Raw genomic sequence first — 67,952 nt, forward strand, 5'->3', positions numbered from 1 at the left:
TGCCTGTTCTGCCTCCAGCTGTCTGTGCTTTTGTTCTTTCTCTGACAAATAAATAAAATCTTAAAGGAAAAAAAGTACAAAATTTTGGTCAGTGTGTAGAAAAAACAGTGATTCTCATTAGTTTTTCTTGTGAATACAAATTGGGCCACTGTTCCTATGGGATAATTTACTCATATTATCTTTTTTTTCTTTTTTAAAAGATTTTATTCACTTATTTGACTCAGAGAGAGATTAGTGAGAGAGCACAAGCATAGGGAGCAGCAGAAGGAGAAGGAGAAGCAGGCTCCCCGCTGAGCAAGGAGCCCGATGAGGGGGCTCAATCCCAGGACCCCGGCATCATGGCCTGAGCCAAAGGCAGACACTTAACTGACTGAACCCACCTAGGCACCCCTCATAATCTTTAAAATATATCTTTTGGGGGGGCGCCTGGGTGGCTCAGTGGATTAAAGCCTCTGCCTTCAGCTCAGGTCATGATCTCAGGGTGCTGGGATCGAGTCCCACATCGGGCTCTCTGCTCAGCAGGGAGCCTGCTTCCTCCTCTCTCTCTGCCTGCTTCTCTGTGATCTCCATCTGTCAAATAAGTAAATAAAATTAAAAATATATATATATCTTTTGGTTCATTGCTTTCCCCGTTCATGCTCTCTCTCTCTGACAAATAAATAAATAAACATCTTAAAAAAAAAAAAAGACAAATGATCAAAGATATAGGTGTTTATATGGGGATTGGTTGAATGAAGGTGTATCCAAATACTGGAAGATTATGAAGCTTTATAACCTAGAAGAATGGAGTATCAGTAGGTTCTTGGATGGTAGTTAGCAGGAAAAGTCAGAGATATCTGTAATTGATACTCCAGCTTCCCCCAAGAACATTCTAGTATCCAGCTTTCTTCCTAAGAAGAAAGCAAACAGTCCTTTGGCAGGTATTTTTAGGCAATAGGAAATGGAAGTTTTGACAGTTACTATGGAAATCTTCATAACAAGAAATGTTCTCAATTAATAGGAATAGCCCATTGGAAATTGGGCTATCATAAGGCAGTCACTGGGGCCTGGACATGTCTCTGGTGACAAAGTTCCTGAATGATTTTTGACTAGTGGCTTTGATTTTGATTGAAATAATTTTATTTTGCAGGTACTAACCTTTATTCATAATTTTTAATTGAATAGCCTTTCCATTTCCTAGGGTTGGGGCTTTGCTAATTGTTAAATGCCCCTGCTATCTGTAGGTGCTTTAGTCCCTAGGTCTTCTCTGAAACTTCGGAAAGGTATTAAAGGTAATTTGCATCTCACAGTTCTAGGCGTATTATTTTCCTTTAAACTGTAGATGGTTCTGTTTCATTACTCAATTACATGATTTCACAGTGGAAGAATTATAAAATATCATGATGTTCTAGAGGGACACAACTGTGCACAGTATTTGATAGCTAAACTTTTTATCCTTTAGGTCTTATTTGACTGGATGATGAAAATTGGGTACCACACATCCCAATACAGCCTGTCTACTTCCTTTCCCAGATGCCCTCTGGAAGTGGGGGGAGGCTGGTCCCTGCAGGACATAGGAATAACTGTGGATACTGTACTCAATGTGGAAGAGAACGAGCAGACAACTAATGAAGAAAGGAGAACTACCTGTTCTCCATAAAATCAGCGATGCCATGGCCTTACAGGACAATAAAGGATTCACATTAAAATTATGCCATCCCTTCATTGAGCTCAAGGAGGGAAACACTTAAATGTTGATGTCCTTGGGAACATGTGGACATAAAGGATTAGAAAAGGATTACTCTCTGCATATAATAGTTTTTGGAATGTGCCATCTTATAATGTACCAAATGAAGACTAGATAAAAATGTCTACAGTAAGATAGTCAATGATCTGTATTTTTCCTAGCTGACATCATTTATCACTATGTTGAAAAACAAAGTCATACGAGTCTGTTTTCTGCCTCTACAGTCCACCTTGCCACTCTGACTATCTCACAATTCAGACTCTCTAAAGTCTATTAAGTAGGAGTGTGTGTGTGTGTGTGTGTGTGTGTTTGAATGACAATATATTTATATATATTGTTATTTCATCTTCCTGCAGTGTTATATTCATGTTTTAGTAATACCAAGTTCAACTCACAAGTGTGGTATAAAAAGATCTTTGTTATGGTCACTCCCTTTTTCTTTTCCTATGTGTGTTGAGTCAATTGACTCCTGTGTGTATCGGCCTCTCTTTAATGCTCCTTTTACCTCTTGTGTAGAATTTATTACACTGTATTATTGCTGTGTTTTTGTTTCCCCAAATACATAATTCCTTAAAAGCAAGGATTGTATCTTTTTTTTCCTCCAGAAGTACCTAGTATATAGTAGATGCTTAATACATGTTTGAAAATAATAAGCTGTCTCAACCTCTTTTTTTTTTTTGTCTCTGGAATATCCCACATTGAAAAAAATGAAAAAGATTCATATTTTAAATTAATCATAAAAGGATTTCAAAACTTCACAAAGTTGTAAAAACAAAATTAAAATCACCCATAATCTCTGGGTGCCTGGGTGGCTCAGTGGGTTGAGCCACTGCCTTCGGCTCAGGTCATGATCTCAGGGTCCTGGGATCGAGTCCCACATTGGGCTCTCTGCTCAGCAGTGAGCCTGCTTCCCTCTCTCTCTATCTGCCTGCCTCTCCTTCTACTTGTGATCTCTTTCTGTCAAATAAATAAATAAAATCTTAAAAAAAAATAAAATAAAATCACCCATAATCTCAATATCCAGAAGTAAGTGTGACTAAAATTACAGTTTTCTGTGTGTCCTGCTGGACTTCATACTTATGTACAATTGATTAAAAAAGCAAAAAAAGGACCCCCAATTTTTAGACCCCTTGGAAAAACTGATTATTGTGAAAGTTACCAAGAAGTTTTGCTACTTAGGAATTGTGGTAGCTGGCTCCGACAAGGGGATATTTTTTATGTGGCAAGAGAAACTAGTACAAGAAACATTAAGGCTATTTCCCCCAACAGTATAAAGATGTCTTCAGGATGAATGACTTTTACTGTTGTAGGTAGATTCTTTGGTTTCTGTGGCTGGTAATTTGTCTTAATTAGGGTTCCTTTTGAAGAGTCAGTAAGTGTCCAGTATTTTTTGAAATAGACTTAAATGCAGATAGAAATACAAAAGAAAATGAACAGACGCTTCCATATTCACCTGTTCTGATCGCAGACTTTCATAGGTTCTATCTTCAGTTGTCTGTCCACATCCACGTCCAAGGATACAGACTACAGAAAATGATTATCAATTAAAAAAAAATATGGGGCGCCTGGGTGGCTCAGTCAATTAAGTGTCAGAATCTTGATTTCAGCTTGGGTTATGATCTCAGGGTTGTGAGATCGAGCCCTGTATTGGGCTCCATGCTCAGCAGGGAGTCTGTTTGAGCTTCTCTCTCCCTCTGCCCCTCCCCAACTAAAATAAATAAATCTCTCTTTTTTTTTTTTTTTGTAAAGATTTTATTTATTTGACAGAGAAAGCACAAGCAGGGGGAGAGGGAGAAGCAGGCCCCCGGCTAAGCAGGGAGCCGGATGTGGGGCTTGATCCCAGGATTCTGGGATCATGTCCTGAGCCGAAGGCAGATGCTTAACCATCTGAGCCATCCAGGTGCCCCTAAAATAAATAACTCTTTTAAAAAAACTTTGTTCTTGTTTAAAAAGACAAAATTTTAGTAATTATCAGATGGTCCTTAAAATTTGTGGAATAGTTGCCTCCTGTCCCCATAGTTTCTAACACATAAATCATTAAGGCCATTTCTTTGCATAGCGATACATTTTTCTTTAAACAAAGACAAAACACTGTTGCGTGGATAGCTAAAGGGCTAATGATAGATGTTAATTGTTTCCTTGGTTACAAAAGCTAATTCTTCTGGATGTAGGGAAAGGAATTAGAGATGCCTTAAATCTTTAGATTCTTAGTTAATAATAATACTCTTTTATACCAGTCCTCTTGCAATGAGTTGGAAAAATTAGAAACATAATTAAGGAATTATTATTTTTAGGTGTGATGATGGCATTGTGGTTAGGTGAGAAAGAAAAAGAGTATCTCTAAAGATATATGCTATAATAGGAATTCTGGTAAAATTTTGCTTCAAAATAATGGGGAGAGGACAGTAGGTGGGGATATAGCTGAATAAGTATTAAAGGTAAATGAAAGATACATTGGGTTACCATATACTCTTCCTCCTAATTTTGTATAGTTTCCCATGATATCAACAGGCTTATGATTTTAAAAAAGGACAGAGATGTAAGTTTGTCAACTGATATATGAGAAAGCTGTGACTTAAAATAGCTTTAGATTAAAAAAAAAATAGTCCCAAGGAAAAGTAACTTGAATGCTATTTCTACTTGGCCTGCTTATTGTTTTTAATAATATACTTCAGTGGACGAATAAAATTGAAAAACTTAAAAGACCTGGATCTTACATACAGAATATTCTGAGTCTTGAAACATGGCAGGCAGTCAGAATGACAGAGTGCACTATAACCTGTTTCTCTCTAGCACACCAGCCACATATCTTTATTTAGAGAATTCTCCCTAATTATATTATTCTTCATCTCTATTCATGCTTTACTAGTTTTTCTTTTTTAAAGATTTATCATTTTCTAATCCTGCAGTGGATGAAGACTTGGGGGAGAAGGAGCCCAGCGAGCCACCCAGGTGTCTCGAAGATTGATTTATTTGAGAGAGAGAGAGGGAGAGTGCGTCAGAGGGGCAGAGGGAGAGAATCTCCAGCTGACTGCCCGCTGAGTGTGGAGCCGGACTGGGGTCTCCGTTGCCTGACCCCGAGATCATGCCCTGAGCAGAAACCAATGCAGACGCTCAGCCAACTGAGCCACCCAGGTGTCCCATGCTTCACTTTGTAAACTTCACTGTAATGGCCCGATGTGGCAGATAACTCATTTGAGTTTAATAAATACAGTAGTTACCTGTTATTGAAACAACGTAAATCTCACTTTAGGTTGCCCCATTAATATGCCTGTGATACTAAGGGGTATTTTGTCACGGGAGAAAATAAAAAACATAAAGCCGTCTTTTTCTAAAGAGGGAGGGAACTTTTTCTAAAGGGAATTTTTTTTTTTTTCTAAAGGAAAAAATTTTTTAAATGTGACATTCTCCTTTAAATGCGGGGGAGGTGGTGGCCGTTGGGGAACTAGTTTTAATGAGTTAATTGTTCTGCCAACTGAAACTGAGATCCTAAAAATACCAAGTTCTAAACCATCCAGCAGTTTTGGACTTCTACTCAGGATAAAGAAAGGTGCAAGGATTGCTTCCCTCGCTCCAACAAGAAACAGCTGGATGATACAAAAAAATCTCAACATTTTGGGACGCCTGGGTGGCTCAGTTGGTTAAACAGCTGCCTTCGGCTTAGGTCATGATCCCAGCGTCCTGGGATCAAGTCCCACATTGGGCTCCTTGCTCATCAGGGAGCCTGCTTCTCCCTCTGCCTCTGCCTGCCATTCTGTCTGCCTGTGCTTGCTCTCTCTCCCTCTCTCTCTCTGACAAATAATTGAATAAAATCTTTTAAAAAAAAAAATCTCAACATTTTTGAGCCTCAGATCGCTGAGGCTGCAAAGAATTCACGGAACCGAATTCCAAAGAGGGGTAATCCACTAGGAGGAGGGGGGCACACCGACCGCCCGTTCTCCCTTTGGCAGAACGTGGCAGCCCTGTGGGTGTTCTACAAACAGCGAGGGAAAACCCAGCTAAGATTTTAAACGTGTTTAAAGACCAGGTGTGGGCTTCTGTATCGCTTTGGATGGGACTGGCTGTTTAATCTGTGGGTTTTAGCGCCAGATGGAAATGTGGGAAAACTTGCTGGAAAAATGAAGAATTCCAGACGGTGACAGCAGAGCATTACACCTTAAGGACCTTCTCGGTGTGGGTGTGTGGGTGACTGCAGGGTCCTGACCCGGGGCCGCAGACCGAGAGGGAGTTTGCGCGCCGCGGAAAGCTCTTCCCCACCAGCCTTCCCCAGGTGTTCACGGGAGGGAGCGAGAGCTGCGCAGGAGACCATGGGGAGCCCTCCTGGCTGCAGCTGGGGTGACTGGTGCCTGCGGAGAAGCCAGCCTAAAGCTCCGCTAACTCGCGGGGATCCTTCTCCCCCAAGTCTTAAGCCACCGCAGGCCGGTCAGCAGGTGACCACAGGACACTGGCAAAGATTTACTGTTTCTGGAGAAGCAGAACAGGCAAAAGCGACCTGCCGCTCTCGAGACACGGGAAGATTTATTGTTCCTGGGGGACGAGTAGAAGCGAACTAGGTCTGTTCTTGGGGGAGGGGCAGCGGCCGCTCTCGGACAGGTGTTTGCCGGTGCTGGGGGCGCGCAGAAAACCAGCACCCTCCACCCACCGCGGGTAAAGGCCGAGTTTGGCGGCCACAGGTGGGAGGAGCAGGAATGCTAAGAAAGCCTCACTTTGAAGCCGAAGCACAGAGAGCCTGCCCGAGATGGAGGCTGGTTAGGACCATGGGGCGTCTCTCCCGCTCCTGCCAAGCCCAGAACCCCACCAACTGCAGGCAACGGGCCACCCAGGGAAAGAGCACGGAGAAGGACGCTCTCGCTGAGACAGGTGTGCGGGGGCGACGGAAAGCTGGGTGGGGGGCAGGCGCCCAGAAAAACCTGGCACTCCACCCCCTACCCCAAGGTCAAGGTGATAGCAACCAGCCCTCTGTTAGTGGAGGTGAGGAAAGCGGGCTCCGAGCAGGAGTCCTCATAGAATTCTGTGCCTACTGAAACCGAGTTTCAAAATGGAACACGGAAGACATGCACACGCTGAAGGAATTCGTCACTCGCAGACTTGCCCCGTAGTAAGAAATATTCAGGGGCCCTGGCGGCTCAGTCGGCTAAGCCTCTGCCTTTGGTTCAGGTCATGGTCCCAGGGTGCCGGCATCCAGCCGGCACTGGGCTCCCTGCTCAGCGGGGTGTTTGCTTCTCCCTCTGTCCCTCACCCCACGTGTGCTCTTTCCTAAATAAATTTTTAAAAAGAAAAATTTAAAAAGAAAATTTCAAGTAAGTCTTTAAGGCAGAAGAAAAATTAAACCACATGGAAGTGCGAATTTACACGAAGGAATAAAGCGCATTGGAAACAGTATCCATTTACATGAGTGAGTACAGAAAAGGTTTTCCTTGTTGTATAAATCCCTTTAAGTGATGATCTACTGTTTAAACAAAAGGAAGATGTATGACAATAATAGCACAAAGTGTGAGGGGATAAATGGAAGTATTCTAGTAAAAGGTTCTTATTCTATACATAAAGTGGTGTAATATCACTTGAAGGGAGACTTAAGTTAAACAGGTATACCGCCCAATCAGTCTTAAAGCAACCAACCCTAAAGTAACAAAACCAAGAGGTATCGCTAATAAGGCACTAAGGAGATACAGGGAATAAAATATATTTAATCCAAAAAAATTATGAAAGAAACGGAATGTATGGGACAAACAGAAAACAAATAGAAAGAGGCGCCTGGATGGCTCAGTCATTAAGCATCTGTCTTCAGCTCAGGTCATGATCGGGGGTCCTGGGATGGAGCCCTGTGTTGGTAGCTCCTGCTACTCCCTCTCCCACTCCCCCTGCTTGTGTTCCCTCTCTCTGTGTCTCTCTCTGTCAAATAAATAAATCTTTAAAAAAAGTAAGATGACAGATTTAAACCTGACCATACCAATAATCTCATTAAATTTAAATGGCCTAAATACCTCAGTTAAAGACAGTGTTTGCAGTCAAATGCTCTACCACTGAGCTATACCCCCTAAAGACAGTGTTTGATTGGATTAAAAATAATGCCCAACTAGATGCTGTCTAACGGAAACAGCGGTAATAGGTAAATAACAAGCCCCTCCCCAAACCTCCAGCTAACATGGAATCCTGGTTTTCTTCTCTAATGCCATATGAAACACATAAGAAAAATCATAGGGGCGCCTGGCTGGCTCAGCCCGGAGAGGGTGTGACTCTTGATCTTGGGGTGGTGAGTTTGACCCCAATGTTGGGGTTAGAGTTTATTTAAAAACTTTTAATTTAAAAGAGTCATAAAGTTCAGGAAGGAAAAAAAAAAAGCTTTGTACTCACAGAAAACATGATTTTGTTAGAAAAACAAAAAAATCCATGAAGGGGCGTGGCAGATGCAGAGGGAGAATCTCAAGCAGACTCCCCACGGAGCACGGAGTCTCATGTGGGGCTTACTCTCACGTCCCTGAGATCACGACCTGAGCCAAAATCAAAAGACTGACGCTTAACCAACCGAGCCACTCAGATGCCCCCAAAATAATTTTTGGTAAGTAAGTATAAGAATTAGGTGCCACTGGTATAGCTCCTAGATACAGGCACAATATATATATATTTTAAAAGCCCTTATTTCTATTATCAATAAACAATTGGAAAGTAAAATGGAAAGAAAGCGGTCGTTGACAACAACATTTTAAAATCAAATATAAGTCAAGGGCACCTGAGTGGCTCAGTCAGTTAAGTGTCTGCCCTGCTCAGGTCATGATCTCAGGGTCCTGGGATTGAGCCCCATGTTGGGCTCCCTGCTCAGCAGGGAGTCTGCTTGTCCCTCTGCCTGGAACCCCTGTTCTTGCCCTCTCACTCTCTCTCTCTCAAGTCAATAAATAAAATCTCAAAGAAAAAAAAGAAAAAAAATCAAATATATGGCAAGAATTCACCAAATATTAGTACATTGTTGAGAGAAATTAAGGACTTAAAGGAGGTATATGTCATCTTCATAGGCTGACACACACAATGTGGAAAAAAAAAAAGTCTATTCTCCCCAAAGTCATAGAGACTCAGTAGATCCTGGTGAGAATCCCATTAGTGTTTTTCTCCCTCTCCATGTGTGAATACAACAAGCTGATTCTAAATTGTCTTATTGTAAAATATAACAAATTTTACCATTTGAACCAGTTTATTCATTTCAGTGGCTTAAAGTATATTCACAATATTCTGCAACAACCACCACTATTTCCAGAACGTTTTCATCATCCCAAAACTCTGTTCCCATTAAATATGATCTCCCCATTGCCTCCTCCTTTTCCCCAGGCCTGGTAATCTCTGTTCTATTTTGTGTCTGTATGAATTTGCCAATTTTCGGTATTTCATGTAAGTGGAATTATATTTGTCCTTCTGTGTCTGGTTTATCGCAACTAGCATGTTTTTAAAGTTCATCCATGTTGTAAAATGAATTTCCTTTTTATGGCTGAATAATATTGCACTGGCTGTATACACTACATTTTGTCTATCCATTCGTCTGTTGATGGATATTTTGGTTGTTTCCACCTTTTGGCTATTGTGAATAATGCTGCTATGAACAATGGTACTTAGTGTATTCTTTTTAAGATTTAAATGAGTGATTCAACTACCTTAATGGTGAGATAAGTTTTTTTTTTTTAAAGATTTTATTCATGGGACGCCTGGGTGGCTCAGTTGGTTAAGCAGCTGCCTTCAGCTCAGGTCATGATTCCAGCCTCCTGGGATCGAGTCCCACATCGGGCTCCTTGCTCAGCAGGGAGCCTGCTTCTCCCTCTGCCTCTGCCTGCCACTCTATCTGCCTGTGCTCACTCTCTCTGTCAAATAAATAAATAAAATCTTAAAAAAAAAAAAAAGATTTAAAGATTTTATTCATTTATTTGAGAGAGAGATCACAAGTAGGCAGAGAGGCAGACAGAGAGAGAGGGGAAGCAGGCTCCCCGCCGAGCAGAGTCTGATGCGGGGCTCGATCCCAGGACCCTGAGACCATGACCTGAGCCTAAGGCAGAGGCTTAATCCACTGAGCCACCCAGGTGCCCCAAGATAAGTATTTAGATTGCATTTGTTTTTTAATCCGTTCAATGAGGTCAAGATACTCTAGTGATTTGCTCATTGCTTCTGTTTTCAATTTATTGGCAAGTATTATTCATAGACCTTCTTACTTTTTCCCCTTCTGTATCTTTTTTTCCCCTTCTGTATCTTTTATTTTACAAATTCATGCTTTCATTTGTGCCTGCCTCTGCTTTATATTTTATTGGTCTTCAGGGGCCAACTTTTGTTCTTTTCTTTGGAAACTTCTATTTCTTTTGATATTTGCTCTAATTTTTTAAAAAATCTTTTATGGAGTAGTAAACACTTGGCTCATAATTTCCAGATTTTCCTTTATTACAATACAAATATTTAGTTTGGCTCAGGTCATGATCTCAGGGTCCTGGGATCAAACCCCGCTTCAGGCTCTCTGCTCAATGGGGAGCTTGCTTCTCCCCCTCTCTCTCTGCCTGCCTCTCTGCCTACTTGTGATCTGTCTCTGTCAAATAAATCTTTTAAAAAATCTTTTGTTTTTTTTTTTAAGATTTTAAGTAATTTCTTACTTAACATGGGCTCAAACTCAGAACCCCCAAGATCAAGAGTCACATACTCTACTGAATGACCCAGCCAAAAATCTTTTCTTGTTCCCTTGAAATGGGAAAATTTTATATATAAACTATACCTTAGTAAAACTGTTTGCAGAACAAAATAAACTTTTTGCAATGCAACCAAACCAGTCTTTACAGGGAAATTTATAACTAAAGTATAACCCACTGAGCCACCCAGGTGCCCCAGGATTTTATTTATTTATTTGAGACAGATTGAGAGGGAGACTATAGAGAGGAGAGGGAGAAGATGACTCCCCACTGAGCAGAGAGCCTGAGGTGGGGTTCGATCCCAGGACCCTGAGATCATGACCTCAACTGAAGGCAGATGCTTAACTGACTGAGCCACCCAGGTGCCCAGAGACTCTTAATCATAGGAAATCAACTGACGGTTGCTGTAGGAAGGTGGGGATGGGGTAACTGGGTGATGGACATAGGAGGGCATGTGATGGAATGGGCTCTGCGTATTACGGAGGACTGATGAATCACTAAACTCTATCTCTGAAACACACACTATATGTTAGTTAATTGAATTTAAATTAAGAAAAAGTAAAAATAAAGTTAAAAATTTAAAAAAAATACTTTTTAGTAAATTTACCCAATGAAACAACCATGACCATAGATCAGTTTTAGAACATTTCCATTGTTCCAATAAGATCTCTCTTGCCTATTTAGTTACTTCCCATTCCCACTGGCCAGCCCAAGGCAACCACTCATCTACTTCTGTCCCGGAATTTATCTTTTCTGGACATTTCACATAAATGGAATCATAATATGTAGTTTGTCACGCCACCAGCACGTTGTGAAGTTCATCCATATCATAATACGTTTCCAACTGGTGGTATGTTACCATTGTATGAATCTAACATTGCTGCCTATCCGTTCGGCAGTTGCTGGACATTCAGATTGTCTCCAGTTTTTGACCATAGAATTAATGTTGCTGTACATATTGGCGTACTTATCTTTGTGTGAACATGTATTTTAGTTTCTCTTGGGTAGATATGTAGGGGTGGAATTGTTGGGTCGTGAGGTAATTTTATGCTTAAGAAGCTGCCAAGTTTCACAAAGGGGCTGCAGCATTTTATAGTTCTTCATACCAATGTTGTAAGAGGGCTCCAATTTCTCTACATTCTCACCAACATTTATTATTTTTTTCTTCAAGTATAATTAACATACAGTGTTATATTAGTTTCAGGTGTACAATGGAGTGATTTATAAGTTCCATATATTACTTAGTGCTCATCAAGATAAGTGCACTCTTAATCCTCTTCACCTATTTCACGCATCCCCTCACTCACCTCCCTTCTGGCAACCACTAGTCTGTTCTGTCTTTAAGAAATCTTTGGGGGCGCCTGGGTGGCTCAGTGGGTTAAGCCGCTGCCTTCGGCTCAGGTCATGATCTCAGGGTCCTGGGATCGAGTCCCACATCGGGCTCTCTGCTCAGCAAGAAGCCTGCTTCCCTCTCTGTCTCTCTCTGCCTGCCTCTCCATCTACTTGTGATCTCTCTCTGTCAAATAAATAAAATCTTTAAAAAAAAAAAAAAGAAATCTTTGTTTGTTTGTTCATTTGTTTCTTAAAATTCACAGATGAGTCAAATCATATGGTATTTGTCTTTCTCTGACCCACTTATTTCAGTTAGCATTATACCCTCTGATCCATCCATATTGTTGCAAATGGCAAGATTTCATTCTTTTTGATGGCCAAGTAGTATTCCATTTCGTATTACTACATCTTCTTTATTCATTCATCTACCAGTGGGTATTTGGGTTGCTTCCATGTCTTGGCTATTATAAATAATGCTGCAGTAAACAGAGGGGTACACATATCTTTTCAAATTAGTATTTTCATTTTCTTTGGGTAAATACCCAGTAGTGGACTTATTAGATCAAATTAGATCAAATTCTATTTTTAATTTTTTGAGGAATCGCCACACTTTTTTCCATAATGGCTATACTAGCTTGCATTCCCATCAGTTCCTTTCTCTTCACATCCTTGCCAACACTTGTTATTTACTGTGTTTTTAATTTAGCCATTCTTACAGGTTTAAGGTTTAAGACTGGTAACTCATTGGGGCGCCTGGGTGGCTCAGTGGGTTAAGCCTCTGCTTTCAGCTCAGGTCATGATCTTAGGATCCTGGGATTGAGACCCGCATTGGGCTCTCTGCTCAGCAGGGAGCCTGCTTCCCCCTCTTTCTCTGTCTTCCTCTCTGCCTACTTATGATCTCTTTCTCTGTCAAATAAATAAATAAAATCTTAAAAAAAAAAGATTGGTAACTCATTATAGTTTTGATTTGCATTTCCATGATAGTAAGTGATGATTGAACATCTTTTCATGTGTCTGTTGGCCATCTGTGTATTTTCCTTGGAAAAACATCCATTCATATTCTCTGCTCATTTTTAATTTGCTTTTTTTGGTAATGAGTTGTATAAGTTCTTTATATATTTTAGATATTAACTCCTTATCAGATATATCATTTGCAAATATCCTCTGCCATTCAGTGGGTTGTCTTTTTGCCTGGTTGATGGTTTCCTTCACTGTGCAATAGATTTTTATTCTGGTGTAGTCCCAATAGTTTAGTTTTGGTTTTGTTTCCCTTGCCAAAGGAGACTTATCTAGAAAAATGTTTTTATGGCTGATGTCAAAGTTATTACTGCCTATGTTTTCTTATAAGAATTTTATGGTTTCAGGTCTCATATTTAGGTCTTTAATTCTTTTTGAACTTATTTTTGTGTATGCTGTAAGGAAATGGTTCAGTTTCATTCTTTTGTAGGTAGCTGTCCGATTTTCCCAGTACCATTTGTTGAAGACACTGCCTTTTTCCTATTGTATATTCTTGCCTTTTCTGTCATAGGTTAATTGATTATAGAAGCATGGGTTTATTTCTGGGCTCTGTATTCTATTCTGTTGATCTGTGTGTCTGTTTTTGTGTCAATACCATCCTGTTTTGATTCGTGTATCTTCGAAATCTGAGATTATGATAATTGTAGTTTTGTGTTGCTTTTTCAAGATTGATTTGCCTATTTGGGGCCTTTTGTGGTTCCATACAAATTTTGTGGTAATTTGTTTGAGATCTGTGAAAAATGCTGTTGGTAGTTTGATAGGGATAATGTTCAATTTATAGATTGCTTTGGGTAGTAGGGACATTTTAACAATATTGGTTCTCCCAATCCGTGAGTATAGATAATTTTCCATTTGTGTCATCTTTAATTTCTTTCATCAGTGTTTTACAATTTTTGGAATACAGACCTTTCACCTCCTTGGCTAAGTTCATTAAGTATTTTTTAATTTAAATTCAATTAATATATAATGCATTATTAGTTTCAGAGGTAGAGGTCAGTGTATTTTATTCTTTTTGATGTAATTGTAAATGGGATTGCTTTCTTAATTTCTCTTTCTGTTACTCCATTATTAGTGTATAGGAAGGCTGTGGATTTCTTTTTTCTTTTTCTTTTCTTTTCTTTTTAAGTAGATTCCATGCCCAGCATGCCCTAACATGGGGCTTGAACTCACAATCCTGAGCTCAAGACCTCAGGTAAGATCAAAAGTCAGATGCTTAACCACCTGAGCCACCCAGGTGCCCCTGCCATGGACATCTGTATATTAACATTGTATCCTGTGACCTTACTGAATTCATTTATCAGTTCTCGTAGTTTTTTGGTGGAGTCCCTAGGGTTTTCTATATATAATATCTTGTCATCTTCATACAGTGAAAGTTTTACTTCCTTACCAATTTGGATGCCTTTTACTTGTCTGATTACTGTGACTAGGACTTACAGTACTACGCTGAATAAAAGTGGTGAGAGTGGACATCCTTGTCTTATTTCTGAGCTTAGAGGAAAATCTGTTTTTCCCCATTGAGTATGATGTTAGCTATGGGATTTTCATATATGGCCTTTATTATGTAAAAGTATATTTCCTTCAAAAACTATTTAGTTGGGAGTTTTTATCATAAATGGATGTTGTACTTTGTTGAATGTTTTTTCTGCATTTATTGAAATGTTCCTATGGTTTTTTTCCTTTCTCTTGTTGATATAATGTATTGTGTTGATTGATTTGTGAATACTGAGCCACACTTGCATCCCTATAATAAATAAATAAATAAATAAATAAATAAATAAATAAATCCCACTTGATTGTGGTGAATGATTTTCCTGATGTTTGTTATGAACGTTTATTGTATAATTCAGTTTCCTAATATTTTGTTGAGGATTTTTGTATCTATATTCAGGAGAGATATTGGCCTGTAGTTCGTTCTCTTGCTCTCTCTCTCTTTTTTTTTTTTTTTGGTTAGGTCTTTGTCTGGTTTTGGTGTCGGGTAATGCTGGCCTCTGAATTTGGAAGCTTTCCTTTCTCTAGTATTTTTTGGAATAGTTTGAGAAGAGGTATTAAGTCTTCTTTAAATGCTGGTAGAATTCACCTGCGAAGCCATCTGGTACTGGCCTTTTGTTTGTTGGGAGTTTTTTTGATTACTGAGTCAATTTCACTGCTAATAAGCAGTCTATTCAAATTTTCTATTTCTTCCTGATTCAGTTTTGGAAGGTTTTATGTTTCTAGGGACTTATTCCTTTCCACTAGATTGTCCAATTTTTTGGCACATAAATTTTTCATAATTTTTTTCTTATAGTTTTTTGTCTGTGGTGTCAGTTGTTATTTCTCCTCTTTCATTTCTGCTTTTGAGTTATCTCACATTTTTTAATGAGTCTCACTAAAGGTTTATTAATTTTCTTGATCTTTTCAAAGAACTACTCCCAGTTTCATTGGTCTGTTCTATTGTGTTTTTAGTCTCTTTCATTTATTTCTGATCTAATCTTTATTATTTTTTTTTCCTTCTGCAGGCTTTGAGCTTTTTCTTTTTTAAGATTTTATTTATTTATTTGACAGAGATCACAAGTAGGTAGAGAGGCAGGCAGAGAGAGAGAGAGGAGGAAGCAGGCTCCCTGAGGAGCAGAGAGCCCAATGCGGGGCTCAATCCCAGGACCCTGGGACATGACCTGAGCTGAAGGCAGAGGCTTTAACCTACTGAGCCACCCTGGCTTTAACCTACTGAGGCACCCTGGCTTTTTTCTTCTTCTAGCTGCTTTAGGTTTTAAGGTTAGGTTGTTTACTTAAGATGTTTTTGTTTTTGCTTCTTGAGGTAAGCCCATATTACTATAAACTTCCCTCTATTTTTTTTCAAAAGATTTTATTTATTTATTTGATAGAGACACAGTGAGAGAAGGGGGAGGGAATGGGAGAGGTAGAAGCTGACTTCCCTCTGAGCAGGGAGCCCCATGTGGGTGTTGATTCCAGGACCCTGGAATCATGACCTGAGCTGAAGGCAGATGCTTAAAGACTGAGCCAACCAGGTGCCCCTAAACTTCCTTGTTATTACTGCTTTTTGCTCTCTTCTCTTGTGGTTTGACAGCTTTCTTTAGTGATATGCTTGTGTTCATTTTTCTTTCTTTTTGTGTATCTATTACAGATTTGTGGTTACTTGTATATAACATCCTATGTATATAGCAGTCTATACAAAGTTGATAGTTTCTTAAGTTTGAATCTGTTTTATTATTATGTTAGTCACCATACAGTATGTCATTAGTTTTTGATGTAGTGATCAAGACTCATTGTTTGTGTATAAAACCCAGTGCTCCATGCAATACATGTCCTCCTTAGTGCCCACCGTTGGGCTCACCCATCTTCCCACCCTGAATCCATTTTAAATTTTTACTCTTTCCCAAAGTTTTATGTATGTGATGTTACACTTTTATTTCCTGACTCCCTTGACTGATTTTTATAGATATAGTTGATTTTACTGTGTTTGTGCTTTAAACTCTGTACTGATTTTATAAGTGATTCATCTATTTTTATTATGTTTGTATTTACTTGTGAAATGTTTTTCTTTCATAATTTTCTTACTCCTGATTAAGGCCTTTTCTTTTAACTCAGAAAATACCTTTTAACGTTTCTTGTGAGTATGGTTTAGTAGTAATGAACTCCTTTATCTTTAGTATGGAAATTTTATCTTCCTTTCTATTCTGATTGATAGCCTTGATGAATAGAGCATTTCTGTTTGCAGATTTTTGTGTTTTTTTGTTTTGTTTTGTTTTTTAGGACTTTATTTATTTGTCAGGGAGAGAGAGAGAGATAGCGCGTGCAAAGCAAGGGGAGCAGAAGGCAAAAGGAGAAGCAGGCTCCTCACTGAGCAAGGAACCCAATGTGGGAGTTGATCCCAGGACCCTGGGATCATGACCTGAGCCGAAGGCAGATGCTTAACAGACTGAGTCACCCAGGCGGCCATGTTTGCAGGTTTTTTCCTTTCAGCACTCTAAGTATATTATGCCACTTTTTTCTGGTTTGCAAAGTTTCTGCATTAAAATCAGCTGATAGCCTTACGGAGTTTCCCTTGTAAGTAACTGTTTCCTCTTGTTGCTTTAAAATTCTCTCTTCATCACTAGTATTTGGCATTTTAATTATTATGTGTCTTGGTGAGGACCTTCTTAGGATTGATTTTATTGGGTGCTCTCTGTGCCCCCAATAAGATCGGGATATCTGTTTCCTTCCTCACATTAGGGAAATTTTCAGCTATTGTTTCTTCAAATAAACTTTCTACCCTCTTTTTTCTACCTTCTGGGATCTCAATAATGTGAATGAGGAGATCACTGAGTTCCCTTAACCTATTCTCACTTCTTATCCTTTTTAATTTCCCCAGTTTTTCTCTGTTGCTTTCCAGTACCCAACCTTCCAGATTACTCATCCGTTCTTCCACTTCTTCTAATCTACTATTTATTACATCTAGTGTTTTTTTAATTTATTAAGTTCTTCATCTGTGATTGGTTCTTTTTTATGTTTCTATCTCTTTGTTGAGAGTCTCACTGAGATTCTCCACTCTTTTCTTAAGTCCAGTAAGTATCTTTATGACCATTACTTTGAATTCTCTATCAGGCATATATCTCCATTTCATTTAGCTCTTTTGCTGTGACTTTTGTCCTGTTTTTTTTGTTTGTTTGTTTTTTCATTTGGGTTGTATACTTTGTCTCTTCATTTTATCTAATTCTGTGTCTGTTTCTCTGTGTTAGGAAAGTCAGCCATGTCTCCTGCTTTTCAAAGTCATGGCCTTATGAAGAAGAGGTCCTATAGTACCCTGCAGTGCAGTGTCCCACTCACTAGAAACTAGTGCTTCATGGGAATCTCTTATGTGTGTTGCACCCACCCCGTTGTGGTGGTTGAGCCACATTCACCTTCAGTCCAGCTGGCTGCAATAGCCATCTTTGCTTGTTATGGGCAGAGTTTGTTTCCTGTATTGTTAAGGGGCCTATACGGGACCACCTTGGGTATGAAGTTGGATGGTGTCAGCAGACAGATCAGATCCTGCCCTCAGTCTCTTTGCTGGAATGCACCTACCTGGAGGGTGTACTCCCTGCATTGTCCCCTGAGAGGCTATCACTGATGTAGGGCCTGAAGTCAGACGAGATGTCTGTCTGCAGTCCACTGCTGGGTCTGCATTGGAGCTGGTGTGTGTGGTTATCTTCTCCTCTCTCCAGGACAAGACTCACTTTGGAACTGTGTTGGCTGCTATGGGGGATGTTTGCAGAAAGAGACATGTCAGCTACTTTGGAGGGACTCCTGCCAAGTGGGATAGTTTGAGTAGGGCAGCGGAAGGAGAACTTTGGGACAGAGTGCACATTGTTAGCAAGTTAGGTGGTGTGTTCATGTTGGTTCCTATAGGTGGGTGCATGTCTAGGCTGGATATAGAGGAGGGAGATGGTACATCAGCTCTTTTGTTCTTAGAGAAGTCCCCTAAAGAACTTTCCCCCTCTAATACACATTCTGAGATTAAATCGCCTTCCCATTTACTCCAGGTATTTTCCCCAACACCTGTTTCTATGCTGTATCTCAGCAAGATTGTTTGTTATACCATCTCTTTAAGGGCAGACACTCAGTTTTCTATTCCCTCCAGCTTTCCCAGAGCCAAACTTGCTTATTTTTAAAGTTCCCAGTGTTAAGCCCCACTGATTGCAAGAACTAACAAAGTTAGTCCTCTCTGGTTTTCAAAGCCAAATGCTACAGGGAGTCATCTTCCCAGTGCAGGTCCCCTGTGTCTGGCAGTGTGGTGTGGACCTTCCTCTCCTTTCTTCATGCCTATGATGTCCCTTCCATTTGTGGTTGATCTCACTGGTTAGTTTTCCCTACTACTTTTCTTTCCCATGTGGTCTCCTTTCTATGATTAACTATGGAGAGTCTGTTCTGCCAGTCTTTGGATTGTTTTTTGGGTTAGTTGCACTGATGTGTCTGTTATCTAGGTGTATCTGTGGGACAAGGTAAGCTTAGGCTCCTCCTACTCTGTCATCTTCCCAGGCTTCCTTGGCAATTGTTATTAATAAAGAAGGTCTTATTTATTGTAGCCTTTCTTTTTTTTTTTTTTTTTAAGATTTTTATTTATTTATTTGACAGACAGAGATCACAAGTAGGCAGAGAGGCAGGCAGAGAGAGAGGAGGAAGCAGGCTCCCCGCTGAGCAGAGAGCCCGATGCGGGGCTCGATCCCAGGACCCTGAGATCATGACCTGAGCCGAAGGCAGAGGCCTAACCCACTGAGCCACCCAGGCGCCCCTATTGTAGCCTTTCTAATGGGTGTGGAGTACCTCAGTTGTGCTTTTAGTTAACACTTCCTTAATGCTGAGCTTTCATTTATGTACTTATTAGCCATTTGTATGTCTTCTTTGGTGAAATGTCTATTCATATTTTCTGCCCATGTTCTGATTGGGTTGTCTTATTATTAATGAGTTTAACAGTTCTTTTTTTTTTTTTTAATTTATTTATCAGAGAGAGAAGGCGCACACACACAAGCAGGCAGAGTGGCAGGCAGAGGCAGAGAGAGAAGCAGGCTCCCCGTCAAGCAAGGAGCCCGATGCGGGACTCCATCCCAGGACCCTGGGATCAAGACCTGAGCTGAAGGCAGCGGCTTAACCGACTGAGCTACCCAGGCGTCCCAGTTCTTTTAAATTCTAGATACAAGTCCTTTATCAGGTATGTGTCTTGAAAATATTTTCTTTCAGTCTATTGTCTTTTCTTTCAGTTCTGTTTAAGCATAAATGTTTAATTCCTAGGACTAGTTTATCAATTAAAAAATTTTATGAACCTTTCTTTTGATATCACCTAAGAAATCGTTGCCTAACCCAAGGTCTCAAAGGGGTTCTATGTTTTTTTTTCTTTTTTTAAGATTTTATTTTTAAGTAATTTCTATATCCAAAATGGTGCTCAAACTCTTGACCTCCCATGCTCTTCTGACTGAGCCAGCCAGGTGCCTCAGGGTTCTGTGTTTTCTAAAGTTTGTAACAGCTCTTATGTTTAGGTCTGATCTGTTTTTAGTGAATTTTTGTTTACAATCTGAGGTATGCATTTAAATTTGTCCTTCTGTAGCATGTGTATATAGAATTGTCCTAACACCATTTGTTGAAGAATCCCTCAATGGATTGCCTTACCACTTTCTCAAAAGATAATTAACTATAAATGTAAGGATTTATTTCTGGACTCTTTATTTTTTTATTTGAGAGAGAGAGAGAGAGAGAGAGAGAGAGAGAACACAAGCAGGGGGAGCAGTAGAGGGAGAGGGAGAAGCAGGCTCCCCGCCAAACAGGGAGACCGATGTGGGACTCGATCCCAGGACCCCGGGATCGTGACCTGAGCTGAAGGCAGATGCTTAACCATCTGAGCCACCCAGGCACCCTCTGGACTCTTAATTTTGTTCATTGATCTGTGTATCCGGGCATACCTATACAACACTGTCTTGAAAATTATAATTTTATAACAAGTTCTGACATTGGAAAGTGAATGTACCCGTTCTTGTTTTTATGAATTATTTTGGCTATTGTAGAGGTTTTGTCCACATATTTAAAATTAATTTTTTCATAACCAGTTTTTCTATATTTTGTTTTATGGAAGTTAAAAGTTCATCTTTGAATTTAACTCTTTAAATTCCAAAAAGAATAGGTACCTCTGAAAATTTTTGCTTTTAATAGTTTCAAGTTTTTATTTAAATTCTAGCTAACATATAGTGTAATATTAGTTTCAGTAGAATGTAGTGATTCATCACCTACATATAGCACCCAGTGATCATCACCACGAGTGCTCTCCTGAATACTCATCACCCATTTACCCTATCCCACCGCTCACCTCCCCACTAGTCCTGTTTGTTCTCTATAGTTAAAGAGTATGTTTATGGTTTGCTCTTTTTTCCCCATGTTCATCTGTTTTCTCTTAAATTACTGAGTGAAATCATGTGGTAGTTGTCTTTCTTGGATTTATTTCACTTAGCATATACTCCATCCATGTCACTGCAAATGGCAAGATTTCATTCTCTTTTATGGCTTTTTTATGGATGCTTAACCAACTTTGCCACCCAAGTACCCCATATACCACTTCTTCTTTACCCATTCATCAGTCAATGGACACGTGGGGTCTTTCCATAATTTGGCTATTGTTGATAATGCTGCTATAAACTTCAGGGTGCATGTATCCCTCTGAGTCACTATTTTTGTATCCTTTGGGTAAATACCTAGTAGACAATTGCTAGGTCATAAGGTAGTTCTAGTTTTAACTTTTTGAGGAAATTCCACATTATTTTCCAGGGTGGCTATACCAGTTTGCATTCTCACCAACAGTGTAAGGTTTCCCTTTCTCCATATCCTTGCCAAAATCTGTTGTTTCCTGTGTTATTTTTAGCCATTCTGACTGGTGTGAGGTGATACCTTATTGTAGTTTTATTTCCCTGATTTTGAGCATCTTTTCATGTGTGTTGGTCATGCGTGTATCTTCTTTGAAAAAATGTCTGTTCATGTCTTCTCCCCATTTCTTAACACTAATTACTTTTTTGAGGGGGTGTTAAGTTCTTTATAAATTTTGGATACTCACCCTTTATCAGATGTATCATTTGCAAGTATCTTTGCCCCTTCCAAAGGCTGCCTTGTAGTTTTGTTGTTTCCTTCTCTGTGTAGCACCTTTTTATTTGGATGAAGTCCCAATAATTCATTTTCACTTTTGTTTCCCTTGCCTCCGGAGATGTACCTGGTAAGTTGCTACAGCGGATGTCAAAGAGGTTGTTGCCTGTGTTCTCTAGGACTTTGATGGTTTCCTGTCTCACATTTAGGTCTTTCATCCATTTTGAATTTATTTTTGTGTATGGTTTAAGAAGGTTCTCCAGTTTCATTCTTTTGCATGTTGATGTCAAGTTTTCCCAACACCATTTCCTGAAAGACTCTTTTTCCCATTGGGTATTCTTTCCTGCTTTGTCAAAGATTAGTTGACCGTAGAATTGTGTGACCATTTCTGGGTTTTCTATTCTGTTTCATTGATCTGTGTGTGTTTGTGCCACTACCATACTGTCTTGATCACTACAACTTTGTAATATAGTCTGGAATTGTGATGCCACCAGCTTTGCTTTTCAACATTCCTTTGGCTATTTAGGGTCTTTCATAGTTCCATACAAATTTTAGAATTGTTTGTTATAGCACTGCGAAAAATGCTGGTGGTATTTTGTTAGGGATTGCTTTAAATGTGTAGAGTGTTTTGGGTAATACAGACATTTAAAAAATATTTTTCCTGACACTTTACTGAATTCATGCATCAGTTCTAGTAATTTTTTGGTCTTTTTATATTTTCTACAGAATATCATGTCCTCTTATTTTTGCTATTTTCTAAATTGCATTGTAGTCAGAGGTGTCCTATTAATTTTCTGAACGTTTCTGAGACTTGCCTTAGGGCCTAGTAATTACCAATTTTTATAAAATGTCTCAAACTTGACAAAAATGTGTGCTCTGTTAGGGCACAGAGATCTATGTCTGTTATATCTTCCTTTCTTCTTCTCTCTCTTCCTTTTTTTGAGAGAGTGCATGAGAATGGGGAGGGCCAGAGGAAGAGGGAGAGCATGGAGTCCAACATGGGGCTCGATCTCATGATTCAGATCATGACCTGAACCAAAATCGAGACTTGGACACTTAACTGACTGAGCCACCCAGGTGCCCTTCTATTATATAAATCTTATTAAAATGTTTTATTAAATACTCTACATCTTTGACTTAATAATGAGTTGAATTCTGCCATTATAATCAAAACTTGTCAACCTGATTTTTCAGGATTTTTAATTTTAACATAGGCTATTTTGGTATGTACATACAAGTTTAGAATTATGAGTTAACTCTATTTGTATTCATGTTCTGTTCTTAAAATTTGTCTCAGTGTCTATTTTAATATTAATATAGCTATTTCAGGTTTCCTTTGATTAGTATCTTCCCGGTCTATTCCATCTTTTTATTTTCAACATGCCTGACTTTTTGCTTTTGGTATGTGCCTTGTAATCAGGATATAGTTGGATTTAAAAAAATTAAAAATGACCCTTTGTCTTTGAACTAGAGAACTGTTGTCCATTCTCATTGAGATATTTAGTCTACCATTTTGTTTTCTTCTATAAAGACTTAAAAAGTCTAATTTTTTCTCGTGTCTTCCACCCTCCAACACTCACCCTTAACACTGACTCTATATCCACCCCCCCTTGGAATTTATATTATATATTAGTAATGGAGCTATTTATTACTTACTATTTCTACTAAACTCTCTTTTGGAGATTAATTCTTATTTCTAGAGCAATGGATAAAGACAAAATGTATTTTGGCTTTTAAAAGATTCTTCCTAGCTATAGAACATTCTACAGTTTTAGCATATACTACATACTTGAATACATTAATACAAACTACCTACTAAAATATTTAGAAATAAAAATGGTTTTTATGCTCTAAACTTTTCCAGCCTACTATTTGAGGTTTTCTTCTGAATATAAGCCTGACACAAAAACACTGCAAATAAATTATCTCAACACAACTGTTTATCACAGGTCAAGATTTATTTTTTAAGAGGCTTTATATCAAGTGTCAAAATAGAACTTTTCATTTAAAGCATACCACAGTAAACCAATTTTTGTTTAAAATGGAAAGTTTATTTGCTCAGTACACCAAAGAGGATGCAAGCACTGTCATGACAAGTACACAGAATATGCAGATCAACAGAAAACAGTAATTTAAATGAAGGGAAACCTTTTTAAATGTTATGACAACATACTCCCAAGAATCTTTTCTTCAGTTAATTTAACTATACATTTTCAATAAAATAAAGGGTAATGGATTAAGTGGAAGTTAGCTTGTGAATTTTTCTTAAAAATAAAACTCCAACTCTACCAATCCATGCCAGTTTAACACTATAACTAAAATTTCCAAGTAAGTGCAAAAGGAGATGAAGGAGTTAGTTACCTTTTTTGCTTGAACAGTCCAGAGGAAAATGGTTACTACAAATACAGCAGGCAAACTGTTAAGACTGACCGATCTAGAACATAGTGTTGTACTAAATTTCAGTCTCAAATTGTGCTAAATGCTCATCATTAATATGGCACATTTTGGTCCATGATATGGTTTAATGCCAAAAGAGATCCCAATTTGTTACAGAAACACATACATTACTGTTGCTTTTTTTTTGTTTTGTTTTTAAATATATATATTTTTAAAAGCCAGGTATACTTCCACATACAAAGGCAGGTTTTTCCCAGGAGGAATTTACAGGAAGTAGTCGGGGGTGCGCCGGGTAACATGAGGCTCTCCACGACGAGGTGCTGGGTCAAACTGAAGGCTATAAATGGAAAAGAAGCAAGGAAGTAGTTAAAGGATTTGAATTTAAAAGCAAATCCAAGAAGAGTAAGACCCTGTAATAGAGTGGTACTGATTTCCCCACTTTTGCTATGTTTAGGACTGGAATAACCCTGGGCAAGTCACTGCAGGTGTGTTCTTCCGTAAAACTATCTCACAGAGCCACAATGAAAACTGAAGCAGATAAAATGTCTGATTCAGTGCCTGGGAGAAAAGATTTGCAGTATAATTATCAGATGAATGAAAGCTGTGAGAATGGACTTTTTTTTTTTTAGTTCTAGATTTTAGAGGAAAAACATTTAGTCTTTCATGATTAAGAATGATGTTATTAGGGACGCATGGGTGGCTTGGTTGGTAAAGTGTCTGCCTTAGGCTCAGATCACGATCCCAGGGGAGCCTGTGTCAGGCTCCCCACTTGGCATGGAATCTTCTTGTTCCTTTTTCTCTGCCCCTCCTGCTTATGGTCTAATAAATAAAACCTTTTAAAAAAAAATGGTGTTAGCTGTGAGGTTTCTGTAGATGACCTTTATCAGGATGAGTATTTTTATTAGGAAAGTGTGCTGGATTTTGACAAATGTTTTTCCTGGCTTAACTGAGATGATCATGTGTTTTTCTGTCCAACAGTTTATTGCTTTGATTTTTCGTATCTTGAACCAACTCTGCCTTTTTGGGATAGATCACAGTTAGTCACTGTGTATAAGTCTGTTTGCATATTACTGGATTCAGTTTTTAATACTCTGCTGCAGATTTTTGCAACTATAAGCATAAAGAGTATTGGTTTGTAATTTTCTTTCTTTCTTTTTTTTTTTAAGATTTTATTTATTTATTTGGCAGAGAGAGAGAGAGAGAGATCACAGGTAGGCAGAGAGGCAGGCAGAGAGAGGGGGAAGCAGGCTCCCGCCGAGCAGAGAGCCCGATGCAGGGCTCGATCCCAGGACCCTGAGATCATGACCTGAGCCGAAGGCAGAGGCTTAACCCACTGAGCCACCCAGGTGCCCCTGGTTTGTAATTTTCTTAAATTATCTTTGATTTTGGTATTGGGGAAATACAGACCTCAAAGAATACATTGGGAAATGATCCCTCCTATTCTATTCTCTCTGTGAAACACTCGTGTTAATTCCTTTTTAAACTTTTAGTCATTCCATCAGTGAAGTCAACCGGGCTTGGGGGCTTTTCTTTGTAGGAAGTTTTAAAATACTAATTCAACTTTTTCGCCTGTTACAAGTCTATTCAGATTTTCTGACTCAATTTTGGCAGTTTGTCTTTCTAGGAATTTGTCCATTTTATCCAAGTCACCTAGTTGGTTGCCAGACAGTTATACATTGTATTCCTTTGTAATTCTTTTTATTTCAGTAAGGTCTGCAGTGACTTTGGTAATGTGAATCTTCACTGATTTTTGTTTGGCTAGTCTAGTTGAGAAGAACCAACTTCTGGTTTTGGTATTTTTTCCATCTATTCCCTCTTTATTTCGTTTGCACTGGGTTTAGGTTGTTGTTCTGTTCCTACGGTCTTTAAAATGTAAAGTTAGGTTACTGACTTGATCTTTCTAAAACCTGATTTTTAATATAGGCACTTACAGTTATATACTTCCCTGCAAACACTGCTTTCATTGTCTCCCCTACGTTCTGGCACTTTGTGTTTTCAATTTCCCTTAAGATTTATTCTTTGATTCAGGTCATTTAGGAGTATGTTAATTTCCACATACTTATACATTTTCCAGTTTCCCTTCTACTTCTGATTTCTATTTTCATTCCATTGTGTTTGGAGAACATATTTTGTAGGACTTCAATATTATTTTTTTTTAAGGAGGAACAGAGGGAAAGAGAGAATCTTAAGCAGGCTCCAGGTCCAGTGTGGAGCCTAACATGGGGCTTGATCTCGTGACCCTGAGATTATGACGTGAGTTAAAATCAAGAGCTGGATACTTAACTGAATGAGCCACCCAGACACCCCTCAATAGTCTTAAGTTTACTGAGGCTTGGTTTATAGCCCAGCATAAAGTCAATCCTAGAGAATGTTCCATGTGCATTTGACAAAACTGTATTCTGCTACTGTTGGGTGTAATGTCCCATAAATGTTAAGTTACAGTACTTCTCATGTCTTCTATTGGAAGTGGCATAATAAAGTCCAACTCTTAAATTGTCTATTTCTCCCTTCAATTCTGTTCATTTTTGCTCCACAGTTAAGTGTGTTGTTTTAACTGGTATATACTCCTAATGCTTTGACTCTTTCATCATTGTGAAATGCCTTTATGTCTAATTTACAATTTTTATTTTGAAATCTGTTTTGTCTAATTATTAGTATAACTAGTTCAAGTCATGTGGTTGCTGTTAGCATGGTATATTTTTCATCTAATTTACTTTCAACCCATTTATTTTTAATCTAAATTATGTTTTCTGTAGATATATAAAGCTGGATCTTAAAGAAAACCAATCTAATATTTTTGCCTTTTTGATTATATTACTTAAAGCACTCACATTTAATATTGACATGACTGGATTTATACCTGCCATTTTTTCTTTTTTTGTCTTGTTTCTTGGTTCCCACTTCAACTGCTTTTTTATTAAAAGCGTATTTTCTAGTGTGCCATTTAAACTCCTTTAATAAGTTCAGTTATTTTCTAAATTATTATTGGTTGCTTGAGAATTTACAATACACAACTTAATTCTACTGCAGGTTTATAAATTCCAGTCAATTTAGAGAAATTTACTTCTACATAGTAAGTTGCTTTCCATTTCTTAATTTTTTTTGCTACTGATGTTAAAATCCCCAAAATACATTGTTATAGTTACTTTTTCATACAATCTCATGCCCTTAAAGAAGCTGAGAAAGAGCAAGTGTGTACAGATTTTGTTACATTAACTTCTCATTTTTATCTTCTTCATATTCTTCCTTTGGATTCAAGTTATTAAACACATGTACACGACAGTAACTGTAAATGACAGTATAACTGCATCTTTTTAACGGATTTAAAAACCAGCTACATATAGGTGCAAAAACAATATGGATGTATTTGTAGTATAGCTGAATTTTTAAGAAATGTAACAGAAAAAAGAGCAAAGAAAAGCTTTCCTGGGATCACAGTCACTACTGGGAGACAAGATGACTGTGCACATATATTAGCTATACCCACACAGGAACAATTAGAGGAGCATCTGGGGCATTCTTGAAAACATTCCTAAGCCACACACAGACTATGCTGGGTCAAATAGTTTACCCCCAAAATTCGTGTCAGTTCAGAATCTCAGAATGTGACACTATTTGGAAATAAAGTCTTTATAGATGTTATTAGTTAAGGTGAGGTCTTACTGGATTAGGTTGAGCCCTAAATTACTCAGGTAGTATCCTTTTCTTTTTCTTCTGAGAGAGAGAGAGAGAGAGAGAGGATGAGCAGGAAGGGGCAGAGGGAGAAGAGGAGAATCTCAAGCAGGATCCATGCTCAACATGTAGCCCAACATGGAGCTCCATCTCATGACCGAGACCATGACCTTAGTCAAAATCAAGTCAGATGCTCAACCAACTGAGCCACACAGGCACCCCATCAATCTGATGGTATCTTTATTAAAGAAGAAACAGACACACAGGGGAGAGTGCCATGTGAAGACAGACTGGGGTGATGACTGCAGGAGCCACCAGAAGCTAGAGGGAGGCAAGAAAAGATTCTCCTCTAGAGCCTTTACAAGAAACATCACCCTGCCAAAACCTTGATTTCAAACTTCTAGCCTCCACAAGTGAGAGTAATTTCCGTTAAGGCACCCACTTTGTGGTACTTTGTTAGAGCAGCCCTAGGAAACTGAAACATAGATTAATCAACAAAAGGGTATATAACCCTCAATGATACCAGGAGTTTAAACACAATCTCCAACCAAATACTGATCAAGTTACTGTGACCCAGGAGCAACTCCTAGGAAGCCAGGCTTAAAATCCCAGCCACACACATCTCTGATGGTTTGGAAAATGACATTATGTGCATCCTTAAGGCTGCACCCTCTAAGGACTAATCAAACAAGGAAAATCCAAGGTATTAGTATGCTTCATTGAATTGTGAGCCAAAATACGTATTCTTTCTACTCTGATAGCAACTTCTAGCCACGTCTGTTCCCAGTGAGTTCACTGGATTAGGGTGAGCCCTAAAATTTCAATGACCAAGGGGGCTGGAGCACAACCTCTGACCAGTAAAAGTGGCTTATGCCCACCCAGAGGGAACCTCTAAATAACTCTGTTGTTTAGTTAACAAAGGTTTAAAGGTTAAACCCAGGAAAAAGTCTGAGCAGGGCCCAGAGTAGAATGACTGTGGAGCCGTTTCTGTACATGGGATCTGGAAAGACGGAGAGGGAACAGGTTATATTGAGCCCGATCCACAGATTCTGGCTATTACTGAGATTTAGTGTATTTTCTAGTCTGTGTTTCTCTATGGGCTGTATGCATTTCAGACAATATTAAAAAACCTACAATAATTATTTAAAATAACCTTCCAGGTAAATAACTTTCTGTTGGGGAAAGGGTTTGCCACGTTCCTCATTCCACTATTCCAGAAGCAGAAATCCTCCAATTTTAGTAATTGCATTTAAAATTTTCTTCCTAAAAGCTATTACATACAACTTAAAAAATTTTCAGTTACTTACAAGGAGTATTTTAAAGTGTCATCTAATTCCATGATAGCAGCCTGGTTCCCACAACGGTAACAGTAATTGGGTGCACTGAAAATGGTAACCACATTCCGATCATGACACCAATTGTATCCCTGCAATGTTTAAAAAAAAAACACAAAACAACATTTCACTATGAAATTGTAATCTTGATATGGGTCAGTTTAGAAAACTAAATTCAAAAATTCCAAATTATTGTTGGTGGAAATGTAGTCTTCTCTGCTCCCTTATATGGTATCCACCCTTAACACTGTGCACCCGCACGGAATACTGCACTGCACTGCTGGGCCAGGGTACTGTGGCGGGAGCTCAGGAACGGCGCTCTTCTACTGACATCTATGCTTCGGCTCTTGGCTCAGGTACGTATTAAAATTTCTCCCACACAGATGGAAGATTTCTTACTTTTCCTTATGAGTTATTGCTTTACATATTTTGAATCTATTACTAGGTAAACACAAACTCGGAATTGTTTCTTCCCTAGCCACCTGGGCCAGCTTCCATCAGTAAAGACCTCTTATTTCTATATGCATTTTTTATCTCAGAAGCTATTCTGATGCACATTATTAGCTGGATTTTGGATAATTATCTAACTGATATACCAATATACCATTTTTCCTCTACTTCTAGTCTATAGTGCCATTATGTTTTATTTTTATTTATTTTTTCATTATGTTTTAGATTCATTCCAAGTAACAGCTGAATTCTGATTATCTAATTCAGAGTCTCAGTATTTTAGGGAAGTAAAAAAATTTTAACCATTCACATTTCTTATGATTACCGATATAATTAGGTTTATCTTTACCATATGAATTTATATTCCTTATTAATAACCATGTTCTCACTCTTCCTGCCTCAACTGGGTGAAGTTTTCTCTAACATCTTGAAGTCACTCCCTGATTTAAAAGAATAAAATTCAGAAGCGCCTGGGTGGCTCAGTCCTTAAGCGTCTTGACTTCAGCTCAGGTCATGATCCCAGGGTCCTGGGACTGAGCTCTGCCACCAGGCTCCCTGCTCTGTGGGAAGTCTGCTTCTCCCTCTCACTCCCCCTGCTTGTGTTTCTTCTCTCACTGTCTCTCTGTCAAATAAACAAATAAAATCTTTTTAAAAATTATTTATTTATTTGATGAGAGAGAGAGAGAAAGACAGATAGACAGTGAGAGAAGGAACATGGCAGGGGGAGAGGGAGAGAAGCAGGCTTCCTGTTGAGCAGGGCGCCTGACATGGGGTTTGATCCCAGGACATGACCTGAGCCACCCAGGCGCCCCAATAAATAAAAAATCTTAAAAAAAGAAAAAGAAACGTGTGGAGGAGGAGAAGCTGGAAGACAGAGACAGAAGAGTAAAATATGAAAATACATTTGAGGAATCAATGTAGAATACAAGGGGATTTTTTGATAGTATTTTTGAAACTTTTGTCTATGTCTAAATTAATTTCCGAAGTGAGTTAGAATTTTGCTCTGGCCAACTAGTACTTTCCCCTATTTGCTAAAACCAACTCAATGTTTTCTCATTTCATTTAGGTAATAGGGAGGAATGTTCCACAAAGCCTTATTACAGAGATATATACTTATTTGAAATAAAGATCATCATCCCCTAGGAAAAAGACATACCTCCATTACAAGTTGGTGAGCTCGAGAAACCAGTGTGAGACCATTGGCATGGTTAAATGTTTCAGAAATGTCCTGTCCAAATGTGTAGCCAGCACCACGTGGTGAGATACCCCATCCGCCACGATCATCTGGATCCGACCACAACAGATCACACATTGGGCCCTGGCCAAGAAAATTAAGTACATGTTATAAATTACTAACAGTCAAGTTTAACTAATTTAGCTTAACCACAATGTGATTATATTTCTTTCTTTTTAAAATTAAAACTAAGTTTACCTCATGTGGAACTTCTTGTAAACGATCCAAAGCTCTTATATGATCCAGTGTATCTATGGATGGAGAGAGGCCACCGTGGAGGCAGAATATCTGTTTGTGAATAAAAAAAAAAAAAAAGCTTTATTAAATGCTGAAAGTTAATGAAGAGTAAATAACTAATAGTTACAAAATATAAATCCTAATAGATTTGCTTTACAAAATAAAGTTTAATAATATTCACTGTTGAGGAGCATCTGGGTGGCTCAGTGGGTTAATAAGCCTCTGCCTTTGGCTCAGGTCATGATCTCAGGGTCCTGGGACTGAGTCCTGCATCGGGCTCTCTGCTCAGTGGGGAGCCTGCTTCCACCTCTCTCTGCCTACTTGTGATCTCTCTCTCTGTGTCAAATAAATAAATAAATTCTTAAAAAAAAAATTCACTGGGGAAAATTTATAAAATACAATGAAAAAGGAAACAAAAATCACGTTATTAGAGAAAGCTAACAATACTTTAAAATACTTTTGTCTTTATAATCCTAATATTTTGTGTAGTGTTTTCCCCCTTCTCTAGTGAATGGGATCTCTATTCTTGTGACTCAGCATTATACTTTTTGCTAACACATAGAATTTTTTTGTTTCTCTAACAGCAAGGATACTACCAATCCTATTACTGGCTCAAACAGTTTTTCAGCTTTCTTAAATATTTCTCTGAGTACATAAATCATGTTGTTAGCAAAAATATTTATTAACTTCTCAATGTTTATACCTTTTAATTCTTTTTAATGCTCAGTGCACTGGCTAGGATTTCTAAAACAAAACTGAAAAATACAATTTTTCTGCTTGTTTTGGATAAAATATCTATTCCCAGACCCATCCTCTAGGGTTCTGATCAGAGAGAATAGTAATACAAAAGTTTCAGAGGGCATTTTTTTCCTGATTTTGATGAGGTTTCTGATGTTTTGCTGATTAAGTACAGTCAGCATAAGTTTCCTTATTCAATTAATGTTATCTTATTTTACTACTTAATTATTTAGTTTTATTTTTTTGGTGCTTGCCACATCTGGGTTAGTGAGATGATACTTTTGAAGCTCTCCATTCCTAAGCTCTAGAACATAAATTATGTTCCTTAAAGGTTTGGTAGAATTTGCCCAGAAAACTATCCAGACCTGATTACTTTTCCAATTTCTTCTAAGTTTGGTAGTCTATTTACATTGGCCTAATTTCTTCAAAAACTATTTTGCTATAGTAAATTTCATCTTTTCAACTGCAATAAAGCTGTGCCCTGTTACTGTGATATGTAAGCAGATCCATATTGATAGTAATGCCTTATTTCTCATTCCTAGTGATTTTTTGGTATCCATTTGTGCTTTTTTAAAGATTTATTTATTTGGGGGAGGGGGGGCAGGGAGACAAAATCCTGAAGCAGAATCCCTGCTGAGCTGGGAGACTGACTTGGGGATTTGATCCCAGGATCCTGAGATCATGATCTGAGCTGAAATCAAGAGATGGATGTTTAAACAACTGAGCCACCCAGGCACCCCTCCACGTCTGCTTTTATCTTTTTTTTTTTTTTTGGGGGGGGTCTTGCGTTTTTAGTTCTTGTCATCCTCCCTCCCACCCCCAGCTCTCTGGGGCGGAGGGGCAATGATATCTCCATTGGACACCCCCATGGCACTGGTATGTGGGTCCCCTTATGCTTTTATCTTTAATCCTTTAAGTTTTTTTTTTACTATGGCTATTTACTTAAGTTTATTTACTTATTACAAACTTTATTTATAATTTATAAATTTATTTATAAATAAACTATTTATTATAAACTTAATACTATTAAGTTTATTTACTATGGCCATTGAGTTAAATATTTCACATTTCCTTTAATTTTTTTTTTTTAACAAAATGAAATGTGAGATTATGTATTTCCTTGCATTTCACCCCTGTTTACATCCAAAACTTTCGGTCTACACTGTACTTCCACTGTCATTTAGAAATAATTTGTGAGGGGCGCCTGGGTGGCTCAGTGGGTTAAAGCCTCTGCCTTCGGCTCAGGTCATGATCCCAGGGTCCTGGGATCGAGCCCCACGTCGGGCTCTCTGCTCAGCAGGGAGCCTGCTTCCCCCCCCCCCCCCCCCCCCCTCCCCTCCCCCCCCTCCTGATCTCTGGCTGTAAAAAAAAAAAAAAAAAATTTAAAAAAAAAAAAAAAAAAAAGAAATAATTTGTGAACTCTTAAAGTCCACATTGTTTTCTTTCATTTTAGCCAAGTCTAGGCAAAATATTGTTCTTTAAAATTAATTATTGCAGGGTCCAATATCATGGCTGGGAAAATGTGGACTGTAAGGCTACAACCAAATTATGAGTGATCTATTATGCCCATGACAATTCTAGGCTTTTATACAGTTTAGGAATTGTAGACTTGCACCACATGTTATTTACTGGTACTGTATGCTTCATAATTAAAGTTAAATCAGTTCACGTTCACAGTGATTATCTCTTAGAAACTCGAATATAGAAACTTGCACAATTTTCTTATACTTTTGAATGTTTTACAGTATGTCCTATAATACTCGTTACAGGTGGAAACAAAGCATGTGCTTCTTATGTAGTACACATTATTATTGCTTGCAATTACCATGAAAATAGGAATAAAAAGTTATTAATGGTAACCAGCAAACAATGTGTTTATGGATGGAGCTAGTTTTAAAAAAACAGCTTTGCCTTACACTAGTATTGTACTTCAGGGTCTTAAGCATTTATTTATGATATTTATAATAGGAAAAGCATATTGGCAAATTCCTTAGCAAAAATATTTACACACACATTTGAGAACAACAGGGAAATCTGCTGGTCACAATGTACATAAAACTTACCCTAATTCTCTATTCTGAAATTTTAATTATAAGGAAAAGAGGTAGAGAAGGCCAAGGGGATGCAGAAATCATATCATGTAAATCTAAACCCTAAATTACTAATAGAAAATCTTTTCTTACTTTTATTTCTGCCCCACCCACCATATAAGCACATACCCACCTGTCCATCTACTAAAGCTGTAAGTGGAAGATAATCAAATAGATCTGTAAAGTATTTCCAAACATTGGCATTTCCATACTTTCGTAGGCATTCATCATAAAAGCCATACACTTGGGTAATTTGTCGGCTTTCGTGGTTTCCTCTCAATATTGTAATGCGTTCTGGATAACGCACCTGCAGGAAAAGCAAAAGAAATTCATGGTATAAAGCATATTTTTACTGGTGTTAAGCACATTAACTTCTGACCCATTTTTTTTTTTAAATGGTTCTTTTGTGTGCTGTTACATTAAATGCTAATTCTTATTCAGAGTTAAACATTTTCTCATTCATTACTGACTCACCTTTGAAATATTTATAGTCCATCATTTTCATTACTATTTATACCACCCTCACTGGAATACTTACTAACTGATATCTATGTTATTGTAACAAAACTGTATCTGATTCTTGGTCATTAATATCCTCTTGATCCCAAAGGTTCACCAGTCTTCTACGTCTTTTCAAAACACTATGTCTTACTGCTGAATGGATACTGATAGCCAAAGATTTGGACCTAAGACAAATTCCCTTATATACTAATTTCTCTCTCCTCTTATTTTCCACAGAAAGACTGTATTTGCTACCAAAAACAGGCCTTTGCCAAATTTGAGCAAGATTTCAAATGTATTTAGAGTCTTCTTTTCGTAACAAAACAGAAAGACATACCTTACAGCATACTATTTGGTCAGGAATATGTCTGGTAAGAATTCTGTAAACCAAATTAACCTAAAAGTTGCAAATGCATACTTCAGTTTATATGTATTAACTATCCATTATGTGCCCCACATTAAGCTCACGTTTAAAGCTAGGTACCAGGTCTACATAAATGTAATACATGACTTCTGTTTAGGTATTCATCTCATCAAGGAGATATGAGACATAAATAATACAAGGTAATAAGCCACTATGTGATATATGTAAGGGGTGGGAAATTAAGTTTCTCAGTAATTCAGAGTAGAAGGAATAACGCTAAAGTGGTTGAAGGCTTCAAGAAAGATGTAGGGTTTAAGTGAGTCTTGGCAGAAGAGGTAAGAAGTCAGAGTAACCTTATGGGGAAATCAGATAAGGAAATAATGAAGACAGGCAGAGCACTGAAACTCTGATCAGAGATACAGAGTTTATGCCACCAAATACTGGCAGGCAAATTCAGGCTACACTACAAAGGGCCAGCCAAGCAGTCTGAGCTACCAGCAACATGGAATCTCTGAAGAGTTTCGGGACAGAAGAGTAGTAAGAAGAAAGTGTTAAATAACAGAGATTTAATCTTGAAGCATACGTAAGGCAGATTTGGAGGGATCAGCAACATTAGCTCCCATACTTTTTACAGTAACTGAAGCTGTGAAGTGATTGCAGACAGAATTGTGTGATAGAGAAAAACAGACACAGGAATAACAGACTTCTCAAGGCAAGAATTAAATTGACTGTATATGAGGGATACCTAAGTAAAAGATGGTTCCAAGACTTCAGCTGTGGATTATCTAAGGGAATGATTTACCAGAAGTACGCAGGTCACATTGAATGTATAATTTTCATTTCTCTCTCTTTTCCAAGATGTAAAACCAACTATTATATTTCAAGGGGCTATAAACTGAATAGATCATAAAATATAACAGATGATATGCAATACTGCCATCCTCGCCTTTTGGAAGTTTAAAGCATGAAAAAAAAAGTAAAATTGAATTTCATTCATCATACCTTTAATGCCACAAGAAGAGTCACAGTCTCCACTGAGTAATAGCCTCTGTCTACATAGTCACCCATGAATAGATAGTTTGTATCTGGTGATTTTCCACCAATTCTAAAGAGTTCCATAAGGTCATGGAATTGACCATGCACATCTCCACACACCGTAACAGGACAACGCACCTCTTGCACATTTGACTCTTTCGTTAAAATTTCCTTAGCCTGTTTAAAAAAAAAAAAAAAAGAAATCATTAAAAGCAACATTTCTTGCACAGTAAAAGAAAATCCTGGGAAAAAAGACATCTGAAATGAGCCTTAGAAAATCATAAAACTAAAACCACAATGAGATATTGATTATTAGGATAGCTAAATTTAAAAGGTAACAAATGTTTCTGAGGATGTGGAGAAATTGGAACTCTCACGCACTGTTGGTGGAAATGCAAAGTGGTACAGCTGCCGTGGAAAAGAGTCTGGCAGTTCCTCAAGACGTTAAACAGAATTACCACATGATCCAGGAATTCTGTTCCTAGATATAGGCTTAAGAGAAATGAAAACTTAAGTTTACACAAGATCATGGCAGCTTTATTCATAATAGCTAAAAAGTGGAAACTACCTAAATGTCCAATAAGTGATGAGGGGATAAATAAAATGTGGTGTTACTTGTTCAACGGAGTATTATTCAGCAATAAAAAGTACTGATACATGCCACAACTCTGGAAACATTGCTAAGTGCAAGAAGGCAGTCACAAATGGCCATTTATATTATGACTCCATTTATGTGAACTGTTCAGAAGAGGCAAATATACAGAGACAGAAAATTGCCTAGGGCTGAGAGGATTGGGGGATAAAAGCTAAGAGGTACAGGGGTTCCTTTAGTGGGAAATGAAAATACTGTGGTGATGGATGTCCATATCTGACTAAACTAAAAGCCAATGAGCTGTACACTCTAAATGAAATGCATTATATTCAGTAGGAGTACATCAAGGGGAATTCTATCTCAAAAAAGCTGTTTTTGGGGGGCACTTGGGTAGTTCAGTCGGTTAAACATCCAATTCTTGATCTCAGCTCAGGTTCTGATTTCAGGATTAGGAGTTCAAACCCTGTGCTGGGCTCCACGTTGGGCATGCAGCCTACTTAAAAACAAAACAAACCTTCCTTCCCCCCGCAAGAAAAAATCTTCTTAAAAAATATCTTAATTTTTTCAGTGTTCCAAGATTCATTGTTTATGTACCACACCAATAAATAATCTTATTTGCATTTTTAAAAAGGTTAATAAAAGTAACAAATCGCTTATTCAAAATTTTGGCAAACAAACACCTTATACCAATTCATAGGCTAACATTCAACTTCCTTATTCCAACCATTTTATGTATCAGTAGAACTAGGAGGCCCTAAAGGACAGGATTTATATATATACAATGGCAAATTAAATATATGAACTAAGTTCAAGTTCATTACACCTCATCTACCCAGCAACTTTGCCTAACAGAAAGAGCCCAGAATCAGAGAAAATTAAAAAAGGCCTCTGAAGTACTAAAACAGATGATGATAAAAGTATATGTACCTCCCCACCAATCTGCCAGAAGAGTCTCTTAGGCCTTCTTCTGGCCCTTTTGTTATGCAAAATTCTTCTTCTTCTTCTTTTTTTTGGGTAAAATTCTAGTAAGAGATTTACAGCTTCCAGGTCTATGGCTGATTTAGGAACAGAAAACCCCAAAAGACAAGTGGTAGGAACTGGGACCAAGAATAAGAAACAACCTGAAACACGGTGATGGTACAGAAAATGATATAGCAACAAAAGTCAAACACTAAGGATGAAACTTAAAGTAGGACCCAGTAGAGGAGAGCTGAAACTGGCAGGAGAGTAGAATTTTAGGGACATTTCTCTGCCCTGCCAGATGTCATCATCTAGGAGCATTTAAAAACATGAATTTTGAGTTTCTATACATAGGTTCCTATTGCTCTGTATCTCTGTCAACAGAGATTCTTGCCAATGGGTATGAAACAGTATCTTTTAATTTGCACCTCTAATAGTATACTTTTTTTTTTAAAGCAGCTTTGTGTGTGTGTGTGTGTGTGTGTGTGTGTGTGTGTGTGAGAGAGAGAGAGAGAGAGAGAGAGAGAGAGAGAGAAAGAGAAGGAGAGAAAGAAAGAGAGAGAGAAATGCCTAACTCACAAAATCAGGCTTTCTATTTGGTTATTTATATTTTCCCTATATAGTTGTATCAGTTTTCCCTCTTTATGGTCTGTGCTGTTTGGCTGGGTCTTGCTTTAGAAATTTTTCTCCTGGGGTGCCTGGGTGGCTCAGTTGGTTAAGTGTTTGTTTCTGGCTCACGGTATGATCTCAGGGTTCTGGGATCGAGCCCTGGGTCACGCTCCCTGCTTAGTGGAGAGTCTGCTTCTCCCACTCCTTCTGTCCTTCCCCCCTGCCCTTGTGTACAGCCTGTTTCTGTCTCAAAGAAATAAAATCTTTAAAAAATTTGTTCTCCACACAGAGGTCAAAAAAGGCATTCTTGCACTTTTATCCCAGTTTTGTTTTTCACACTTAACACGTCTTTAATTCAGCTGGAATTTGTTTTATGACATAATGTAGGGTTTCTTTTTTTAAGATTTTAAGTAATCTACACTCAATGTGGGGCTCAAAATCTACAACTCCAAGACCAAGAGTCCCACACTCTTCTGACTGAGCTGGCAGGCAGGCACCCTGTGATTCATTTTTTACTTGATTTTTCCTAATGGCTAGTCAGCAGGCTCAGCATTATTATTTATACAGTGCCATCCTTTTGTAAAGACCCATGTTCTGTTTCCTGATTTCTTACCTGCACTGAAACAACCCTGCACACCCTCTTAGATTCCCTTAAAATTCTTTTCCTGAAGACGCTGCCTGTCCTTTGAACTGCACTGCGGTCACCGCTGCTAGCGCCCTGCCCGGCTAGAGTCTAAGCTGTGGTGGTGGAGCTGCCTGGGCCTCACTCCGAGCCCTAACTACGCCCCGTTGCTCCTCTCCTTCCAGATGTGGATGGAATGCCACATGGTGGGTTGGGGGATCTGGCTTCTTGAGCTGGGGCTGAAGGAGGGATGCACAATCTGGAGACAGGTGGGAGTCATCTCGTGGAGTGCACCTTGACCCGAAGGGGAGAGAAAACGAAGGCAACAGGGAAATAAACTGCCAACCTGTTTTTTCCTTTCATGAACTTCTCTGAGGTATTTGTCTGCTTTGGCGAAGCCCCACTTCCCAAGGTAACACATCATGTGTCACCCTGCTTCACAGCTTTCTTGCCTGATTTTTTTTCCCCTTCCCCTTATCTATTAGGGCTTGCACAGTCCCTGAATAAAGTGTCAGCATCTTAATCCTTGCCTCAGATTCCCTTCTCACTGGTCTACTGCCCATGCATCAATAAAAGTCTGATTTAATTACGATGAGAAATCATGGTAACAGGGAACTGAAGCTCCCTCCTTTCCTTATTTCTTTTATTCAAAATTATCTATTTTTGATCCCTTCATTAAGCCTGCCATATGAATTTTAAAAAACTATTTTGTCAAGGCCTATTAAAACTTTGTTTAGATTTTTAAAAAAGATTTTATTTATTAATTTGACAGAAAGATCACAAGCAGGCAGAGAGAAAGGGGATGAGCAGACAGCCCAATGCGCGGCTCGATCTCAGGATCTTGAGACCATGACCTGAGCTGAAGGCAGAGGCTTATTAACCCACTGAGCCACCCATTAGATTTTTGACTCAAATTGCATTGAATTTACATATATTTGTAGTCATCTTTAGAATACTGTTTTTTTCCATTGATGAAAACGGTATTGCCCATTATTTAGATTTCCCTTATTATTCAGTTTCATAATTGTCTAATAATATCTACTTGCTGTTGCTGCTGTCAGATATAATCCAAAGTAATTTATATTTGATACTATGCTGGGATTTTAAAAATACCTCCTATGCCAGATTTTTACTTAATACTCTTATAACGTGGAATACTTAAAACTTTAGTTTATAGAGTCTCTTGGATTTTTCATATATACTATAGAATGACACTTTTGTTTTTTCCCTTTATAAATCTTATAGTTACTAATGTCATAAATAGTCTGGTCTGCTATAACAAAAATGCCACAGATTGGGCAGCTTAGGAACAACAGAGATTTATTTCTCACAGTTCTAGAAGTCTAAGATCAAAATTTCCTGAAACTTAGTAAGATCAAACTCCTCTGATCTATAAGTCTCGTAATTTCTTAAGGTGGGGGACATTTTAAGATGATGGGGATTAAGCAGCACATTTGTGAGGAGTACCAGGTCACGTATGGAGGACTGAAGCACTATATTGTACACCTGAAACTAATATAACAGAGTATGTCAATCTAGAACTTAAAATTTAAAAAAAAAATTAAAAAAATATGTTTAGAGAGGGAGGAAGGTGGAGCAGGGGGAGGAGGAGAGAGAGAATCTTAAGTAGGCTCCACACCCAGCATGAAGCCCTATGTGGGGCTCAATCTTACAATCCTGAGCTCATGACGTGAGCCAAAATCAGATGCTTAACTGGCTGAGCCAATCAGGCACTCTTTCTTTTTTGTTGTCACCTGCATTCCCTGTGACTAACTTTCTGGAGGCAGTTAGATTTTTTTCGTTGTTACATCTATTCTGCTTTTCTTGTTATTACTACTAGTTTTGCCCTCAACTTGTTTCCTAAATATTCAGCTTGTGCTATGCTTTTGTTTTTAATCTTTTATTTCACATCATAGTGAGTTGTTTTATAATGTGGGCACATCTGGGTAATTTCTTTCTGTTCCTCAGGGTAAGACTTGTTTTCATTTTGGGTTGTCTATTTCCCAAACTATGTTCCTTCCTCACTTTCTGTTACTTGCTTGCCATGCTGTTCTCACTTTGTTGCTGAGCTAACAGTCTAAGCCTTCTACTTACTCCAACACACTGTGCAGCATTTATTTTTTATTTATTTTTATTATTAACATATAATGTATTATTTGCTTCAGGGGTATAGGTCTGTGAATCATCAGACTTACACAATTCACAGCACTCACCATAGCACATACCCTTCCCAATGTCCATCACCCAGCCACCCTATCCCTCCCATCTTCCCCTCAGCAATCCTCAGTTTGTTTCGTGAGATTAAGAGTCTCTTATAGTTTGTCTTCCTCCCCGGTCCCATCTTGTTTCATTTTTTCCCTCCCTATCCCTCATGACCCCTGCCCTGCCTCTCAAATTCCTCATATCAGGAGAGATCATATGATAACTCTTTCTCTGATTGACTTATTTCACTTAGCATAATATCCTCTAGTTCAATCCACGTTGTTGCAAATGGCAAGATTTTGGTTTTTTGATGGCTGCATAGTATTCCACTGCATTCTTTGTCCATTCATCTGTTGATGGACATCTGGGTTCTTTCCATAGTTTGGCTATTGTGGACATTGCTGCTATAAACATTCAGGTGCACATGCCTCTCTGGATCACTACATTTGTATCTTTAGGGTAAATACCCAGTAGTGCAATTGCTGGGTTGTAGGGCAGCTCTATTTTCCACTTTTTGAGGAACCTCCATGCTGTTTTCCAGAGTGGCTGCACCAGCCTGCATTCCCACCAACAGTGAAGGAGGGTTCCCCTTTCTCGGCATCCTCGCCAACACCTGTTGTTTCCTGACTTGTTAATTTTAGCCATTCTGACTGGTGTGAGGTAGTATCTCACTGTGGTTTTGATTTGTATTTCCCTGATGCTGAGTGATGTTGAACACTTTTTTGTGTCTGTTGGCCATTTCGATGTCTTCTTTGCAGAAATGTCTATTCTTATCTGCTGCCCAGTTCTTGATTGGATTATTTGTTCTTTTGGGTGTTGATTTTGATAAGTGCATTATAGATTTTGGATACTAGCCCTTTATCTGATACATTATTTGCAAATATCTTTTCCCATTCTGTCAGTTCTTTTGGTTTTCTTGGCTGTTTCCATTGTGTGCAGCATTTATTAACTCCCACTCTACCACATGTGAGACTGGTTTGTTTTCTGCCAATGAACCACAGGTTTAAAGTCAAGATAGTTAATTTCAATTCTCTTTGTAGACAAGGGAGAGAGTGAGAGGGCCCACAAGGGGGAGTGTGGGGTCTAGAATGCCTATTCATTTCTGAGGATTTTTATGGTTCACTCCATTCCCAGAGGGGAATACTCTGAGACCCTGGACATGTTCCCCAATCAACGTGTTGTCTTAGTTTGGGCAGCCTTGATGCATTCAATTTTGTCCCTATCACTCCCTATTCCTTTCCAACAGCCATTCCCACCACTTCTCAGACAAAAGAGAAACGAGTTCAAGGTCCCACTTTAACTGTCTCCATTCAGAAATACTGGGATATCAAAGAAAATCCTCTGGGTTTTGCTGGCTCACCCACATGGCTTGGAATGGCAGGGTGTAGTGAGGAATAGTACCTCACTGTGTCACTCAGTGATCACAGCCCTGCTGTGCCTCTTTTCAGTTACTGATTATTTCCTGTCCTTTAACTTTTTTCTGTTTGTTGTTCGTATCATTATTAATAGTCAGAAAAAACAAGAGGTAATTATCCATTTTCCTTGCTGTTGGCCAGGCCACATCTGGAGTAACCTGATGCATTAGGTGGTGAATAAAGGACGAGGACTACAAAAATATGCTTCCTTTCCATTCACGAGATTGGCAAAAATGACATTTACCCATTGTTACCCCCCCCCCTTTTTTTTTTAAAGCAAGGCTATTCTCAAATCCTCTGTGAGGATGCACATTTATACATCTTCTTTGGAAAGCAACTGACAGTAGCTAACAAAATGTAAAGTGATCTGAGGCAAAGACTGCCTAACCTCAATATCTACTCTCCTCTTTCTTCTCCATAATTAATCTAATTGTAGCCAAGGCAGACATGCTCCCAGCTCAAAGACTGCACTTTCCAGCTGCCTTAGTTCGGGCTGCTATAACAAGGATCATAGACTAGGTGGCTTTCAACAACAGAAAAACAGAAACTGCTCCCTCACAGTTCTGAAGGTTGTGAAGTCCAAAATCAAAGTGCCAGCTGACTTGATTCCTGGTGAGGACCCTTACCCTGTTTTGCAGAAGCATGCCTTCTGCACCTCACACAGTAGTGTGTGAGAGACATCATCTCTTTAGTGTCTCTTCTGATAAGGGCACCAATCCCACTCATGCGAGCTTTACCAAACTACCTCTCAAAGGCCCCACCTTCAGATACCATTTTGGTAATTAGGTTCATATACAAATTCTGGGAGGATACAAATAGCCCCTAGCACCAGCCTCTCATGCAGCTACAAATGGCCACGAGACTTAAGCTCTGGTCGGTGAGACGTAAGGAGTGTTATGTAGCAACTGGAAAGTTTCCTTAAGGAGGGGACATGCCCTTCAACATTCTCCACTCTGTTTCCTGGAATGTTTATGTGACGATGGCTGCAACTCCAGAAGCCACGGGAGACCATAAGAACAAGAACTGCTCCCTAGCAACAGCAGAACAGAGTGCTGGACGATGTGGCAGACTGAAAAATCACCCACAAAGATATATTCACATCCTAATCACCAAAACCTGTGAATACGACCTTATATGAAAAAGATGTGATTAAGGATTTTGACATGAGCAGCTCATCCTACATTATCCTGACAGGCCTAAATGAGGCAGAGGGAGTTTTGAGAGAGAGACACACACACACATATCCACAGGAAGACAGAGATAGAATGAAGCAATGTGGCCATGGAATGCCAGCAGCCACAAGAAGCTTAAGAGGCAAGGGACAGATTGTCTCCAAGTTTCCAGAGGGTATGTGGCCCTGCTGACACCTTCCTTGATCTTGGACTTCTAGCCTCCACAGCTGTGAGAAAAATAGACTTCTGCTATTTTAAGGCAGCCAGTTTGTAGTAATTTGTTGCAGCAACCACAGAAAAATCACACACCAAGTGTCTGATTTCCTAGCAACTTTGTAGAGCTACAGTATCACCCTTGGAGTGCTTATTTCTGGATCTGCCTATACATTAAGAAAAATATAAAAACTGCTACTTTGGTTAAGCCCTTACTTTAGGTTTTCTTTTATATGTATGAAACCTAATGCAGATATCCGAATAAAGAGCATTTGATATATAAATGAAAAACCAAGTCATAAAACTACTACATGATCACCTGTTAAAGAAAACTGTCTAGGAGCTCCACTCTAAGAAGGTGCTCTAATTTTTAAGTAGGTTATGTTCTCCAAATAGCTGGTTTAAGTCATAGGGGCAAAATACTTATAGCAAAGTCAGCCAAGTCCAGTGAAACCACTAATGCATCAGGGGTAAAGAAGAAAGTCCTTAAGGAGTTTACGAAAACCAAATCCCAAAGTCAACAGGATTCTAGTAAAATAGCTGAAGATTGAGAAAATAATCAGCAGAAGTCTCTCAAAAGCAACATAACCTCCTGCAATGGAACTATCAGCTGGAAAAAAGTCCATGGCAACAAGTTTAAAATGAGAAAATCACTGTCATTTACTTAGCAAGCAACAAGTAATTTGTTTTTCAAGTTAAACAAGAGTGAGTAACCAAAATTTTGCATAAAGAGTTTAAAGAGAATCCTTAAGTCAGAACATTAAGAATTTAACAAGCTAATCATATGTAAAAATCCATTAAAGGAAACATTACAAAAAACAAAGTAAAAATTATTTAACATATAGTACCCTATATGGGACAGCATTCATCAGGCTGATAAACCATTCGCTTTGATATACACCATACATACACAGCAATCACCTGACACATCAAAATATTCCTGAATGTTATGTTTATGTGTACATGCAACAAACATTTGCAAAGTGTCTGTTGTAGGCCGGGCACCAGAGATAAAAAGAGGAACAGCTAAACTCTCTAGCCATCAACAGGCTAGCTTAGACAGTCTCAACCAAACAAAATAAAAATTTCTGGGAGCGCCTGAGTGGCTCTGTTGGTTAAGTGCCTGCGTTCGGCTCAGGTCATGATCCTGGGATCCTAACATCTAGCCCCGAGTCAGGCTCCCTGGATCCTGCTTCTCCCTCTCCTCCCTGCTCATGCTGTCTCTCAAATAAATAATAAAATCTTTTTAGAAAAAAAAAATTCTGGGATGCCTGGGTGGCTCAGTCGGTTAAGCAGCTGCCTTCGGCTCAGATCATGATCCCAGAGTCCCTGGGATCGAATCCAGCATTGGGCTCCTTGCTTAGCAGGTAGCCTGGTTCTCTCTCTACCTCTGCCTGCCACTCTGCCTGCTTGTGCTCTCTCTGACAAATAAATAAATAAAATCTTAAAAAAAATTCTCTATACAAAAAGAGACAAAGGAGAATCCTGGGAAAATATTTAGAGCACACAAGATAACAGAAACATACTGACATCTATTATCTGAAGATATCTGTAGAATATAGTATGTCTAAAAAAATCTGCCTAACTGGCAGTCAATGTTAATAGTGAAGACACATTTTTGAGAAACCCTAAGAAACTATGTGAATATTTGGGAATATAAAGCTCTAAATTAGCCATCTTTGTTTCAATTGTTAAATGAAGATGGCCTGTAATTATTTTTATACTAACTGACTTAAAATGTAATTTAAAGTTTTATTTTCTGGGCACCTGGGTGGCTCAGTCAATTAAGCGTCTGCATTCTGCTCAGGTCATGACCTCAGGGTCCTAGGATGGAGCCCCACAAAGGGCGCTCTGCTCAGCGGGGAGTCTGCTTCTCCCTCTCATTCTCCCTCATTCTCCCTCTGTGCTCTCTCTCAAATAAATAAATCCTTTAAAAAAGTTGTATTTTCCTGTATTATAACATCAAAAAGTTATTTTTAAGTCTGGGTAAGGAGATATTTATAATACTGATGGTTTTAATAGTTCCAAGACTTGTAATATTGAGACTGAAGAAACTTTATTCTTTTGAAATTTTAATTGCCAATAAAGTAAGTATCAATAATACATCCTACATAAAGAAAAGCTCTTTTCAGTCCTTAAATTTTAAGAGTATAAAGGTGTCAGGAGACTAAAAAGCTTAAGAATTTCTATGTTAATGCCTTTGTTCTGTTGACCTACATGTAAGATAACAGAGATCATGTAAAGGGTAAGCAGGTTCACATTGCTACAAAGCCATGTATCCTATTCACATCAACTTGTTTTCAGTGACTATTAGTGTCCTATTACAGTAATCCAAGGTACTGATGTTAGAATATGTAAAACAAATCACAACGAAGGTTCGCATACATGTTGTAAAAATCATGAAGTCTTTATCTCCAGATTCGTCTATGTCAGTTGGATGCACCTAGCCCAGACTTTTAATTTGAAGTGACTCTATGCAGTAGGGACAATGGCAAGTTCTATTCCAAAAGAGCTGTTCTCTACAGCATTCTAAAACCTTTCTAAGGTGTGATTTTGACTCCATGTGCTTTAATTTCCGTGTAATTTCCAACCTGGGTTCTCCAGCTTCCCTTCTGATTCTAGGGTACCAAATATTCTTCTGTTTCTGCTTAAATTAGCCTGGTAGATCTTTCCAAGAGTTATGAACAATGTAGCTCATGTTTTTACTTCTCTTTGCCTACGGTTTCATTAGAATGAGATTACATGTACAGAAATCTTCCAGGAAATAGGGACTCTCCCCCGGTTCAAATCTAACTGTGTAGCCTTAAGACTTACATACTTTTGGGACGCCTGGGTGGCTCAGTTGGTTGAGCAGCTGCCTTCGGCTCAGGTCATGATCCCAGCGTCCTGGGATCGAGTCCCACATCGGGCTCCTTGCTCAGCAGGGAGCCTGCTTCTCCCTCTGCCTCTGCCTGCCATTCTGTCTGCCTGTGCTTGCTCTCTCTCCCTCTCTCTCTCTGACAAAAAAAAAAAAAAAAAAAAAAAAAAAAAAAAAAGACTTACATACTTTTTACTTTCTTCATGTAGACAAGGTATCTATTGGTCTGTAATTCTAGAACAGGCAGTACTGGGGTGCCTGGCTGGCTCAGTTGGAGGAGCATGTGACTCCTGATCTTTGGGGTTGTGAGTCTGAGCCCAACAGTGGGTGTAGAGATTACTCAAATAAAAAACTTAAAAAAATACGCAGTCTTACTTCCACAATATAATCTGGAAATAGCTATTCTTTTCCAAACTGAAATTCTTTAAGGGTTGATATTTAGCTGTGTGGCAAATATGCTATTTTACTTAACATTATATTACTAAAACTATCCTTTTCGGTGGGGAAGGCAGAGCAGACAAACTGCAGGCTCTGAGAAGCCTGGAGGTAGGCATCCCTGGGTACATCTTCTCAAGGACCATCAGGGTAGCACTCCTTCCATCTTTCCATCTACCTTCTTTTGACTCTCGGTAAACTTAATTGCCAACTCATGGTCAGAAGAGGGTGGTGCATCTCTAGTCACTGTTTCTGGTACCCTATTTCAGCAAGAAGACAGAAAGGACAAAAGACCAAAGAGTACATGCTAGCCTAGTCCATCCATCTTCTAAAACTTTCCCAGAAGTCTCACTCAGCCACTCCTGTTACATTTCACTAGCCAGCTGAGACTTGCTCCCTGCTGCCCTAATGCATCATTGGCATGTGACTAGAATGAGGGTAGAGTGACTGCAAGGTGGAATTCCTATTACAACTGAAGGAAATTTTAAATTATTAGTTATCTAATACAGAGTCTGAGAAACAGCTCAAAAATGTTTAAAATCACAAATGAAACAACTTTTCAATTAGCAATAATCGCGCCTCGGATAAACCTCATTGGCTATGATACTGCCACTGCGCAAAGCTGACCAAGTTTAATCCATAAGATAGCTTCCCAATTTGGTCAGGAAAAAAAAAATCTACTGAATAGCACAAATCAGTAGAAGGTTCAATTGGAGCTAATGTCGTCTATTTATTACTATTATTATTTTTTAAATTAACACTCAGCTGACGGTTCCAACTCTAAAAAGAGATTCTGCTTCATATGAGATCCTTATCATTTACTTTAAATATAAAAATGAAAAGCACCAAAATACAAATATTCTCCAATTCAATTTTTCTTTTAAGGATATATGATTATCTTAAACCAGCACAGATTTTACAAAACCACATGGATGGGTTAAAACAAGATATAGAGGGGCGCCTGGGTGGCTCAGTCGGTTAAGCATCTGCCTTTGGGTCAGGTCATGATCCCAGGGTCCTGGGATTGAGCCCCGCATGGGGCGTCCTGCTCAGCGGGAAGCTTGCTTCTCCCTCTCCAAGTCTCACTGCTTGTGTTCCCTCTCTCACTGTGTCTCTCTCTGTCAAATAAATAAAATCTTAAAACAAAACAAAACAGGATATAGAACATGTATATGTTTCATAGTAATACTCTCTGGGCTTCTAACTACATAGTAGTGAAGAAAGTACTTCTCAGGCATTGCGATATCCACCCCACCCCCCAAATTTCTATCTCTACTGTACAGATCCCCTGTTGTTTTGAAACATTTGATTTTTAACTCGCACCCTTTCTTCATATTCCTAGCTCACCAAGTGATCATATTATTTTAAGATCACTTTGGCTTGCCTTCAGGGAAATTATGTGTTAGGATGGCAGAAGTATATAGTTCATCTAATATTTAAAATTCTTAATATGAAACCCTTTGTGTGTCAGGGGCCCCCTAAAACATCCCCAGGTTTGGTGGTGATTTGCAAAGACCAACAGAACTCAATATAGAATCATACTTATGGTTATTAATTTTTACAACATAAGGATACAAAGTAATATCAGCAAAAGGAAAAGGCATAGGGAAGCAAAGTCCTGAGTATATCAGGGGCAAGCTTCCAAGAGTCCTCTCCCCTGGGTTGGGGTGGGGGGGGCGCCTCAGAGTACAATGAATGCCTTCGGCAATGAGTTCTGACCAGAGTGTGAAATGCTGTCTACCATGGAAATGTCTACTCATTAGAGACTCAGTGCTCAGGAACTGTAATTGGGAGCCGGTAACACAGGTACTCTCTGCCTAGTATTTACCAGAGGAAAGCATGTGCTCAGCAGAAATCATACCGTTTGTGTAACAGTTTAGGCACACTGAGTCATTCTTAAGAGGGGATGGTGGGAACCTTCCCCAAATTCATGTTTCCCAGACACTGTCCAAGGGTGACCTTGAAATGAGGCCTTTCTACAGATAGTGGTCTCAGGACTGCTATGTCAACTCTTTTCTAAACACCTTGTGATCCTATATGTAATGGCCACGAGTGATTTTTAATGTTACTTAGCACCAAAACTTTAATTATCTCTAGGATATAAGACCAAGTTTAAACCTGTACAGTGAATGACTGTGGGCATGGTAAATGCGTGGCAGGACGCTGTTACTGTTGCACGCAATGCTGTATATGTATCCATTCAAATTTGTTGCCTTCCTCATCCATTTAAGACATATTCTTTCTTGCTGCTATGAACCAAAGCTATCTTAGGAAGAGAACTGAGAAAACAACAATTTGGGAATGACATTCACATAAAATAGGATAAACGAACTATATTCCCTTCTACCCATGTTTTAGGAACGCAGAATATGTAAATGTACTAAGATTTCTTTTAACAGGTGACGTTCTATTTTTGTGCTGGTGCCCATCGCCAGAGCCATAATAATGAAAAGCAACTGAATTTGGTTTTGGCAGAGTCAGCACGCAAATTTTCTTTCCCCTCTATTTATACATAAATAATCGGCTCTAAATATAAAGTATCTAAAATATTTTATAGGTAAAATATTTAAAAAAAAATTTTAAAAAATATTACAGGTAAATTCATCTGAGGAAAGCCACAGAACAGACTGATCTGTGAAACAAGTAAGATTAAATGAAGTTAAAAATCCTACAGACCGGGGCGCCTGGGTGGCTCAGTGGGTTAAAGCCTCTGCCTTCGGCTCAGGTCATGATCCCAGGGTCCTGGGATCGAGCCCCGCATCGGGCTCTCTGCTCAGCAGGAAGCCTTCTTCTCCCTCTCTCTCTCTCTGCCTGCCTCTCTGCCTACTTGTGATCTCTGTCAAATAAATAAAATCTTAAAAAAAAAAATCCTACAGACCTAAGTTAATATAAGTAGGGTGCCTTTCTTCCTATAGTTAAAGGTGTTTCCATAAATGATATTCGATCTTTTTTAAAATTTTTAAAATTCAAGTACAGTTAACACAGCACTATATTAGTTTCACGTGTACAACAGAATGACTCAACAATTCTATACATCTGTGTTTAAGGTATTCGTAATCCCCTTTATCTATTTCATCCTGCCCCCATGCGCCCCCCCCCCCCCAGCCCTCGAGTAACCACCAACTTGTTCTCTGTATTTAAGAGTCTGGTTTTTCATCTCATTTTTTTCTTTGTTCATTTGTCTTGTTTTTGAAATTCCACTTATAAGTGAAATCATATGGTATTTGTTTTCTCTATTTCACTCAGCATTTTACCTTCTAGGGCCATTCATGTTATTGCAAATGGCAAGATTTCTTTCTTTTTTATGGCTGAGTAATATCCCACTATGTATGTACCACATCTTCTTTATCCATTCATCTATCACTGGCCACTGCAGCTGCTTCCATTTTAATAATGCTACAATAAATAAAAGGGTGCACAGATCTTGTTTAAGTTGTGTTTGTTTTTTTTGGGTAAATACTCAGTAGTAGAATTACTGGATCACATGATAATTCTATTCTTAATTTTTGAGGAAACTCAAAACTCACCACAGTTTTCCACACGGGTTGCATCAATTTACATTCTCACCAATGGTGCACAAAGGTTCCTTATCTCTACATACTTGCCAACACTTGCTATTTCTTGTGTTTTTGACTTTAGCCATACAGTTACAAGGTTCTTCCATAAATAATAAATGGACAGCTGTTTTTTTTTTTTTTTTTTTTTTTTTAATGCAAGGAAGCAAACCTTTCCTTTCAGTTCAGCAACAGTCAAGTGTCTGTGTACAAAGCAATTTCAAGCCTGGAAACATACATAAGAATAAATCATACTCTGTTGAAAGAAAAAAAAGAATGAGGTACATGCATGCACGTAAGTCAAAATCTATTACTCAGGGAAAAGTTTTAGAATGTTATACCAATGATCTCATTTTAATAAAAAGAATATACCAAAAATACCCCGTTCCCCAACACATGTTTTTTGCACATCAGGAACAAGGAGTGAAAAAACTATGTTTGTCTCTGTGGTAGGAGGGCCGTGGATGGGGAAGGTGGGTGCAACACTGAAGAGCATTTGTGTTCTTTCCCCTACATTTATAAATGTTCAAATTTTTAAAAGTATATTACTTTTTAAAAAATTTTTTTTAAAGATTTTATCTATTTATTTGACAGAGAGAGATCACAAGTAGGCAGAGAGGCAGGCAGAGAGGCAGGCAGAGAGAGAGGAGGAAGTAGGTTCCCTGCTAAGCAGAGAGCCCAATGCGGGGCTTGATCCCAGGACCCTGAGATCATGACCTGAGCTGAAGGCAGAGGCTTTAACCCACTGAGCCACCCAGGGGCCCCTAAAAGTATATTACTTTTTAAATCTGAAAAAAATAATTTTAAACTTAAAAAAAAAATCCAGATGGCAGTAACTTAATTATAAAAACAATCACAGAGCTATATCCATATAATGGAATTTTATTCAGCCATAAAAAGGAATGAAGTACTGATATATGCTACAACATAGAAGAATCTTAACATTTTATGCCAAGTGAAAGAAGCCAGAGAAGAAAGACTATATATTGTGTGATTTCATTTATATAAAATGTCTAGAATAGCCAAATCTATAAAGAAAGCAGATTAGTGGTTGCCAAGGCATGAGGGAGGGGAGAATGGAGAGTGACTGCTAATAGGCAGGGTTTCTTTCCCAGGGTGATGAAAATGTGTGAAATACTGTTGTAGCCCAATGCAGTTAGAACAAAATTATTTAGTGGATTTGAATCTTACCCAATCATTTCTCTTTAACATAGGCAGTTCTCACTTTGTCTTAGTTTCCATATGCACGAATTTCAGTCACCAAGATTTAGTTAAATTGGGCCCCCAACAACATGGTTCAAATTTAAGTCACCACTGTATATTTATTGTAATTAAAAATTTTGCTGACATACAAATCACTACATAAACAAAAAATGCAGCATCATGATCAACAGCCAATCAATTTTTTTTTAAAGATTTTATTTATTTATTTGTCAGAGACACAGCAAGAAGGGAACACAAGCAGTGGGAGTGGAAGAGGGAGAAGCAGGCTTCCTGCCAAGCAGGGAGCCTGATGTGGGGCTCCATCCCAGGACCCTGGGATCGTGCCCTGAGCTGAAGGCAGACGTTTAACAACTCAGGCACCCCTGAAATAATTTCTTTCAAAATCTTTTAGGGATGGGTCATAGCACATTTGTTATTAGTTTATACCCAGACAGCAAAGTGTTATAGCTGTGTTGCCCCCTTACCTTTTAGCAATAAACTCATGTGACGTTTTTACAAAAATGGATACTCAAAAGAGGGATTTGGTCAACAATGATGAAACTGTAGCAAAGAAATGGAAAAGTGGTAAAACTGGAAATGAAATTCAAATAACAAATATACAGAAGAAATGGCTGACTGTGGGATGTGGATACTGCTGCCCCTGGAGAGACTCTAGATATGCAGCCAGGAAATAAACAGACTAAGTGATATAAATAAATACGGAAATTTATTGACATATACAAGGAAAGTGGTTGTAGGGAAAAGAATGAACATATCCCAGAAGAAGTGACACTGGCAAAAATCTCAGTAAAGAAGCTCTTAGAGACATCTTGCAACACTGGAAGCACAAAGGAGAAATCGGATGTTGGAAGCTGATCCAAACTTAAGAAAAAAGGTAAATCAGAATCTTAGCATATTCCTCAAAGTAGCATTTCTCAAAATGCAGTCTGGAATTTCTAGATAACAAGACTTGTGATATCTTTAAAAATGTAGATTTTTGAAACTGCCAAGCCTTAATCAGTCTCTGGGATGGAATTAAGGAACCTGAACTTTTTCTTTTCTTTTTCTTTTTTAAAGATTTTTATTTATTTATTTGGCAGACAGAGCTCACAAGCAGGCAGAGAGAGGGAGGAAGCAGGCTCCCCGCTGAGCGAGCCCAATGTAGGGCTCGATCCCAGGATCCTGAGACCATGACCTGAGCCGAAGCCAGAGGCTTTAACCCACTGAGCCACCCAGGTGCCCCAGGAACCTGAACTTTTTATTTCCTTTCCAAGTGATGTTTACGCACACACAAAGCTTAAGGAAAAGTTGGAAATTTTGACTACACAAAAATGCTAAAATATCCAGTAGAAAATTTTTTAAAAGGGAAAGAGTATTTTAAACATTAAATGGCTAACTTTCTGCATTTTCAAAGAGTTTACAGAATCAAGAAAATGTTATGAAATTACAACAAAGAATACACAACTTAATTAGCAGGAAAATATTCTCATATCCTACACACTATGATTCTGATAAATCTACCCAATGTTTTCTTCATTTATTTTGGCATTATTTTTCACTTATTTATTAACTGTCTTGTCACCTAAAATTTGTTACGGAGTAAAAATTTGTGCAGTTAAGAACCTTACCCACAGAGTGGTCTGGCATCTGCTCTTGCCTACTGGGAGGTGACTGCCAGGCCCCAGAAAGTCCTGCTTCATGTGAGTATCTTTGCCTGAGGGCTCTGACCACTGGATAGTCTAACAAGGTGATTTATGATGAGAGCTTTGGGTGGCTCAGTGTCTGTTCTGCCTCTGAAGGAACTAGAGATTGAAGGTATCAGGCCCTCCTGAACTCTGCCCTACGTGTCTCTCCCCTTGGCTGATTTTAATCTGTTATTCTTTCTACAATCACGAGTATAACAGCTTTCAGTGAGTTCTGTGAGGGCTTCCTGTGAATTACTGAACTTGGGAGAGCAGTCTGGAAACCCACTGAACATGCAATTGGTGTCACAACTGAGAGCAGTCCTGGGAACTGTGCCTTCTAATTCCTGCAATACCGTTTCAGATCACGAAAGTAAACCACCTTTACAAGTAATCTGCAACACTTCCCCGGCCACTCTATTAAAAGAGCCTCCTAAATTCAAGCCCTTCACTCTCCCCTATCCTCTGCTTTTTCTTCCTACCAAGAATCACTGTCTGGCACTCTATTAAGTCTGTTTATCATCTGTCTCCTCTTCTGTTCACAGCTGAATTTCTGGCACTTTGAACAGCATCTGGCACACAGGAGTACAACTAAAATTCGCTGAATTCATGGTGCAAAAACACAATGACAGCATTTATTCGGTCACTCTTTTCTTTTTTTTCCCTCATTTCCCACAGAACAAGTGCCTCTCTTGCTACCAAAGCAAAGGCAAGACCGCACTGAGCCAATTCTCCTTATTCAGGAATAAATATCACATGGGAAATCTATCAAAGGTAGAAGAAACTTTGTAACTACTTTCCTCTCTATGAAATGGAAAGAGCAAAATTAAAGGATAGCCTACACACTATCTTGGCACATTAAAAAAAAAAAAATCACATGCTGGGGCGCCTGGGTGGCTCAGGAGGTTAAAGCCTCTGCCTTCGGCTCAGGTCATGATCCCAGAGTCCTGGGATTGAGCCCTACATCGGACTCTCTGCTCTGCGGGGAGCCTGCTTCCCCCCCCCCCCCCCCCCCCCCCGCCTCCCTCTCTGCCTACTTATGATCTCTGTCTATCAAATAAATAAATAAAATCTTAAAAAAAAATCACATGCTAAAAAGTCACTTCAAACAAAGTTTCACAGAAGAATGCATGAGTGAGGGGCGCCTGGGTGGCTCGGTTGAGCGTCCAACTCTTGGTTTCTGCTCTAGTTATGATCTTAGGATGGTGAGATCAAGTCCTACATGGGGGTCCACAACCAGCAAGAAGTTTGAGATTCTCTTTCTCCCTCTGCCCCCTGTCCCCATGCTTTATTTCTAAATATAAAAAAATAAAATCTTAAAAAAGAAAAAGACTGAATTGGTCAAGACAGTCTCACCTTCCCATCCCATTCTCAAAATAAGATGACTGTCCTTGTATAAAACATTATTTAGCAGATCTTCAATGGAATTTTGCACACTTCCATTGTACTATAGCATAGTGCTATCGTAGTACAAGTTAGTTATCTCAGCTTGCACCTCAAGATTACCATTTTTTGGTGCAAAAGTTATTTCAATCAAATGGCAGTTTGCAAGGCACAATAACTGTCCCAGACTACAAGAGACAGCAAACCAATTCTAAGCTTGAGCTTCCCCATTTCCTAGCTTAATATGATTATTAAAGAAATTGAGATTTGAAAAGTAATGTTATAGAAAGTAGAGACAAGATTTAATCATTTGTAAAGGAATACTGCGAAAGAAAATATTTCTTTATGCAAGTTACTTTAAAGAACCAAGATCAGGTTTACATTTAACTTACATTTACATGAAGAATTAGTATAAGGAAATCAGTTCAAAATAACTCAAATTTCCTATTTAATCTAAAGTAAACTCAAATTCTCATACACAATAGATAATCCATTGACTATGATTTTATATGTCTATGATTTTAATGCCATACTTCTTAGACTAAGTTCCGTAAAAAGATATAGTGTATATAGTCTAAAACACAGTGATTGTTTTGGCACTAATTTTATCTTCAAAGTCTGGTATTTGGTTTCCTTTTACCAAAGAAGGATTTCATTCAGGTCTCTCACAGTATATATTCTGAAGAAAAGATGGTGAAGAAAAAATTTCTGCAGGTCTTCAAATTAGAAGACATATGCTACCAAAAAACTACTCCATGTGGGAAAAAAAAAAACAATATATAATGTAGACTCTTCTTTTTATCTACCTACAGATACTGTTTCACACATCATATATAAAGTTGAGAAATGAACTGATTTTTAAAAGTCTGCTCTTGTCATTAACAGTTCATGCTAGTCTAGTTTGCTTCAGTTTCTTTATCTGTCTGCTAAGAGGCTGGCTTAGATACGCGTGGAAAACAAGTGGTTCAGTCAGCAGAATTGGGTTTTAACCTCATATTCCATTGTAATCAGGTCATTTTGTGTTACAATAAGAAAGGAAGCAACTACTTTCTAAATCATTACATTTTAGACTCTGTCAGATGGACCATCAAAGCTCAAGGGAAATTAAAATGAAGTACTAGTTAGGCTTTCTGCCTGTTAAGACCCTAATTTTTAGATACAACCTATCAAAGAAAACAGTAATCCAAGAGATTTTTCCTATACACAAAATCATTTTTACTAGAATCTAATCTTCATTAAGATGGTTTCAGGCATTCAGGAATTTAAGCATGCTATTTCACATTAATGAGGTAACTAATATCCTAATGATATTTCTATCTCAAGGCTGAAGCCACAATCCAGAAAACTATCCATTAGTCTTACATATTATTTATGTATTTATATTCCTACAAAAGCCTCAGAATTTTTCTAAGTAGGTACTTTATAATCATCAGACTAAAGATGTGCGTGCACACAAACAGGCTAAATTTCCTATCTACTTACAGTATCATTACCCAGGTTCTTCAGTATAAAATAAAGTTTATCAGGTAAAAGAACCTAAAAAGTTTCTCTTCCTGCAATGCTACCAAGAGTTAAATATAGTTCTAGTCACACAATGTCCTGAACAGCGCCAGACTGGCTCTCCAGGCACACTATCTTTTAAAATTACTGTACACACTGCTGTTCTAGAAATGAATCACAGAAACAGTTTCTCCATACACATAAGTCAAATTTGCAATTAGCTTCAAAAGCAGGACTGCCTTAATTTAAGAGCTAGTTCTCTCAGAAGATGTGTCTTACTATTTTATGTTAACAATTTTTTTCTGCACAGAAATTAACCTCAAAGGACAGACCATCCATACCTGTATTTTTTGTAGTTCTTCGCCATTTGGCATTAGGATGGATCTTAGTCTTGCCACTACCTTAAAAGAGGGCTTTTATCAGTACCACTTTGGTCTCAATTTCAGCTGACTCCCTCAGTTTTTAAGCAACCCGATTTAGAACAGGAATTTCATTTTGAGGGGAAAAATCACCGCCATATAATGGAACTTCCTATAGAGTAATATTTTCAAGAGACTCCAAAAAATCATGCTATTAAAAACAAAAAACCAACCAATCCAGTCACAAAGAATTAAACAAAAAGAGGATTTGTGTAACTAGGTTTAACATTTTATTTTTCTTTTACATTCTTTCTATATGCCTGCCATTCCTCATTCTCTGGAAAGAAAGAGGAAGTATTAAGGAGAGATGGCAAAGAGTTTAAAGTTACTTCACAAAATTGCTACTAATCCTAGTACTTTGTGCTTCAGGTAACAGGGACCACATGAAATACCGCAACTGTATTTTTCAGGGTTCTACAACCTCTATACATAAAACCTCTTTTGAAGTACATTCTCCATAGAGAAGTCATGTCAACACACCTATTTATTTTGCATCTTTTCCCAAAAGAAAATGAGATGACAGAATCAAAACAAGATAAAATGGCTATTTTTATTTGGCCTTTCCTAAAATAGCTTATTGCTTAGGGGTACTTTACACAGGTATTATTTTAATATTCACAAGCATCCTAGGCTAAGATAGGCAAATAATTACACTTGTCTTACAAAAAAGAAATCAGGTGCAAAGAAACTGGGAGAAGCCAGGGTTTGACTTCAGATAGCAGACGACCGGAGTTTATAATAAGTAAACATTACACTTGTCAGGAAAAATAATGTTAGGGATAGGGATATAAAATGGAACCAAAGACTAAAGTAGGAAGATAGACTATATATGCCACCAAGAAATGCCACAGCAGCTAGAAGACAGTTGTAAAACTAAGCTCTGCTCAAAAGGGTAGCGAGAAAGGAATACTACACTTCTCCATTCCACTGGCAACAAGGGGTGGAGGCCAACATAAATGACTGGGGATTTCTCACTTAAAAATTCATGTTTAGGAGCGCCTGGGTGGTCACTTGATTAAATATCCGACTTGGTATGGTTTAGGTCGTGATCTCGGAGTGGTGGGATGGAGCCCTGCATGGGGTTCTGCGCTGAGTCTCCCCCACTCCAATCCCGAGCTCTCTCAAATAAATAAATCTTTAAAAAAATAAAAATAAAATAAAATTCCATGTTTAGTAGATAAGTACAATGTGGTTTTTTTTTTAAAGTGAGGAACATAACAAGCTTAAATACAGACCTATAAGGTCCTAGTGATTGGTAGTCCAATTTATGTAAGAGCTGAAGTACAAGTAATCTCTCCTGACAATTACAGAAAGCTTCCTCAAGATTTAAGTGTGACTGAGGGGTGGCGGGCTGGCTCAGTCAAGAGCCGCCATCTCACTCTTGATCACAGGGTTATGAGTTTGAACCCCACGTTAGATGTAGAGATTAAATAAAACTTAAAAAAAATCCATAAAAACAAACAAAAAAAGACTTAAGTATGACTGAGTAGCAGTACAATGTTCTTCTCTAGGAATGTATCTTAAAATTATTAGAGAGTCAAAGGGAAAAACCGATTCAACACCAACTTTGTCCAAAACTTCAAGTCTACATCTAACTTTCATAGCAGGGTTAAAAGGTTCAACTAATTTCAAAACTAGGTACTTTAAAACTTAATGTTGACACTAGACCTTGAGAAAGCAATTTAAAATGTAAATTTTAAGACTCACGAAATTACGGGTTATCAAACAAGAAAACCGTCAACTTGAAGCTACAAGTAACGTTCGTTTCAGAAAGGAAAAAAAAACACTATTGGCTTAGCAGTTCTATTTAAGAAATTTTCCTGTGTTAACAAAAAGTTATTCAATATATAAAGATCTTAGGTAACATTACACTTGTTAAAAACACTATCCTATCTTAATATTAGCTATTATTCCTCCATCACTAAATTGCATAATCTTAAAAGTGCCCTATTATTTCCTCCTCCAATGCATTTCTGAGGCGTTCTGACTTCCAAACACAAACTACAAAAAAAGTCTTAAAAATACAAACAAACCCAACCTTAAGAATAAATAACTTTGTTACTCTTCCATACAGCACCTTTCTACAGAAAAATCTGTGAAAATTATTTAGTCCAAACTATAAAAACTGGACGAGAAAAATTCTGGACTTGAAAGAGGAAGAGTGAAATAATTCCAGCGGTTAAGAAAACAATGGATGCAGAATTCAGAAAGTAGTCCAAGATCACCCAATCGAGAACGTCCGTAAGCAGTTAACCACCTGCATATTGTATTACTCTTTCGTATAGAAAAGAACACAACAACCACCAAAACCCCAAAACACTTCCCATATAATAGAAATAGAAAAAACTTTCTGAAACGGGCCATCCTGCACCAAAAACACGTACCCCAGTTATCATTTTAAGTAATCACTGTTATCAAACTTAAGACATACCGTCTCGTTTTTGACAATCAGCATATGCTTCCAAGAGTCAGTACGAAGACTAGTTACCGTCTGTTTAAACCAAAGTCAACCTCTATTTAAAAACCAGTCTGCCATTACACCCACCTCTCTAAAAACAAACGCTTGACACATTCCAAGTTAGTGGCTTTTCCAGGGCCCGATCCACCTGAGAAAACATTAACAAGTTTTGACACTAACACCAGGTTAACTTTCGGTATATTTTCAAACAAGAGACTGCATTATATTAACTTGCCGGCATTCTAAGGCGCCGAGATCGCCAGTCCTCGCGTGAAATGTTAGGGTCAGTAAGCCCCAGGAGAGCGTCGGTGACCCCAATAAAATCTAGGGCGTGGATTCCCGGTGCCACGTCTCCCCTCCCATCTACACCGGTCCCTTAGGCCAGTGAAGTGAGCTTCCGGGGGGGGCCGCAGGGTGGGTCCGGAGGGGAGACAGAGGGGCCCGGGGCGGCCAGCTCAAGCCCGGTCCTGGAATGGCCCGTCCCGCCGCCCAGGTGGGCGTCCCAGCACGGAGACACAGCCCCGCGGGGTCCGGGACCGGCAACACCGGACACAGCGCGGACAGGCCCGGGAGGGGAGGAGTCGCCGGGGCCGCCCCCACCCGGCCTGGCGCTCCCGCATTTCTCCTCTTTTCTCTTACCTTTTCGCACAGCGTCCGCACTTGATTCTCGTTAAGCTGTTTACACTCGTTCAGCTGCTCGACCCACTGGTCCAGCTCCTTGGTGAACGCCTTATCGTCCATGGCGGCCCGATCCCCTAGCCCGCCGCCTCCCTCCCCCCTCCCCGCCCCTTCCCACCCCCGCCCCGGGCGCCGCTCCCCTCTCCCGCGGCCGCCGCGGCCGCCAGCTCCCAGCGGGAGAGGAGGGAGCGGGAGAGCGCGGCTGCGGGCCCCTCGCCCCGCCCAAGGCCAGCAGGCAGCTCCCGGAGCGCGGCCTCGAGGAGACCCTCGCCCGCCCGGCTGCGCGCTCCGGGAGTGGGTGAAGGGCGCGGGGAGGTTGGCGGGAGTGCGGCGCGGGACTTCGACGCAGCACCTGCCGGACGCTAACCACTCGCCGCCGCCGCCTCCCGCCTGCCGGCCTCTCGCGGCTCTCTCGCCCCTTCTCTCGCTCTTTCTCTCCCCTCCCTCTGGGTTTCCGTCATCGCCCGGGCATTTCCGCCGGGAACAGGCGAGCAGGAGGCGCCGCCAGGGTTCGGGACGCGAGGAAGGGTGCAGCGCCCCCGTGTGGCTCGGCGGATAAACGGCCCCGGGGGAGGGCGCGGAGGATGGCTCTATTTTTCCCCCTCCTCCCTTCTCTATCTTCCCTCCCTGTTTGGGGTCCGGACTAACATCTCCTGGTCCTTCCTAAACAGCCTTTTCTCTGGGAACTTAGACCCACCTTAGTCTCCTGCAGTATTATTTCAGCGCTCTGGAGAGGAATTGGCAACATTGTCTCCCCAGAGTCTAGCGCTCTGCAGTAGCAAGCCTTCAATAATATTCTTTGGTGTATAAATGAATTCTTTCTAGCCTTATCTCTGCCACTAACTAGCAGTGAACCCTAACATCTCGAAGCCTCCCTTTCTTTCTTTCTTTCTTTCTTTTTTTTTTTTAAGGTTTTATTTATTGGAGAGAGAGAGAGAGCCTGAGAGTGGAGGTAGTGACAGAGGGAGAAGCAGACCATCTCCCCTCAACCCTGCCTCGGGAGGGGGCGGTGGGAAGCCTGAAGCTGGTTGGAGGCCAGAACCCTGAGATCATGACTCCAGCCGAAGTCCCTTGGCCGACTGAGCCCTCCCAGGTCCCCCTCTTTCATGATATTTCTGTATGATAACAATCTGTGTCCCCTCCAGCTCCAGTGTTCTTTGCTGCATTTTCTGCAGAGCTTACTGAATTCTAATGATTTGCACAGTCAACAAATGTTTATTGAGCAACTGCTAATAAACTGCCGCGTCCCTTGTAGATCAGGTGCTAAACAGCCGTACTGACTCTATAGAAGGCACACACTACTGCAGCTCAACGCAGTGAGAAGGCAGTAGGCAAGCCGTCTGATGTTGGCTTTGCCAACTTCGTAGCTGTGTCCTTGGGCAATCAGCAAATCTCCCCCAGACTCAGATTCCTCGTCTATTAAAAGGGCTTAGTAAGGCTTACCTTTTCGGTAAGAAGAAATATGAATAATGAAGAAATATTTTACAAGTGCCTATCCAATAGGACAGCACGCTTTATGCCTTTGGGCAATAGTTTCAGAAAGTTTTCGAAGGTGGGATTTGAACTGACTTTTGAAACTTCTTCCCAGGGAAAATCTTGAAGTTGACTGAAAAAGAAGAAAAGTTGCAAGGAGGTTTTTTGGTGCTCTTTTTGTTTGTTTGTGTGTTTTGGTAGAGAACACGTGTGAAATGGTCTGGAAAGCTACTTCTATCAAGAGAAGTAGGTCATGTGGTGGGAAATGAGGTTGGAAGACATATTGATATCAACTGACTTGTAAACCAAGTGAAGGACAAAACAGGGGCAACAGTAGAGGGAGAGGGAGAAGCAGGCTGCCCCCAAAGCAGAGAGCCTGATGTGGGGGGCTGGATTCCAGGATGCGGGGCTTGATCCCAGGTTGTGGGGCTCAATCCCAGGTTTTGGGGCTGAATCCCAGGACCCTGGGATCATGACCTGAGCCAAAGGCAAACGCTTAACTATCTGAATCACCCAGGTGCCTTTGGTCAAAGAATTTTAAAACCACTGACTTCAGCGGATCCTACATGCCTTAAAATTACATGTTAGATTTTGTTCTTACACAACTGACTAGGTTCTTTTAAAATATATAAATGGTGATAATTTTTCTTGATGTAAATGGCTTTGTGTCATTTAATAATATGAAATAGGAATCATTTAAATTTTGTAATGTATTCAGAAAGTTATATGCTACATTTAAAATTATACATTGTATTGTTCTAAAAATGATTCTTCTATACCACCATACTTCTCAAAAAATAAATAAAACACCTTTACTTCTAGTTTAAAAACTTTCTGATAATTGGAAGGTAAAGTTAGTACTGTTGAATTTGACAAAGGGAATTCTGTGTCAGAATCTCCATTAGTAATGATGAAATTAAAATGACAGAATCAGGGGCACCTGGGTGGTTCAGTTCGTTAAACACCAGGCTCTTGATCTCAGCTTAAGTCTTGATCCCAGGGCTGTGAGTTCCAGCCCTGTGTTGGGCTCCACACTGGGTATGGAGCTAAGAAAGAAAGAAGGAGAGAAGGAGAACGAAAGAAGAGAGAGTGAGAGAGAGAAAGAAAGTCAAATTGGAAATGCTTTATTTGAATTTAAATCTACAAATCACTACAAATAAGCTATTAATAAAAAAATCATAGTTCTTTTCATTTTGATTTTGACACCATAGTTTTCATTCCAAGCAACACTGGTTCAGTAGAGACTGCTTGTAATCTAGCTAATATTCACTATACAATTCTGTTTGGAGTAAAAAACAAAAATGCCCTGCTTAAAAAATTACATGAGTGGTCAGGTAGTGTAATTCTGGCAAAAGAGATGTAAATAGAAGTAGCTAAGGGGCTGAACCAGAAAGGTTGTTAAAGGGAGTAAACTTAAAATCCTCTTGCCTAGAACTCATTGCAGGAGATGGAACAGCCGTTTTGAAGCCACTAGAAAAATGCAAGATGCTAAAGACCACATGTTAAGGATAGCTAAGAAGAAAGATGAAAAGAACTTCAGTTTCTTATAGCAATGCAAAACCAGAATAGCAGCTCTGGACCGCCTACCTCCAGGCTTATTATGAGAGGAAAAGCCCCTCTTTGTTTGAGCTTCATTTGGGGGTTTTGTTACATCTAAGCACAAACCTGACTGATACATTCAGATACTATTCACTGTTTGCTTTCGCTAAAGGATAGGTGGAAAATAGACTGATTTTTTTTTTTTTTTTTTTACAATTAGTGAGGTTGAGCAGTTTTTCATATTTTTTTGACATTTATATCATGTATGTGAATTGAGTGCTCATTATTTCTTGGCTTTTTCACTTCCTCAGTACCGATTTATAGGCTTCCTGAGATACCCGTTTCAAATATTTAACACAGTGTGTTACTTGGATACAAAGTGTTTAATTTTATTTTTAAGAAAGAAATGTTCTATTTTTAAGACTTTATTTTATTTTATTTTAAACATTTATTTATTTAGTTGAGAGAGAGAGAGAGACAGAGAGAGACAGAGACACAGAGGAGAGAGAGGGAGCACATCGGGGAGGGGGAGAGAGTCTTGGGGCTCAATCCCACAACCCTGAGATCATGCCCTGAGTGGAAATCAAGAGTCAGACATTAAACTGGCTGCACCACCCAGGTGCCCCTTTTATTTATTTATTTTAATTTAAAAAAATATAAAGTAATCTCTCCACCCAACATGGGCTTTGACCTCACAACCCTGAGACCTAGAGTCACATGCTCCAATGACTGAGCCATCCAGGTGGCCTCATTATAACCATTTTTAAGCATACAGTCCCATGGCACTAAGTACATTCACAATGTTAAGTAACTCTTCGCACTATCGTCTTCAGAACTTTTTCACCACCCCAAGCAGAAACTCTGTAACAATTAAACAATAATCTCATTCCCCCTAATATACCTATACCTTTTTAAAAAAAATGTTATTTATTTCAGGAAGAGAGTGTGTGTGCACATGGAGGAGGGGCAGAGGGAGAGAGAGAGGGGGGAAGCAGACTTCCCCTGAACGCAGAGTCTGCCAGGAGGCTCTATCTCATGACCCTGAGATCAGGACCTGAGCTGACACCAAGAGTCTTCCGCTTAACAGACTGAGACACCGAGGTGCCCCTACATATACCTTTATGTATTACTTGTCATAAGCTTCAAGAGAGCCCTACCTCTGACAGCTTAGGAACATTTGGTGCTTATTCTAATACTTTTGAGTTATCTGGATTCTTCATCTAACTCTAATTTCCATTGATTCTAAGATACTGTGTTTTATTACTTTTTTAAAGATTTATTTATTTATTTGAATGAGAAAGGGAGCCTGGCATAGGACTCAATCCCAGGAGTCAGAGATTAAAGGCATATGTAGTTTTCATAAATATTGACAACTTCTGCTCTGTAGACATTGTGCAACTTAACACTCCCACAAACAGTGTAGCAGAGTGCCTGTTTCCCCACAGCTTCTCCAACAGAGTACATGGTCAATCTTTTAAAATTGTGCCTGTATGATAGGTGAGAAATGGTACCTTGATGTATTTTTAATTTGCATTTGTCCTTGTTTCATTTTTCTCCCAAACTAGGTTACTATGACTGGCATAATTATGAATAATTCCCTAGGTCTGGAGCAGGGATGTATCTTCCGCTGTTTCAAGGGCTCTCCACGCAGTATCTGAACAAAATCAGGGTTTGGTTAACAGCAAAGAAATACATTTCTAACTAGGGATGACTGTTGAGTAGGCAAAGAATAGTCTGTTCACTTACGCAAAGTTCACTTATGCGTGTTTTCTCCCATGAGCCTTGGAGGAGACTAAGATGCAAAAATCTAGTGAGTAATTAAGAAACATGCTAGTGCATTTATTAGCGCGGATGCTGACAGAAAACGTAGGGAATAAATGTCAAGAATTGGATGGGTTAAGGGTGCTGGGGTGGCTCAGTCGGTCAAATGTCTGGCTTCGGCTCCCATCATGATCCCAGGATCCTGGGATGGAGCCCCACGTCCTCTCCTCTCTGTTGATGCTCTCTCTTGCTATCTGTCACTCTTTCTCAAATAAATAAGTAAATAAAATATTTAAAAAAGAGAGAGAGAGAGAGAGAATTGGATGGGTTATTATTTGTTTTAAAAATAATAAAATCATTTAAAAATTAGTGTTGAGGGGGGCTTGGGTGGCTCAGTCAGTTAAGTGTCTTCCTTTGGCTCAGGTCATGATCTCAGGGTCCTGGGATCGAGTGCCACATCGGGATCCCTGCTCCGTGGAGAGCTTGCTTCTCCATCTCCCTCTGCCTGCTGCTCCCCTTGCTTGTGTTCTCTCATACTCTGTCAAATAAATTAATAAAATCTTAAAAAAAAATAAAAATGTTGAAGTAAACTCTGAGTCAAGATCTGAAAGCTATGAAAAATTGGAAATTGGAGGCTGGAGGGGCCTCAAGTAATCAAAAACCCGGAGTATTGGGTACAAATAACCAAACAAGGCCTCAAGTGGAGATAGTCTTCTGAAGGACTCTGCACTTCACTTGAGGGGTCTGTGCTAACACCATGTGGTGTCAGAATTGAAGTAAATTGCAACACACCCATTTAGTGTCAAGGAATTAATGACAGAACAGTGCAACACATGAAGTTTTTATCTTAATATATCTCTTGACAGGTGAACTTACGACATTTATAAGTCTTGGTTACAACTATATTTAGCTTATTGTCATCTTAACACTTTAAAAAAGTTAAAGTTGCCATAGTCACATAATTTTTTAAGTTCACGGATATAATTTATATCTTTTGATAGTTTGTTATGGAAATTAACTCCTCACTTTCTTTTGGTTCTCAGATGCACAGGAATACTTAATCCTCTTATTTTATGGTGTATTGTCAAGAAGTCTGTGCAAAATCCTTGGTTCCCTCTTTCATCCTGGATACAGAGCCTCATTTCTCTCCCTTGAGGAGTATCCTTTAATGTATTTCACATATATCCTTAAATTATCCGTGTAATATATACAGTATTATGTCTCAAATGCATATAAATATATTTGTATTGTGCTATGCATTTATTTCCAACTTCACTAAGTGGTGGCCATTATGGTATTAAGTATTTAGCTTCTAACCTTTTTTTTTTTTTAAAGATTTTATTTATTTATTTGTCAGGGAGAGAGAGCACACGCAGTGGGGACAGCAACTGGAGGGAAAGAAGGCTTCCTGCTGAGCAAGGAACCTCATGCGGGACTTGATCCCAGGACCCTGGGATTCTGACCTGAGCCAAAGGCAGATGCTTAACTGACTGAGCCACCCAAGTGTCCTTAGCTTCTAACTTTAATGTATAGTAGTATTCCATTGTATGAATTCACAGAAGTTTATCTATTTGCCTAATGACATTACCTACCTGACTTTTCTTTTGAAATTCTGAGGAGTAAGAAGTGGTATTTCATTATTATTTTACATTTCCCCTCTACTAGTTAGTTAGAACATCTCATTGTACATTTGTTGGCATTTGGGCATCCTCTTCTGTGATTTGCCTATTCAAATAACAGGAGGCTCAGTATTCTTGTTTTGCTTGATTTCCAGGAGTATGTTCTATATGTTGATCTCTAGTTCTGTGTCAAGTAACTTTTCTCATTCTGTTGAGAAATCCATTTTATTGTCAAATCCATTTTTTTTTAAAAGATTTTATTTATTTATTTGACAGATAGAGATCACAAGTAGGCAGAGAGGCAGGCAGAGAGAGAGGAGGAAGCAGGCTCCCTGCTGAGCAGAGAGCCCGATGCGGAGCTCGATCCCAGGACCCCGGGATCATGACCTGAGCCGAAGGCAGAGGCTTTAACCCACTGAGCCACCCAGGCGCCCCGTCAAATCCATTTTATTTTCCTTTTTGTGATTTTGGGTCTTAAATCATTTCCTACTCTTTGGTCTACATTTTAGTTTATTAACTCTTCATATAGGTTTGTTCACTATGAAAAACAGGGGTCCAGAATAAGAGGTAATAATAAGGAAATACCAAACTCAAACTGAGGGACTTTGTACAAGTTAATTTATAAGTTTCAAATGTGTCGAGGTATAAAAATCAAGGAAAGACTGATAAGACATTCTAAAGAGACCTAGCCATGAAATACAACATGTGGTTCTAACCTGGATCATTTTGCTATAAGGCCCACTCCTGGGACAAATGGTGAAGCGTACATGGGGGTCTAAGGATTAGCTGGTAGTAGGTATTGGTGTTAATTTCCTGATTTTGATGATTATACTATTATGTAGGAGAATTTCCTTCTTTGTAGGAAACACACACTGAAGTATTCAAGAGTGGTGAGGTATCAACTTACTAACTGACCCTTAGTTCAAGAGTAAACGTTTTTCCAACTTTTCTCTAAGTTTGTGGCTGTTTAAAACACTTTTGTTGTTTTTCATCAGAATCAGGTAGAGGTAAAACCAGTATCCCTTATCTGAAAACAAGGTCATTCTCCATCAGTTGGAGCCCATTTTCCAATTTTTTAAATGGGAAAAATGATAACGCACATGCTAACCCCAAATTTCCAGTTTCCTAAAATTAACAAAAACATGATAAATTATCCATGTAACAATAACAGGCTATCATGTTTGAATGTAAAATGCTTAAAACATAGATTTGACCACCAAACAATGTGGTTTTTATAAACAGTAGCTTTGTATATTAGTTATCTTCTTGTCTATCTGCAATTTTCTTCAATGTGCTCTCATCTGGGATGGTAACATGCACCAGGAAAACCAAGGGCTACACGTGAAAGATAAATGTGGAAAAAAGGCTTTAGGATAAACATGCAATCATTGAGAAAGTTTCACACTGAGAATTAGCTGTGCTATCGAGATACTTATCCTACTTTTGACACCTGGGTCACTTCTAAAAATGTGTCTAAATGGTCTATGCATTTGGAATGTCACAAGGCTTTTCTATACATCATGTTGTTAAACATTACATCGAGTTTGTGGAGGGACATATTTTTTCCAATATTAATCTGGCTGAAAAAAACATAGATTTATAAAATGTGAATCTTGGGTGTTAAAAGCCAAATAACAGCGTTGCGGAAATGACAATTAAAATTCAAAGATATATCATCTCATGTTCAATAGGATGACTACTACAAAAACAAAAACAAAAACAAAAACAGTGGGGCACGTGGGTGACTCAGTTGGTTAAGCATCAGAATCTTGATCTCAGGGCCGTGAAATGGTGCGCCATTGGGCTCTGGGCTCAGCGGGGAGTCTGCTTGGGATTCTCTCCCTCTGCTCCCCCCCCCACCACGCTCATCCTCTGTCTTAGGAAAAAAATCTTTAAAAAAATACAGCAATACCAAGTGTTGGTGAAGATGTGGAAAAATTGAAATCCTCTTGCACTGTTGGTGGGAATGTAAAATAGTGGAGCCACTGTAGAAAACATTATGGTAGTTCCTTGAAAAATTAAAAATCACAATGTGAGCATGGAGGTTCCCCAAAAAGTTGAAAATAGAGCTACCCTATGACCCAGCAATTGCACTACTGGGTATTTACCCTAAAAATACAAACATAGTGATCCAAAGGGCACATGCGCCCAAATGTTTATAGCAGCAATGTCCACGATAGCCAAACTATGGAAAGAACCTAGATGTGTCCATCAACAGATGAATGGATAAAGAAGATGTGGTGTATATATATAT

The 67,952-nt window shown here is 39.0% G+C and overlaps 2 protein-coding genes across 6 annotated transcripts in view; one reads left to right on the top strand and one right to left on the bottom strand.

The window, feature by feature from the left end:
• The window catches only part of LOC111144539 (UBX domain protein 8), a 20,028-nt gene extending 17,709 nt beyond the window's left edge, over nt 1-2,319 (top strand). For all 5 annotated transcript variants that reach the window (XM_022498861.1, XM_022498862.1, XM_022498863.1 and 2 more), the window contains one exon: nt 1,442-2,319. In XM_022498861.1, coding sequence (XP_022354569.1) covers nt 1,442-1,639 — 198 coding nt within the window. In that variant the 3' untranslated portion in view covers nt 1,640-2,319. The remainder of the gene's footprint in view (nt 1-1,441) is intronic.
• A 21,019-nt stretch (nt 2,320-23,338) lies between these two features.
• LOC111144543 (protein phosphatase 2 catalytic subunit beta) lies at nt 23,339-59,406 on the bottom strand. Its single transcript, XM_022498869.1, has 7 exons — nt 59,268-59,406; nt 35,320-35,529; nt 33,586-33,759; nt 30,586-30,675; nt 30,310-30,471; nt 28,677-28,795; nt 23,339-24,034 (listed from the first exon to the last, which is right to left on the bottom strand). Exons 1-7 carry the CDS (start codon nt 59,367-59,369, stop codon nt 23,962-23,964), a joined length of 930 nt encoding a protein of 309 aa, XP_022354577.1. The 5' UTR covers nt 59,370-59,406; the 3' UTR covers nt 23,339-23,961.
• Nucleotides 59,407-67,952: the final 8,546 nt, after the last annotated feature.

This window comes from Enhydra lutris, unplaced genomic scaffold, assembly GCF_002288905.1.
Source record: "Enhydra lutris kenyoni isolate GAN:26980312 unplaced genomic scaffold, ASM228890v2 scaffoldscaffold11, whole genome shotgun sequence".
Taxonomy (NCBI): domain Eukaryota; kingdom Metazoa; phylum Chordata; class Mammalia; order Carnivora; family Mustelidae; genus Enhydra; species Enhydra lutris.

Bases quoted from the DNA above. Each gene is read 5' to 3' on its own strand.
- LOC111144543 (XM_022498869.1), bottom strand. From the start codon at position 59,369: ATGGACGATAAGGCGTTCACCAAGGAGCTGGACCAGTGGGTCGAGCAG. The intron at 30,676-33,585 runs GTGGGTATGTGC...ATTCACAAACAG, and splicing joins CAGCTTTAGTAGATGGACAG to ATATTCTGCCTCCACGGTGG. The intron at 28,796-30,309 runs GTATGTCTTTTT...TAAACATTGCAG, and splicing joins CTCACCAACTTGTAATGGAG to GGATACAATTGGTGTCATGA.